The following is a 72,089-nucleotide window of genomic DNA, read 5'->3' on the forward strand; positions in this document are numbered from 1 at the left end:
GGTGGTCCATGCAATGGATGGCAGCCCGCTGGGCCAAATAATATTCTGGACGCAGTCAGTTCAAATGACCATACCCGGTAATCATTCAGAAAGCATTAGTTTCCATATCTTTGATAAAATGACTCACCCGGTTATCCTGGGGCATCCCTGACTGCAGCAACACAAACCCCGCCTGGACTGGTCACTCAGGAGGATAGAATCCTGGGGACCAGCTTGTACAAATGTTTGTTTAACTAAGTCTGTTAAAACTTCTACATGTTACCATGATCTTGCTGATGTGTTTAGTAAGACAAAAGTTACATCACTACCTCCTGATCGTGAGTATGACTGTGAGATTGATCTTCTCCCAGGGGCTACGCCTCCCACGGGGAAAGTTATTTTCACTCTCAGCCCCCGAACGCGAGGCCATGAACACTTACTGTATATTCAAGAATCACTAGCGGCTGGGCTAATTTGTCCATCATCCTCGCCTGCTGGGGCTGGATTCTTCTTTGTAGAAAAGAAGGACAAAACACTCTGTCCCTGTATTGACTATCAAGGCCTTAATGACGTCACAGTCAAGAACCGATATCCCTTGCCGCTGATCTCAATAGCCTTCAAGCTTTTGGAGGGAGCTAAAATATTTACAAAATTGGACTTGCGGAATGCTTATCACTTGATTCGCATTCGTGCCGGGGATGAATGGAAAACTGCCTTTAATACTCCCAAGGGTCACTATGAGTATCTTGTCATGCCATTTGGTCTCACTAATGCTCCCGCAGTATTTCAAAATCTTGTGAATGACATAGTACACGAATACCTCAATAGGTGCATTTTTGTTTATCTCGATGATATATTGATTTATTCCCCAAATCTAGAGACGCACGTTCAACAGGTACGATCCGTCTTATAGACCTTATTACAAAATAATCTCTATGTCAAAGCTGAAAAATGTGAATTCCATTGTTCCACGGTGTCTTTCTTAGGTTTTGTGATTTCAGAAGGGCTAATACAGATGGACCCGGCTAAAGTTGCTGCAGTTCGCGATTGGGCAGTTCCAAAAAGTCGCAAAGACATTCAACAGTTGTTGGGCTTCACCAACTTTTATCGTAAGTTCATTCGAAATTTCAGTACTATCGCAGTTCCATTACATAACGTGACCTCCTCGCTTCGTCCATTTGTATGGCCCCCGGAGTGTGACGAGGCCTTCCGGAACCTAAAGAATCATTTTACAAAGGCCCCCGTGCTCCTTCCTGACCCCGCCCGACAGTTCGTGGTTGAGGTCGATGCGTCTGATGCCGGTATCGGGGCAGTGCTTTCTCAAACAGGGCCCCAAGATAACAGGCTACACCCGTGTGCCTTCCTGTCGAAGAAACTCACTGCCGCTGAGCGCAACTACGGCATCGGCGATCGTGAACTGCTGGCGGTTAAAGTGGCTTTGGAGGAGTGGCAGCACTGGTTGGAGGGGGCACAGTTGCTTTTTTAACTCTGGACAGATCATAAGAATCTAGCACATCTCCGCTCCACTAAATGTCTAAACACGCACCAGGCTAGGTGGGACATCTTTTTCAGCCGTTTCAATTTTGTTTTATCATACCGTCCAGGATCTAAAAATGGCAAGCCTGGTGCACTCTCCCGGTTAGATGATTCCGTTACCTCTAATTTCACTCCCGAGCTGATTCTGCCTGGCAAATGTTTTGTGTCTGCACTAATTTGGAGCATCGAAGCTAAGGTTAGGTCTGTCCTGGGAGATACTTCTGTCTGCCCTGATTGTCCTACCAGCAAGTTATTTGTTCCGGCCTCACTAAGGGGGGAAGTCATTCAATAGGGACATGATAGCCATTTTTCGTGTCACCCGAGTGCTCAGAGAACGATGTACTTACTTTCACAGCGGTTCTGGTGGATGTCCTTGATGTTAGCCGACATCAAGGACTATGTCAATGCATGTTCTGTTTGTGCCATGCATAAAACCTCTACACATCCACCCGCAGGTGCTCTTTTACCTTTGTCGATTCCAGTTAGGCCTTGGACTCATATCTCCGTGGACTTTGTGACTAGGTTACCGCCCTCTAAGGGCCACACTGTAATCATGACAGTTGTTGATCGTTTATCCAAAATGGTTCACTTTGTACCACTGCTTAACTCCCGTCTGCTAAGGAAACGGCAGAAGCCTTGTTAAAGTATGTGTTCAAGTTGCATGGGTTACCTCAAGATATCGTCTCAGACCAGGGGCCTCAGTTTGTTTCCAATTTCTGGAGGGAATTCTGTCGGCTTCTCTGGGTCATGTCAAGTCTCACCTCTGGTTACCACCCACAGGCCAATGGTCAGGCTGAATGCCTGAATCAGGAGTTAGAGAAAACTGAATGATGTTCAGTGGCTTTAGAGTCCCTTTTCTGTTGCTTTGTGAAACCTTTCAAAGCAAGATCACACAAATATTGAATGTTGGCTTCCTTGGGGTCCCCAAGGATTCCAAGATGATAGCTGGTGGCAGGATGACGGTTTTCAATGAACAAGGTTTTGAAACTGAGATCTTCATCCATGCCTGGCTCTTTGCATGTACCAAAATATGCACGCTGCAGACAGTTGTAATACAGTTGAGGAGATTATTTTCTCCCCTGTTTGAATCCCAGGGCAGCTGCTAAGCCTGTCTGAGCTGTGTGGTTGGAGAATTCTTTCTCCAGGGCCATACAAAGCTTCTGAATGTCTTGTCTTACTGCTTCAGGTTGGTGTTCAATGAAACTGCTAACCTCGCGGCTAGAAGTTTGTCTGACAAGATAGATAAAGTCATCACTGGTTGCTTGAGGAAATCTTCTGAGAGAGTATTTGATGTCGTTCAAGTAAGCACCAGTATCCAGGGAGCCATCAGGACTTGGCTCAAAGCGAGTTATGTGTCGTGCGATTTTATCAAGTTCTTGATCAGTGAGAACTGAAAGAGTCTGAGTGTGTGGAGGAAGATCATGAGGTGAGCTTTCAAGAGTCTCACGATACCTGTCAAAGTTTTCTGGAGGACAAGAGCCTGTTTCCATGAAGGGAGGTGGAAAAAGTCCTCTGTGTGTACCTGTGGAGAGGAATTGTGGTTTTTCTTTCTCCATTTATTTTTGTTCAAAGTCATGCAGCTGCCTGAAGTGTTTCACATGAGAGTTTTCAAAGTCTCGTCTTAGTGAGAACACTTCTTTGCTTGTGAGCTCCAGCTGTTGGTGAGTTTCAGTCAGACCAGAGTCTGTGTCCATAAGATGTTTGCGAAGTTTCTGGTTCTTTGATTTTTCAAGAGCCAGAATTTGTCTGCATGTTTTAGTCTCATTTTGCAGGGTTGTGATTTACCAATGTGCCTGCTTGTGTTTGTCATGTAGGTCAGTGACTGTCTCGTCACGTTCACTGGTAGTTTCTTCCAGGGTGCAGATCTCATCACTGAGTACTGTGACGGTTACCTTTTTAATTGCTGATGTGTTGTTCAGCAAGGATCAAAGATTTTTCAGTCTTATCTAGTCTCTGTTTCAATCGCTGGTTCTCCTCCTTCTGTTCCTGGAATTGAGAAACAGACTGTGATGACAGAGATTCAACATGCTTCAGTTTGGTAAAAGCTGTTATGGATAATTTTCCTAGCATCTCAGCTAAGTTGTTTCCCTTTTGGGGTTTGTTCAAAGCTTGACTGTAGAGTTCAGACATTTCTGTGCTCACCTTCTTCTGCATAGCAGATTGAAGGTCGTCGACAAATGCAGGTAACAACTCTGCAGTTAAACTGAACAGTACCTGCATGATTGAATCATCTGGATCAGTGTGGCTGGAACTTTCAGAGCCACTGGGCGCACGTGACTTCGTCGCGGAACACAATGGCATTTTCAATTTCCTGATGCGATAAGATTATCAGTTTAACACAAGATGCACAATTATTTACAAAAATACCCATCACAGTTGTGTACGGAGAAATTGATTCACTGTAAGTGATTCTCAAAATTGTTCCAAAGGGAATTTCAAAATCTGAAAAGGAAACGGAGTGTTTCCTTTAATTAGTAGTATCTGAAAATCAACTCTTAATTAATTAGTTAAGTTAAAAATTTTAATAATTTGTGTTTTTAATTCATCGCATGATTACTTAAATGCTGAAAGCAGAATTAGTTTAAGTCAAAGAATTAATTTGAAAAACCAAAAAGAGTAAAAATGCAAAATTAGACAATTGTCAGAATCAGAGTACAGATTAATTGGATTTAGAGTTGTGTTATCTCAGTTTATTAAAGTGAAGGAGTTAATCACTAAAACTTTTTTTTTTCAATTGGAATCAGGATTATACCAGCTTTATGATTAAAAGTAATTAAAAATTGTTAAACGATGCAATACATTTAATTGATCACTGTGAGTTATTCACAAAAGAAAGCTGGTCAACTATTTACAAATTTGGCTTAATCTTTTTGGAACCAAATAGGATGCAATGCGGTCCACCACCTGTAGGTGGGATTACTGCTGAAACGGCTTGGAGAGTCAAGAAGAAGAAAGGAGGGGGGAGGGGTTACCCCCACTTGTTCCCTGTTTTGGTCGTGGTTCTAGGTGGACTGTATTGACTCTGCTTAAGAAGAAATAAATGTTAGAAAACTATCTTCTGGCTGTTTGGGTCCTGTCGACGACTGTTGCTTAAGCACTGCAACTTTTACAATGCACTTCACGGGAACTTTTGTGACTTCCTGAGGTTTTTCGACTGAGTTAGCAGAGTTAGTTTGAGCTAGCCTAGCTTAGCCCATGTGCTGTTGTGCTAACTCTTAAATTTTAATGAATTATAAATTTGAAGTCAGTAAACAGACTCCACATTTCTGTTTGTTAGCTTTTATTCGACTGATCGGCGTTAGTTTATGCCGACTAATTTAATAGTTTCTTATTTTAAAATTAAGTTAGCTAGTGGATAACAATTTGGCACGGCTATTTACACGTGTGGTACCAGACTGTGCCTTGTCACAGGTCATAAATTATGGTCTCTTTTCAGCTTGGCAAAAGCAGGGACTTTTAGGAGAAAAAGAATCCACTTTGTTAAACAGCAGCTATTTTGGAAGCTACTTTAGCTTTGTAGTACAGTGTACTTTCAAAATAAAAGTCTGGACGTGTCTGTCCATTAAAACATTTAACTAATTAAACTTGCTCAGAGCACAACATAAGTTCTTTTGAACTTTAAAAAACACATTTATATGTGGGTAAAAATAATAAAGCTTTTAACTGGAAAAGATGCAGTTAACTCAGTGTAATTTCTGTATCTGTAGGTAATATGACAATGCTTTTAACTGGAAAATACACAGTTAGTCAGTGTTATTTCTGTAACTTTGGATCAGTGGTTTAATTTCTGGACAGTCGCAGAAATAAACTTGAGTCCGGACAAGCAGTAATTATGTGGAAAATTTGCACAATAAATACTTTCGTCAAAGGTCTTAATAAATTTGCATGCACTAAATGACATAAATAAACATTTAATTCATTCATAGAAATTTAAATTTGTGGCTTTGTTTCATTCAGAGAAAAGTTTTTATGACATCTCAAAATAATGTAATGAAATTACATGTAATTTACTTATTTGGAATGAATGGCACATCACACGGAGGTACCCATTTAATGTAGTGAATGAATAGTTAAGCCTCGCAATGTGTTATTGGCCTCACGGAGAGCACCAAAAATATGTAGTAAAAGTATTGTTAAACTCCCAAATGGAATTAAGTTGGCCTAGACTTCATATAATGGGTCACCAAAATAATTAACAATAGGAATTAGAATAATATGTAATTACGTCAGGGGACCACCTATTTAAAGCATAGGTACTTTAATTTAAACAATAATTAATTAATCAGTCTCAATTAATCAATCAGTCTCAGTTTAATTAATTAGTCTCAATGTAATTAATCAGTCTCGGGTCTGAAAGTCTGAATTCTATGATACGATTGACCAAGGGTTTCCTTCTGAACACAGAATGAACCACAGCAGAAATATTTACATTTTATTTACAAGTATATAAGAAATGAACAGTTTACTGGCATTTTTGTGGACAGTGATTAACTAAGTTCATTTATGGACACAGTTTCCTTACTGATGAGAGACTGAAAAAATGAGAAAAAGCTTAAAGACTTTAAGTACATAAATCTGATTAGAATGTAGTGATGCATTTTGAAGCCAATTATTAAGAGAATTATTAAACAAATATATGAATATGTTTAAAAAGAAGCCACTTTGCATCCATTGACAACAAAACCCTTTTCCTGGAACCTTTAACTGGGTCACTTAGCTGATCCATTGAAGAGGTGGTTCGGATGAAGTCCATCGTTGATGTGTTAGGCTCTTTGCAGCGTGAGCTCACTTGGGTTAGGGGTTAAACCATTGGTCTCCCCAGTGATCCCAAGGCTTCAGTGTTGGCTGGTTTTACCGACAGGATGGCAGTCAGGTCCGTCATCAGCTTGCTGGACCCCAGAGGCGGAAGGCGTTTGTTGAAAATGGGTTCTGGTAGTGTTTTAAAGGTTTGTTGGAGCCAGATTAAAAGTCTTTGTGAATTTAGAAAAAAGTTAAAACTTTAAGAGCAGGGTTTTAAAGTACAAAAAAGGAAAGTCGCTTTTCTGTAAATTCACTATTATTTTGAAAAGTTCAGCTCAGAAATTCTCTTAAAAATTTCAAAGACTTGATGAACCTTTAAAACGTCAGGCTATTAATTTGTTAAAAATGATCAAAGAATGAAACAATGATGATTAACAATCATGATGGGATGAATATAACGTTATTAAAGGCTTAAACACATCCTACACAAACCACTTAGTTAACAGAATATTTCATTATCACAACATGAATAAGTCAGAAACACAGCATCAGTTATAAGGAACATGTCATTTAAATGAAGTGATTATATGCAAAGCAGATTGTTTGAATAATCAACATGAACAACATTAGAATTTTATATATGCATAACATGCAATCCTGGTCTCTTGCATTCCTATTTAAACAGAAGGTCTTCTTTTTCTTCACTTAGACCTAGAGATAATAACTAGTTGTCAAGGCTCAAAGTTTATGGCCACGTCTTATCATGGAAGAGATCCTGTGGCATGTCTTGAGAGTTCCTGTCCTTGGTGTGAGGCCATAAAAGGTGGATTCTCCTTGCCTGGGGAAGTTCTGACTTGAAGCAATTGAAGCAAAAGTCATGTAATTCACAGTGACCAAAACTTCACTGATAAAGATTTCAGAGAAAGCTCTGAAGAGCTGTGAATTACAGTTTTGTTGTGATGTGAAGAGGCCAGGGAGTGTTCAGGAGATTGCCAGGTGGCCCCAAGAATTTCCACAGTTAGGAATGAAAGGCTGACTTTGTTCTCAGCTCAAAACCTCAGGTTTTTGTTGAGAAAGCATTAATGTATTTATTTAATTATGGTGAATCGAGGACATGCGTTACAAATCTTAAGCCCCTTTTCCAACTCCTGATTAAAATGTTGACTCTGACCGTTAGCTTGTGGATGATACCCAGATGTGAGACTGGAGGTGGCCCTGAGGAAATGGCAGAACTCCCTTAACTGAAGACCCCGGTCGGAGACAATATCCCATGGGAAACCATGGAGACGGAACATGTGAGCAAGCATAATCTCAGCTAGTTCTTTGGCAGAAGGTAACTTAAGTAAAGGCACAAAATGACACATTTTGGATAATTGATCAACAACAGTCAGAATGACGATATGTCCCTTTGATGGCGGACGTCCAGTGACAAAGTCTACAGAGATGTGAGTCCAGGGTTGTCTAGGTATAGACAGAGGTAATAATGTACCGGCTGGTGGACGTGTTGAGGATTTATGCATAGTTCAAATCTGACAGGCATTCACGAACTCTGTAACATCTGCAACCATACGTGGCCACCAGAAACGCTGTTGTAACATTTGCATAGTTTTTCTTTAATTCCTGGATGGCAAGCAAAATGGCTACTTTGTCCCCAGTTAATCATCTCCCCCCTGAGCAAAGCTGGAACAAACTACTTTCCTGGTGGACATTCAGCAGGTATGCATACGTTCTCTAAAGCAGCTTTTACCCAGGATTGTATTTCCCAGGATATGGCAGAGATGAAACAAAAGGGTGGAAGAATGTTGCCAGGATTGGATAGGGCATCAGGACCATCGTATTGTCTCAACAAAGCGTCAGGTTTACCGTTCTTAGTGCCAGGTCGATAGGAGATGGCGAAGTCAAAACGACTGAAAAATATAGCCCACCAGGCCTGATGAGCATTAAAGCGTTTAGCTATTCTTAAATACACTAAATTCTTATGGTCATTATACACTATGAATGGCATTTGTGCCCCCTCCAGCCAGTGACGCCACTCCTCCAAGGCCACTTTGACTGCAAGCAGTTCGCGGTCGCCGATGTAGTAATTGTGCTCTGCGGGAGACAACTTGCTTGACAGAAAAGCACAGGGATGTAGCCTTTAGTCGGCGCAATTAATTTGAGACAGGATTGCCCCCACACCAATGTTGGAAGCATTGACCTCAACCACAAACTGCCGAGAGGAGTTAGGAAGGAGTAGCACGGGGGCTGCCGTAAAGCATTGTTTTAGGACCTTGAAGACCTCGTCACATTCCGGTGTCCACTTGAACGCCCATAGGAATGAGGTCACGTTATGCAGCGGAGCAACGACCATACTGAAATTTCGGATGAACTTGCGGTAAAAGTTCACAAACCCCAGAAACCTCTGAACCTCCTTACGGTTGCTAGGAACTGCCCATTCGTGCACTGCCGCCACTTTACCTGGGTTCATCTGAATCCTCCCTTCCGAGATGACAAACCCCAGAAAAGATACAGTTGGCCCATGGAAATCATACTTTTCTGCCTTAACATAAAAATTGTTGTGTAACAGGGTTCGCAGGACCATATGCACATGCTGGGTGTGGGTCTTGAGATCAGGACAGAAGATGAGAATGTCATGTAAATAAACTAACACAAAGTTATTCAAAAAGTCATGTATCAGTGAGCCCGAAAGGCATCACCAAATATTCGTAATGACCAGTGGGTGTGTTAAATGCTGTCTTCTACTCATCTCCTTATTTTATTCTAGCCAAGTGGTAAGTATTGCGTAGGTCTAATTTAGTAAAAATCTTGGTGCCTTCTAATTTCCACAGAATGGCTGGACACACATGTAGGACTCAACAACAGAGCTCTGTGAGTAAAAGCAGTTTACTTAATCAGTAAATGGGGTCCGATACACAAAAAGGCGGTCCAACAAGAGCAGAGGTTCATGGAACATCAGGCTTAGGCATGGTTGATAATACAGGCAGGTAGTCATAACACACGAGAGGCAAGCAGGTCAGGAATACACAAAAACAGAGCTCAAGAGAAGGCGCATCAAACTGCCAAGGGAGCAGGACAAAATGAGGAGCTTAAATACACCCAGGTGATGAGGTGGAGATTGGGTGCAGGTGTGCCTGGAATGCACCAGAATGAGGGTCTGGCCAGAGAGAGGGAAACGCCCATCACCAAGTGACAGGAGACAGACAAGAGGGACAGGGATAGATAAACCCCCACTGTTTTAAGCTTGTTAAGCTTGGCTGGGCCCTTGAAGAACATCCATTGATTTGGCTTTGAGGGCATCTTTTTTTCTGTTTTGGAGACCAGAAACATGGATGGATCTTCTATCGACCAATGGGCAAGTAACATTTATATTTTACATTTATATCTTTAATTTTAAATAAACACAAGAATAAAAATGGTAGCAGGGGTGGTGGCCAAGTGGTTAATGCGCTTGGTTTCAGTGCAGAAGGTTCCTGGTTCAAATCCCACCCCTGCCACATTTCTCCATGTAATGTGGAGTTGTGTCAGGAAGGGCATCCGGCATAAAACCTGTGCCAATTCAACATGCAGATTCACCTTGGATTTGCTGTGGCAACCCCGAGTGCAAACAAGGGAGCAGCTGAAGGGACTTTTACTTTACAAGAATAAAAATGGTAATAATAAGAAAATGTTAACACAAGTATTACTATATTATATGGAAGTGCACTGCATTCAGTGATAAAAAAAAAACAATTTGACTTTTTATCCTGGCCTCGTAATTCCGAGATCAGGATAAGGTGCCACACTCAGAACCACATACTGCACATTCACGAAGAAAACATCTTTATGCAGTTCCATCAATTCCAGTCCCTCAGTAAAGACAAGCGTGAGAATTCCTGAGTCATAAAAAAAAAAAAAATCAGCAAATTTGTAACTGCCGACGGTGCACTGTGAGTGGACACAAAGTGTGGATTTTCCACTAAGTTGCTCCTGGGTGAATTAAATTACTCCAGATTTTTTACACGTTAGTGGATCTGGTTACACACACACAGATCGAAATATACATTCTAAGGGGACAACCCGAGATATTGGTTGGTGCTGTTTCCTGCTTCCCGGTGCCATTTGGTGGATGCAACGGAGATACAATTAATAACAATCAGCTATTATAGACAAATATCACATTAAACGGAGAAATCTTCATTTGAAAATGACAAATTTACAGCTACCATTTAGCCCTCCGCAAATTGTCCCTCTCATCATGGACGCTGCCGAGACGTCATGGACAAGACCCTCTCCCAGCATGCATTGCGCCAATTGTAATTTGTGGATTTACGTCAGTTTGCATCTGCACCTTTTTCTTGTCTTATACGGAAGGATCTACTTTTTTTAAAACTTCATATTGTCTTACGGCACGTTTGGTGAGTACACACTTCTTTTATTTGTGCTTGAAAATTATTTTGGGGGACTTTTTCATACGCCCATTTGATTGAGTGGTGTCGCAATGAAAATCTACTGTCTTTCGCCTCCGGTACCATCGCGGGATATGGAGGCAAGACCCGCAAAGAATCTTAGTCATTAAAAATATATAAACCTCTCTCAGCGTCCATGGAGCTCTGGGGCTCCGATTGTCGAGACGTGCGGTGCTGTGGATTTTGCCGCAAGAAGTCTGTCCTTGCAGCAACAGGTGTACCAGCTGCTTCGCATTAAAACAGCGAGCGTAATCTCAGGAATTGTGCCAAGTGTGCTGCAGCTCCATTCAGTAGACAGAGAGGTGATGCCGGTGTTGTGCACTGAATCTGGCACAACACCAGCTGCAAAGCAGACACGGGCGGTTTGAGTGGCCCACGTTGGCGGTTAACGAGCTCGTTAACGAGCCCGCAGACTTAATAAGCGCAGCGGAGGCAGAGAGCGGGAGAGGAAGAACGGCGCCCGCTGTCGATGTCGCTGCTGATCTGAGCACACAGATCTGTATCTCACATTCATTGCAGCTTACTTTTGGATGTTGAAACCAGGACGTGTATAAGTAACATTACTAAAAGATAAAATCAATTTCAAAGCGGGATCGGACTGAAGGCGGGAGCGCATCGTCTTGTCCCTGACGTCATGGAAATGATATGGCTGTACAAACTTTTCACAGAGGCTAAATTTTAGCTGCAAATTTGTCATTTTTAAACAAAGATTTCTCCACTGAATTACAAATTTGGGCTTACAGATTTACTTTACTGCATTCACAAGGGTCTTATAAATACATATCAGCTATTTCTTTCTGAAATCTGACAACATTTATTTCAATGCAGGTCTACTTTAAAAGTAGAGAGGGTGTCTGTCTCCCTGATCTGAATTGGGAGCTGGATCCACAGGAGAGGAGTCTGAAAGCTGAAGGCTCTGCCTCCCATTCTACTCTTACAAACCCTAGGAACTACAAGTAAGCCTGCAGTCTGAGAGCGAAGCGCTCTATTGGGGTGATATGGTACTATGAGGTCCCTAAGATAAGATGGAACCTGATTATTCAAAACCTTATAAGTAAGAAGAAGAATTTTAAATTCTATTCTAGAATTAACAGGAAGCCAATGAAGAGAGGCCAATATGGGTGAAATATGCTCTCTCTCTCCTTCTAGTCCCCATTAGTACTCTAGCTGCAGCATTTTGAATTAACTGAAGGCTTTTCAGGGAACTTTTAGGACAACCTGATAATAATGAATTACAATAGTCCAGCCTAGAGGAAATAAATGCATGAATTAGTTTTTCAGCATCACTCTGAGACAAGACCTTTCTAATTTTAGAGATATTGCGTAAATGCAAAAAAGCAGTCCTACATATTTGTTTAATATGCGCTTTGAATGACATATCCTGATCAAAAATGACTCCAAGATTTCTCACAGTAGTACTAGAGGTCAGGGTAATGCCATCCAGAGTAAGGATCTGGTTAGACACCATGTTTCTAAGATTTGTGGGGCAAGGTACAATAACTTCAGTTTTATCTGAATTTAAAAGCAGGAAATTAGAGGTCATCCATGTCTTTATGTCTGTAAGACATTCCTGCAGTTTAACTAATTGGTGTGTGTCCTCTGGCTTCATGGATAGATAAAGCTGGGTATCATCTGCGTAACAATGAAAATTTAAGCAATGCTTTCTAATAATACTGCCTAAGGGAAGCATGTATAAAGTGAATAAAATTGGTCCTAGCACAGAACCTTGTGGAACTCCATAATTAACCTTAGTCTGTGAAGAAGATTCCCCATTTACATGAACAAATTGTAATCTATTAGATAAATATGATTCAAACCACCGCAGCGCAGTGCCTTTAATACCTATGGCATGCTCTAATCTCTGTAATAAAAGTTTATGGTCAACAGTATCAAAAGCAGCACTGAGGTCTAACAGGACAAGCACAGAGATGAGTCCACTGTCTGAGGCCATAAGAAGATCATTTGTAACCTTCACTAATGCTGTTTCTGTACTATGATGAATTCTAAAACCTGACTGAAACTCTTCAAATAGACCATTCCTCTGCAGATGATCAGTTAACTGTTTTACAACTACCCTTTCAAGAATTTTTGAGGGAAAAGGAAGGTTGGAGATTGGCCTATAATTAGCTAAGATAGCTGGGTCAAGTGATGGCTTTTTAAGTAATGGTTTAAATACTGCCACCTTAAAAGCCTGTGGTACATAGCCAACTAATAAAGATAGACTGATCATATTTAAGATCGAAGCATTAATTAATGGTAGGGTTTCCTTGAGCAGCCTGGTAGGAATGGGGTCTAATAGACATGTTGATGGTTTGGAGGAAGTAACTAATGAAAATAACTCAGAACAATCGGAGAGAAAGAGTCTAACCAAATACCAGCATTACTGAAAGCAGCCAAAGATAACGATATGTCTTTGGGATGGTTATGAGTAATTTTTTCTCTAGTAGTTAAAATTTTATTAGCAAAGAAAGTCATGAAGTCATTACTAGTTAAAGTTAAAGGAATACTCAGCTCAATAGAGCTCTGACTCTTTGTCAGCCTGGCTACAGTGCTGAAAAGAAACCTGGGGTTGTTCTTATTTTCTTCAATTAGTGATGAGTAGTAAGATGTCCTAGTTTTACGGAGGGCTTTTTTTTATAGAGCAACAGACTCTTTTTCCAGGCTAAGTGAAGATCTTCTAAATTAGTGAGCCACCATTTCCTCTCCAACTGACGGGTTATCTGCTTTAAGCTGCGAGTTTGTGAGTTATACCACGGAGTCAGGCACTTCTGATTTAAGGCTCTCTTTTTCAGAGGAGCTACAGCATCCAAAGTTGTGCTCAATGAGGATGTAAAACTATTGACGAGATAATCTACCTCACTCACAGAGTTTAGGTAGCTACTCTGCACTGTGTTGGTATATGGCATTGGAGAACATAACAAAGAAGGAATCATATCCTTAAACCTAGTTACAGCGCTTTCCGAAAGACTTCTACTGTAATGAAACGTATTCCCCACTGCTGGGTAGTCAATCAATCAATCAATCAATCAATTTTTTTTTATATAGCGCCAAATCACAACAAACAGTTGCCCAAGGCGCTTTATATCCCTTACCAAAAAATAGTACTGATAAGTATATAAAAAGTAAACTAGAAGTATACTTGAAACATACTTGCATATACTACTTTTTGGTAAGGGATTGTAAGGCAAGGCCATACAATAATTATGTAAAACCCCAACGGTCAAAATGACCCCCTGTGAGCAAGCATTTGGCTACAGTGGGAAGGAAAAACTCCCTTTTAACAGGAAGAAACCTCCAGCAGAACCAGGCTCAGGGAGGGGCAGTCTTCTGCTGGGACTGGTTGGGGCTGAGGGAGAGAACCAGGAAAAAGATATGCTGTGGAGGGGAGCAGAGATCGATCACTAGTGATTAAATGCAGAGTGGTGCATACAGAGCAAAAAGAGAAAGAAACAGTGCATCATGGGAACCCCCCCAGCAGTCTACGTCTATAGCAGCATAACTAAGGGATGGTTCAGGGTCACCTGATCCAGCCCTAACTATAAGCTTTAGCAAAAAAGAAAGTTTTAAGCCTAATCTTAAAAGTAGAGAGGGTGTCTGTCTCCCTGATCTGAATTGGGAGCTGGTTCCACAGGAGAGGAGCCTGAAAGCTGAAGGCTCTGCCTCCCATTCTACTCTTACAAACCCTAGGAACTACAAGTAAGCCTGCAGTCTGAGAGCGAAGCGCTCTATTTGGGTGATATGGTACTACGAGGTCCCTAAGATAAGATGGGACCTGATTATTCAAAACCTTATAAGTAAGAAGAAGAATTTTAAATTCTATTCTAGAATTAACAGGAAGCCATTGAAGAGAGGCCAATATGGGTGAGATATGCTCTCTCCTTCTAGTCCCCATTAGTACTCTAGCTGCAGCATTTTGAATTAACTGAAGGCTTTTCAGGGAACTTTTAGGACAACCTGATAATAATGAATTACAATAGTCCAGCCTAGAGGAAATAAATGCATGAATTAGTTTTTCAGCATCACTCTGAGACAAGACCTTTCTAATTTTAGAGATATTGCGTAAATGCAAAAAAGCAGTCCTACATATTTGTTTAATATGCGCTTTGAATGACATATCCTGATCAAAAATGACTCCAAGATTTCTCACAGTATTACTAGAGGTCAGGGTAATGCCATCCAGAGTAAGGATCTGGTTAGACACCATGTTTCTAAGATTTGTGGGGCCAAGTACAATAACTTCAGTTTTATCTGAGTTTAAAAGCAGGAAATTAGAGGTCATCCATGTCTTTATGTCTGTAAGACAATCCTGCAGTTTAGCCAATTGGTGTGTGTCCTCTGGCTTCATGGATAGATAAAGCTGGGTATCATCTGCGTAACAATGAAAATTTAAGCAATACCGTCTAATAATACTGCCTAAGGGAAGCATGTATAAAGTGAATAAAATTGGTTCTAGCACGGAACCTTGTGGAACTCCATAATTAACTTTAGTCTGTGAAGAAGATTCCCCATTTACATGAACAAATTGTAATCTATTAGACAAATATGATTCAAACCACCGCAGCGCAGTGCCTTTAATACCTATGGCATGCTCTAATCTCTGTAATAAAATTTTATGGTCAACAGTATCAAAAGCAGCACTGAGGTCTAACAGAACAAGCACAGAGATGAGTCCACTGTCTGAGGCCATAAGAAGATCATTTGTAACCTTCACTAATGCAGTTTCTGTACTATGATGAATTCTAAAACCTGACTGAAACTCTTCAAATAGACCATTCCTCTGCAGATGATCAGTTAGCTGTTTTACAACTACCCTTTCAAGAATTTTTGAGAGAAAAGGAAGGTTGGAGATTGGCCTATAATTAGCTAAGATAGCTGGGTCAAGTGATGGCTTTTTAAGTAATGGTTTAATTTACTTTAATAGTCCATTAAAGTAAATGTAAATGTTATTAAGAAATGATCAGACAGAAGGGGGTTTTCAGGGGAATACTGTTAAGTCTTCAATTTACATACCATAAGTCAGAACAAGATCTAAGGTATGATTAAAGTGGTGGGTGGACTCATTTACATTTTGAGCAAAGCCAATTGAGTCTAATAATAGATTAAATGCAGTGTTGAGGCTGTCATTCTCAGCATCTATGTGGATGTTAAAATCGCCCACTATAATTATCTTATCTGAGTTAAGCACTAAGTCAGACAAAAGGTCTGAAAATTCACAAAGAAACTCGCAGTAATGACCAGGTGGACAATAGATAACAACAAATAAAACTGGTTTTTGGGACTTCCAATTTGGATGGACAAGACTAAGAGTCACGCTTTCAAATGAATTAAAGCTCTGTCTGGGTTTTTGATTAATTAATAAGCTGGAGTGGAAGATTGCTGCTAATCCTCCCCCTCGGCCCGTGCTACGAGCATTCTGACAGTTAGTGTGACTCGGGGATGTTGACTCATTTAAACTAACATATTCATCCTGCTGTAACCAGGTTTCTGTAAGGCAGAATAAATCAATATGTTGATCAATTATTATATCATTTACTAACAGGGACTTAGGAGAGAGAGACCTAATGTTTAATAGACCACATTTAACTGTTTTAGTCTGTGGTGCAGTTGAAGGTGCTATATTATTTTTTCTTTTTGAATTTTGATGCTTAAATAGATTTTTACTGGTTGGTGGTGGTCTGGGAGCAGGCACCGTCTCTACAGGAATGGGGTATTGGGGGGATGGCAGGGGGAGAGAAGCTGCAGAGAGGTGTGTAAGACTACAACTCTGCTTCCTGGTCCCAACCCTGGATAGTCACAGTTTTGAGGATTTAAGAAAATTGGCCAGATTTCTAGAAATGAGAGCTGCTCCATCCAAAGTGGGATGGATGCCGTCTCTCCTAACAAGACTAGGTTTTCCCCAGAAGCTTTGCCAATTATCTATGAAGCCCACCTCATTTTTTGGACACCACTCAGACAGCCAGCAATTCAAGGAGAACATTTTGCTAAACATGTCACTCCCGGTCCGACTGGGGAAGGGCCCAGAGAAAACTACAGAGTCCGACATTGTTTATGAGCACAATGCTCTCGATCGTCTTTGCCTCACTCCTCAAACTTGTTTCTCAAACTGGATTTCCTGGATTCATCCCCTTGTAACTTTTGGTGAAGCAATATTTGCTGACATTTTTACCTGAGGAAATGTGAAGATTAAAACACATCTGAAATTTCTTTTTAAAAACTAGTGTATTTCATATTTGTGAGTTTGTACTTGTATATCAGCATTGGTCCATCTGATGGAGACCTGTGGTGGACCAGTTTTTTCTGATGGTGTCACATATGACCACTAACTGAGTGTATTCTGAGACTTAAACGTAGCCAGTCCTGGGGCCTCAATTGCATGGTTGCATACACATAAACATGACATACGTCCGTCTCGCAAATGTTCAGCTGTATCAAAACTCAAAAGACAGTGGAAATGTGCAGAGTGCCACACCAATATCATGGCTGGCGTACAGACATTTCTACAGCTGTCCACTGCAGAAGCATAAAGTTGATGTTGGGAAACTGTTAATTGTTGTGTGGGCCGCCAGAAGAGGAGGTACTGCTGGCCCACCACCAGAGGGCGCCCTGCCTGAAGTGCGGGCTTCAGGCACGAGAGGGCGCAGTCGCCTCACAGGAGCAGCCAGGGTGACAGCTGTCACGCATCACCTGCAACAGCTGTTACCACTCATCTGATCAGCAGGGGAATATCAGCAGGACGACGTCTCCACCTCTTTGCCGAGATATCGTTCTACCTGGAAGGTAACGTACTCAGCTAACTGTGTGACAGTAAACCTTCTTGTGACTTTGTGCGTTGTAACAGACTTCTTTTCCAACGAGAGGTGGAGGTAGTTTTCCTGCCGTGCGGATTGCTGGATGCAAACGCGCCCTCGTTTAATTGTTTCTTTGTTCCTCGCCAGCAGTACCAGGTCCGACACGCGGAGGCAGTGGCCACCTGGGAATTCGGGACTTGGCGGCTCCAGTATTCCCGGGGTCTGGTGGCGGAGGAAATCGTGTGGTTCCGGTTCTACTTTGGACGGACGTCTCCTATCTTCGAGCCTGCCCATTCACAACAGTAAAGTGTTGTTATTTGACTTCCTCCATTGTCCGTTCATTTGCGCCCCCTGTTGTGGGTCCGTGTACCGACACTTTCCCAACAGTTAATTGTGTGAAAACAATTTGTTATCAAACTCATATGCACATCAGAGACACACTGATGAACACTTAACCCACCCATGTACTTGCAATTATATGGTGGATATAAAAGCATGCGCAAAGTGATGCATAAAATGGCACTAACAATGGCTGCATTAATGTTGTTAGAGGACCTTGAAAATGATGCAATCCGAGGTGAGCGTGTATTCAGAGAATGTGAGGATTTACTTGCAAATGATGATAATTGTTCATAAGCTGATTTCGATTACCAAAACCAGTGTTACAGACTTGCGGTCTGCCCAGAGCACAATACGGCGAGTACCCAGGAGTTGTCTGTGTCCACACAGGTGCTGGCCATGTTGGGCTTTCTGGCAACAGGGGCATTCCAGTGGGAGCTGGCCGGTGGGTCAGGAGTGTGCCTGTCAACCTTGAGCTGAGCCATGCCAGCTGCGTGGAACGCAATCACCCGAATGCCATCCAGGTACATCACATTCCAACATTAAAGCTGAATTTACAGCGAAAGTCAGTTTCCCTAATGTAATTGGAGTTATTGACTGCACACATATTGCTATAAAGGCGCCATCACATGAAGAATTTGTTTTTGTTAATAGGAAACTATTTCATTCCCTCAATGTACAAATAATATGTGATGTGCAAATGCATTGGGTTGGACTTGGAACAGGCTGGAGGCTGACACAGTGCACAATGGGTGACTGATTAATCAGTGCAGAGTTTATTGGTGTACAGTAATTGTTACAAACAAAAATCAGAACAAGCACATTTGGGCATGTGCACATTCAAATATGCTTTTAATTATTCACATTAATGTCCTTTGTTTACCTCAATGATGAAACTAGAGCCGCAGAGCTTCTTAACAAGCCCCAATTGTCTCCCTGTGTTCAGTATTTGTCAATAAACATGTGCATAATGTTGTGATGTCACACACTGTCAAGCCACGGTGGACCTTATTTTTTTTTAACTGCAGTGTTTGTGCGCTGCTTCTGTTAATATTTTTCCGGTTCACAGGGTACCAAATAAAATATCCCTGCGTATCTACTGTCAGGACGGGCGGGAGCCCGTCACCAGGAGTGGCTGGACCCGCAATACAGACTCCCAGACTAGGCTCAGGTGTGGGGGTATCATGGTCTTTATTCCAGCATCAGGTTCGGTACACATGTAATCAGTCAGCGAGGCAGAGGTACAAGAAGGGTCAGGCCGAGACGCAGTCATAAACGAGCAGGATTCAGAGGCACGAACAAACACCGACAACTGGGATGAGGCAAGAGTCATGGTCAAAGACATCAGAGCAGGGTTCATAACACAGCAAGACAAAATCAGGACAATGAAGGGCACTGCAAAGTGTACAAGACAACAATCTGGTGAGGAAGTGAAGAACTGTGGGGTTTAAATACATGTGGACTAATTAGAAACAGGTGGTGTAAACAAGGTGCAAGTGAGAGGAAGGATCCAGAAAGGGGGCGTGTCTAATGAACAAAGATACAATGTTGTGCAAGACTGAGGGAAGAGAACACAAGGCGGAGAGAAGAAAAGACAAAGCTGTGTGAACAGGAGTCAAGAGTGTGACTAAAGGGAGTGAGCACAGTGGCATGATGTAATAGACAAAGACACTGGAGCAGGTGCAAGAGCGTGAGTAAATGGAAACACAAAGTAGACATAAACAAGGTGGGAGACAAAGACATGGGGCAGGTGTAGTGAAGTGAAGTGAACATAAATAACTGGGCCTGAGACGAGGAGCAAAGACTTGATGGGAGGTGCGGAGTGGAAACAAATGGCAAAAGCAGAACAGAGCTAAAATGGAAATCAGGGGCAGAATATAATGCAATAGCAAACCAGACATGAACTGGACTGACTAAGAAAACAGAGTGGTAAAACAAACCAAAAATAAAACAGACTGTAATGAAACCTGACACCAAAGCACAACAGATAATATAACAAATGAGAAGAACAAAATAAACAAATGGTAAACAATGGAAACACAAACTGGCTGAACAAAACAAGAACAAAACCGGACAATGGCTAAAGCATAAAAGCAGCAAAGTAGCAAAGCAAACTAGAACACAATAAACACAAGAAAAATAGCTAATAAAACAGAGCTGGGTCAGACGGTGAGTAAAAGAAGGAGGAAAAATGAGGATTGAAGCCCAGAGCCGGCCAAAATCGTGACATCTACACTTCATTTACTTCATTTACTCCACTTCATCTGTAGCACACACTCTGTAAAATTTTTTTTCTTACCATGATCATTCTGGACAGAGAGGCCGATCCCCAGGTCCCAGGGCCTATTTAAATATATTTGCATATTTAAATAGGGGCGTGGACAGAGAGGAGTTTCATGCATCTGCATGTGTGCTCATTTCTACATTGATTGGGATGTACAAATGGAACATGCTTGGATACATTCGTCCGCACACTTTGACATATCTTGACTGTTTTGTGCATTCACCCGGTTCTGGGTCTTATTGTCTGCCATGTTTCAATAAGATATCCATGCAAGTCTTTGAACATGAAACCCCTGGTCTTTTGTCTCAGTGTACATTCTGAATGTGTCCAGTCATATCTCGGTGAGGAAGGCATTCTGCTCACAGCTTCAGCTTTTAGCTCTGCTCAAAGACGTGTCATTGTTTACACAAAGATTGGTCTGAAGTCCTGCAGACTGCTGTTTGTTCTGTGGACTGACTTGAAGACCAGGATGTTTCTGAGGCAGTTGCATGAAATCTTGGTGGAGGATTTACAAACTTGTACATTGAAGCTATAATGCACCAGCTTAGTAGCTGTGCTCTTTAACACTGTGTCAATTTCAATTTATTAATTTATTTCCTTTATATAGCGCCAAATCACAACAGAGTTGCCTCAAGGCGCTTCACACAGGTAAGGTCTAATCTTACCAATCCCCAGAGCAACAGTGGTAAGGAAAAAAACTCCCTCTGAGGAAGAAACCTCAAGCAGACCAGACTCAAAGGGGTGACCCTCTGCTTGGGTCATGCTACAAACATAAATTACAGAAATAATTCACAGAACAATTCACGGACGAATATACAAGAATTGCTGTTGGTGCACAGGACAGGAGGATCGCCAACACAAACACAACTCCCATCTCTGGATGGAGCTGCACCTTAAACAGAGAAAAAACAGAATCAGACATCAGAAAGACAAAAAATACTGTATAATTTGCCAGCATTAATCAACAAGAAAAACAGAAGAAATACTAAGGTGATGGCTGGCCGCTAGCCCTAAGCTTCACTAAAAGACCCAGAATTTAGGTGAAGTTGAGGCCGCAGCCCACTTCAATTACTAATAACATGAATTAAAAGAGTAAAAAGTGTAAAACAAAACTGCACCAGTATGCTAGCCATATGAAAGGGAAAATAAGTGCGTCTTAAGTCTGGACTTGAAAGTCTCCACAGAATCTGATTGTTTTATTGACGCAGGGAGATCATTCCACAGAACAGGGGCACGATAAAAGAAAGCTCTGTGACCCGCAGACTTCTTATTCACCTTAGGGACACAAAGTAGTCCTGCACCCTGAGAACGTAAAGCCCGGGCCGGTACGTAAGGTTTAATTAGGTCAACTAGGTAGGGAGGTGCCAGTGCATGAATAATTTTATAGGTTAGTAGCAGAACCTTAAAATCTGATCTCACTGGGACAGGAAGCCAGTGAAGAGACGCCAGAATGGGTGTAATGTGGTCAAATTTTCTGCTTCATGTCCAAAGTCTGGCTGCAGCATTTTGAACCAATTGGAGACCCCTAATGCTAGACTGCGGTAAACCAGAAAATAGAACATTGCAGTAGTCCAATCTAGAAGAGATGAACGCATGGATCAGGGTCTCAGCATCAGCCATAGACAGAATGGGACGAATCTTCGCTATATTTCGCAGGTGGAAGAAAGCAGTCCTAGTAATATTTCTAATATGGAGACCAAAGGACAACGAAGGATCAAAAATTACCCCAAGGTTCCTCACTTTGTCAGTGTGATGTATGACACACGAGCCGAGGCTGAGTGTTAACTGGTCAAATTGATGCAGATGTCTCACTGGACCAAGAACCATCATTTCAGTCTTTTCAGAGTTTAAAAGTAGGACGTTTCTAGACATCCAACTTCTCACTGATGCAAGGCAATCTTCTAAGGATTTTATGTGAACGAGATTACCAGCAGTTATCGGCATATATAACTGAGTATCATCTGCATAGCAGTGAAAGGTAATCCCAAAATGCCGCAATATGTGCCCAAGGGGTGCTATATAAAGGGAGAAAAGCAGGGGGCCTAAGACAGACCCCTGAGGAACCCCAAATTTCATGTCACTAAGGTTAGAGGTAGTGTTACTGTACAAAACATAGTGAGAACGACTGGTCAAGTATGACATCAGCCTTGCAAGGGCACTCCCAGTAATCCCAAAATGATTTTCCAGCCTATCAAGTAGAATATGATGATCCACTGTATCAAATGCAGCACTGAGATCTAACAGCAACAGAACCGTAGTGGTGTCCGAATCCAGTGTAAGCAGAAGATCATTCACCACTTTAGTGAGAGCCGTTTCTGTGGAATGATATTTTCTAAAAGCAGACTGCAGGGGCTCAAAGAGATTATTCTCAGTAAGATAGTCTACAAGCTGCCGTGACACCACTTTTTCCAGAATTTTAGAGCAAAATGATAGATTTGATATCGGCCGATAGTTTTTCAATACACTAGGGTCAAGATTAGGTTTCTTAAGTAATGGTTTAATCACTGCACATTTGAAATGTTTAGGAACAGATCCAGAAGGTAAAGAAAGATTAATAATTTCCAGCATAATCGGCCCAAGAGTGGGCCATGGGTCCTTAAACAGTTTTGTTGGTATAGGATCAAATAAACAGGTTGTGCTTTTTGTTGACGTTACGAGTTTCGTCAGCATGTCTAGAGAAATACCATCAAATTCTGTAAATCTAGGTAATACCTCAGTAGTGGTGCCCACCTCAATAGCAGGGTGTAGTGGCTGGGTTAAGGTATGCTGGGATATGTTCAACCTAATGTTATCTATTTTCTTCTCAAAGTAATCCAGGAAATCTTGTGCTGTAAAAGGAGAGCAAACTACAGGTGGTTGTCCATGAATAAGTGTTGCCACCGTGTTGAACAAGAACTTTGAGTTATGCTTGTTTTTGTTGATCAAATCAGAGTAATAGGTGAGTAATAGTGCATCCTTATAGTCTAAGATAGCATCACGCCATGCAAGGTGGAATACTTCTAATTTTGAACAATGCCATTTCTGTTCTAGACCTCTTGCTTTATGCTTGAGGTCACGCAGGTAATCATTGAACCAAGGTGACTGCAATTTGTGGGGGCGCAGTTTCAACACAGGTGGTGCAATCATGTCGAGTGTAGTTTTGAGCACTGAGTTTAAACTATCCGCAAGTCTGTCTACTGACTGGGTATTTGTCAAAAGTGAGGCTAAGACATCAGGCAATCTATCTTCTAGTTCAGTCTTAGTTGAGGAGTTGATGCATTGCCGTAATGATAAATAAGGTTGTTGTTCCACTAAACACGGCAGTGAAACTGTAAACTTATAAGTGAGTGATCAGAGACCACTGATGTAAGAGACATGATGTCAATATTCGTGACAGCAATACCACATGCAAGAACCAGATCCAGGGTATTTCCACTAATGTACGTCAAATCCTGAATGCATTGCCGAAATCCTAATGCATCCACAATTTCCATAAATGATTTGCAGAGGGGATGAGAAGGCTTATTTATATGAACGTTAAAGTCACCAATGATCAGAATGTTATCTTCTCTCGTTGACAAGTTAGAAATGAACGCACCAAATTCATCTAAGAATTCAGAATATGGGCCAGGAGACCTATATACAGTGACAAAGTAATATGGCGGAGCGGAGAATCAGATGCTCAAACAAGTTATATTTGTGACCCTCAACCGCTAATAAGATAAACCTAGATTTATAAATAAGAGCTACACCCCCACCTTGCTTCGTATCACGACGGACGTGACTAAATGTATATGTTGGTGGGCAGGCCTCATTTAAGGGGAGGACAGCTGTAGGTTTAAGCCAGGTTTCACATTACCCAATCATATCTAAGTGATGATCAATATTTAAATCATTAATCAACAATGATTTTGAGGACAGTGATCTTATGTTAATGAGACCCAGTCTAACGACCTCAGTGGGGTTGACAGTTGAGCTGTTTGGGTTTAGGGGTGGTTCCAGAGTGGCATATATAAGATGCCTAGAAGTAGATTTAGGTTTGAGACATTCCACACGCATTGTAGGTAGCAGACATGAAATCTTTGATATTGCTGGAACAACCATTGGGCCATCCTCAATTTCAACATGATCCAATATAGTAATGGGTATTAAGTTTGCAAAGCATATCCCTCTATGATTTTTATGGACACGTCTACGGGAGCAGGCCACAGTCTCAACTTGTTGAAATTCCCTCCCTGGCAGATAAACTGCACTATCACCATAGTGGATTTTCTGCACTAATTTCCCCGCTAAGCTAATGGATTCCACACCCACATTTGTCATAAGCCTTGCAGGGATCTCTAATCACCTGCTCCGTGGCCTGCTGCAGATTCCTAATGTTTTTGACATATTGCTTCAAAAATATATAATGCTGTGATAATATTCATTTTGCTTCTTCTTTCAAGAAGTGGTAAATTAGACAATAACACTGTTGTGTCTGATGATTTGCAGACATTAATGCTGGATTTTATGGTCACAAATAGCCGTTTTATCTGCTCTGCTAACGCATCACCAGTAAAACTCAGTCCGATTTAGGGCACAAATGTAATGGGATAAGAATACCACTTGTACTCCAGTGCGACCTGTACTCCAGAAAATATGTTATTAGAACTGACTGTTTATTGTCTGAGTGGAATTTTAATTTTTTTATTTACTGTTTTGTTTATCCGCTTTCTTGATGTTTCCTTTAAACTGTAAATTTTGCATTTACTTAGTTTTTTTTTTGTTTTCATGCCACTTTTTATATTTTTAACAGTATATTGGAAAGTACTTTAAATGATTTCTTGAAAATGCTTCATAAAAATGTGATTATTATTGTTATTGAGGTGGGCAACACAGTGGCTTTGTGGTTAGCACTGTTGCCTCACAATAAAAAGGTCATGGGATCAATTCCCACCTATGGCCTTTCTGTGTGGAGTTTGCACATTCTCTCCGTGTTTGTGTGGGCAGCACGGTGGCTCCAACGACATGCAGGTTAGATGGATTGGAAACTTTAAATTGTCCATAGGTGTTTGTGCGGTGTGAATGTGTTTGTTTGTTGATATGTGGACCTACGACAGACTTGCATCCTGTCCAGAAGGTACTCTGATTCACTCCCTATGACTCCTGGGATAGGCTCCAGCCCGCCATGACCCTTAACTGGAGTAAGCAGGTAAAGAAAATGGACGGATGGATGGATGGATTATTATTGAGACACATCTTTCACCTGGTTAATGTCAGTATCAGTTAAACTGTTCTGCTTGTTCTCCCCATGAGACTATTGGACTATTTTCTTTTTTCTTTTTTTGTAAGTGTTGTTTTTCTGGACCTGTGTGCGCCAAATAAATTCATTCATTCATTCATTCAAACTGTGGATCTGGGACCCGTCTAAAGTCTGGAAATGGTTCAAGGTGTCAAATTTTCCAAAAGAAATCAAAAAAATCTTTCAGATGTTTAAATGTTTTATTCAAGAGAAGGAGTCAGTTATACAAACAGACTCATCATGATCTCTCACAACATAGAAGGCCGACAGAGAAGAAAGAGCAAAAAGTGAAGCCCCGCCCCCGGCTTTTAAGTTTGTGATTTCCAAAGATGGAGACACACGTGTAGGTTTCTTATTGGCTAAGCATCATCAGTACACTCTGACATCATCGTTCTCATTGCAAAGCTTCTTACATCATCAAATCAAAAGCAATGGTCAAACAAATTCATTGAAACTTTACTGTCTTCAAAACACGACAGTCAAAATGTCTTCGTTCAAAACATTTGAAGGATCATTTCAGAATCTCTATTCTGACATTAAAATACAAATATTTTAATTCATACTGAGATACATCATTTTAAACACTTTCCATATTGTTAAAACACTTCAATTCAATTAAAATGATCACGATAAGAAGCAACATCTTATTGAACCAAACCATCAGAATGTGAATAATTTCATCATTATTTAGTAGCAGTAAAAATTTGTATTTGACAAACCACATCAGACTTTATTAATTTCCAACCACAAATTAATATAAGATTTTCATATTTTTCTTCAATGTAGAGTCAAAACAACATGTTTTTTTCACTGGATAATGTGCCGTTTGAGGCAATATGTCAAAAGTTGATTTTTCGACAGCCTGCAGTGAGGAAATGTAAGAATGTAACTGTATGTGTGCTTTTATAAGAAGTCAGAATAAGTTATCACTTCTGCATTTTGCTGAAACAAAGAAAGAAGATATTTTCCTTTTATTTTCCAGTTACTTTAACAGGCTTTTTTTTAATGTGGGCTGCTGGTGCTTGAAACCTTTGGACAATCTTTCAAGTCACCTATGATGGTACATTGTTCTATGTTTGCGTGGGTTTCTGCTACCTGGGTCGTCCTATAGAACCCTTTGGTCGTTGTCTGAGTTTTCTTGCCACCTCGGTAGGTGCGGATCAAGGTTGCTGTGAAAGGGATGTCTGCTTTGTTCACCTGTGCAACCATACTGACAGTACAGGACTGTTTTGGTGGAACTGGCACTAACACAGAAACAGAGTACGACTGAGTCTCAGTCTTACTGGCTCCCTTAGTAAACTCCCTCGTCGCCATCATGCTAACCTCAAGTGATGCAGAGGCAACATCAGGAATCCCAGCTGTGACACTAGTTTTGACACCTAATGTGATTGCATTAGTGACATCCCACCTTTCCTCTGTCGAAATGTCTTTGGTGAGCGTAACTGTTTTTGTAACTTCGAGACAGTGCTGGTTTTTGGCGGTAGATCTGCGCATGACTTCTGGTTTACCCTCAATGACAGGAACCCCTTCAGTCTGGTATTTCACATCTTTCATGGTCTGTTCAGTAATGTCTTTATTCATAGTCAGAGCCTGGTACGTCTTGGTCCAGGTCTCTGCACCGTTCCAAACATAATATAAGCAGCGGTTAGGAGGATATATTTTTCCGAGACCGTACGCACTCTTCCCTACAAACATCTCATTCCTACCACATGTACTGACTGCGTTGGCTGGCACTGAACCACCGTAACCGTCCTTCCACTCCAGAAGCTCAAAGTTATCTCTGTTCACCAGGATATAGCAGTTGCTAGAGGATGACATTTCTCGTGATAAATAGGGGTAGTGGCACTTTGAATCCTTGGTGCTGTAGTAACCAGCTTGGCAAGCAGATTTGCAGACATACTCTGTGCGAGCCGGAGTCACGTAAGTGTTTCGAATTGAAACGGCTCCATCAGGCACAGATCCTTTACATTCCTCCCAGTGTAGGTTGGTCTCATCGTTGCTGGATCGAGCCACCCTTACTTTAAGATCTTTGGAGAGAAAGATACACAGACACACAGAACTACATTAAATCTCTTCATCTGCATTGACAAAAAAGACAAGATTTTGTAAATTTTGTAAACCAGAAAAATGATAATTGCTTAATATGAGAGAAAAGACCCCGTTCAAGCTACAGTCTGACCTCAAACCTTCACCAAAGGTGAGGAGGATCAAAATGATACAGTATCCTGAGTGTGTTCCTCTGCCAAGGCCCAGCAATCTAATTTAATCCTGCTCAGCTAACTCCAGCACAGATCATCAGTAGGATTCTCTTCATGTTCTGACTAATCCTGCTCTGAATTTATCATGACAGTGTTGTCATGTTTGTTGTAAGTAATGTGCATTATCCCAAACAAATAAAACATATATTAATACCAACAATATGTATCAAGAAAACATATTTTTACATTTTGCGTTGAAAGTGAATCAACAAAAATAAAATGGCTAAAATCAATGTTTAGCAGCATTTTTTCACTCTCTTTTGGAAAAGTGCCAATATTCTTGTGCAGTTAAACACTGGAACTCTGTCTGAAACACAACTTCTGGTGCTGAAAAATGAAGCCAACACAACTGTGCCAAAACCTGCAGTTCCTACAATGTTCACTTGAGGCTGGCTCCAAAAGTAAGACAGTCCCCCATAGAATGCCATGTTGAAATGCAGCATAAATAACACTATGTAACAAATTTTTATTTTTGTTTTGTTCCTGGGTACACAGTGTGTTTTCCTAACCTGTTATGCCTTAAATAAATAGAAAATAGCTGTTATTCCACAGAAACTTTGCTTCTGTGATCAGGACAATTATATTTTGAAATTTGTCTGTTTTCAAGAATATTCTCGATTCACCTTCACTACTACTGAGTTTTCTAGAATATTCTTTAACTGCTAGAACTGTCCAGAAGTTTCCAGAATTATCTAGAAATTTCAAGAAACTTTTAGAACTTTCTAGAACATTAAAAAAAAATAAAATCAAAGTTTGTGCTGAATGTAGTCATTTTTCCATAGACTTTAGACATAAGCAATTGAAATGTAACACTTAGAAGCCAGGAACAAAAATTGTGTTACATAGTGATCAGTGGTGGGCACAGTTCTGCTAATCTGCTAACCGTTTATTATCAAAGGTTATGTTTTCATTATCAGAGTAGTTTTTCAGATAACTTTGAAAACCATTATCGGACTGACTATTTTCCAATATGTTTTGGTCCGATACTTGTTACAGTTGTAACATATTTTTGCAGACATGGTAAACAAAGCTGAAGTGTTACAAACATCTATGAAATCTAAAATCAGTTGAGTACTTATCTGTTGAATGTTTTGCAGTTGATGCGCAGTTCTATCTTCCATAAACAGAGAAGAACTGCTTCTAAAAGAAACTGTTCTAATCCCTGCAGGCAAAGGTGAGCTGGTCACAGAAAAGGAAAAAGCTCATTTCTTTTGAGCCCATGCTGATATGCAGGCAATATCACCCAAGTCATCCAGAGGCATAGAGTTTTAACGTATGGTTAAAATTTTAACCAAACTAATTTTGGACAAGTTATTTAAATTAATGTCATGTCTGAAGTTTTATAAAGTAAAAATATCAGATATATGTTTTAGTTTTAAAGTAATGCACTAATTTTGAACATGTGGACATGCTGTGCCTAGCAGTGCATTATGGGTAATGTCAGTACATTCACGACAGAAGAAATGCATTTGAGACGCTCTGATCAGGCTCCACACAGACAACAGCACTAAACTCTTTGTATACTGTGCCTAAAACTCTCGTGAATATATTCTCTGGGTTTATAGAGTTGTTATTGTGTTTGTTTTATGTAAAAATGCCAAAAGAAGGTCAGGTTGCTTCTCATTATTTTCAAATGGAATCATTGCAATCGATTACTGTTTGCTATTTTGAGTCCTACTTATGTCAAACACTGTCGTCTTTGTTCCAGAGTAATATATATAAGATGTCTGAAATTCAGTTTGCATTTGTTAAATTCCACGCATCTTAAACGTAGCAGACATGGATTATCTGGAATTTTGTTTTGACAAGTTTTCACGGTCTCTACTGCTGTCTACTGGCCCGTAGTGTTCATGGCAGTATTCGCCCTAAAGCTGGGCAGGCACTGTACGGTATTTTCAATCATTGTACTTGGCTCCAGCTCACCTTTGATGTTACCAGAAGCGATCGTGGTATTAAAATTCAAAATCAGCTTGTTAGTAGTTGCAAGTGTACCAGAAACAATACTGGAAGTTATCGGTTATCTGTAGCTTCCGATAAATTTTTGGGTGGTTTATCGGTTTAGCTTTATAAAAGATAACTTTTCAGTTAGCTGATTATCTGTTATCGAAGCAAATTTTTTGGTTAGCTGTGCCCACCACTGGAAATAATTAGGGCTGTGATGACGCACTTCGTCCCAATACGATATGTGTCATGATGCCATTCTACAAGCATTTCAATTTGACATTCCGCTATATTGTGAAAACAAAATTAAATTACACACTTGTAAAGACAACATTCTATTTTTTAATGCACATCATGTTTTTTATTCTTCCCCCGCAGGATAACCATAGTGCATATTTGATAATTAAATAATTAAAATTCTTTTTGAATGGTGACGCGGAATCAGACTTTTTTAGTGAACAGTGACTGAACACATGGTGGAGGAGATGACTATGCACTATCTCTGGCAGATATACAGAATTTACTTTCTGGCATGGGAGAGTGAATTATTATAAATAGGGCTGAAATGATTATTCAAATAAGTCGAATAATTTGATTATAAAAAATGATCGAGGCAAATTCTGTGCCAGTCATTGCCAGTCCAGCTGTGGAGACATACAGATGTAGTTATGGAACCCCAAAGACATTGTGTGAGAGTTGCTGCCATCCAGCAACGTACCAATCAACTTGTCCAAGTCCAGGAATGACTTCCAGGACCTCATGGACAGCAGCTTCAGGGGGTGGGGGTGAGAGACCTGGCCCTATCTGTTGCTGGAGGAGGTGGGGTGGGAGATGGAGCCCTGTCTTCTGCATCAGCAGCAGCCTTCTGCCTCTTCCTCCCCTGCTTCTTTGATGTCGGTCATGTTGCTGTGGTGTTGGTGTGAATAGTGGTCCGAGTGCGCTTCTTTTATGAAAGCAATGCAGATGTTGCGTATGCACAATACAACCGCTGTTTCCGCAACACGTGCGCAATGCATTCTCAATACATCCGTAATATGTCTGTGATAATCGCAATGCGTCCGATCTGTTTCCTCAGTATATGCATTATACATCCGTGATTGTTCATTATATATTCGCTATATATTATTAATATATCTGTAATTCATACTGACATTTGTCATTTTTGGCCATGTTTGGCCAATTTTGTTGTGGACGACAACAAACGCCCGACTTTTGTTTACACAATTCATGCGCAGTTGATCCTCTCCTCAGTGGGACCGGGCCCTAACCAGCTCTCCTCTGTCTACAGAGAATAGAGCTGTCTGTCTGATTGGAAAAGTTTAACAGGTAGGTGCAAAATCTTTGACTTGAGTCGTCATAAATGTTTCTAACTGTTAAAGGTGCGTTTACACATAAGCAAGATGCGTTAAGAATGTCATTTTTCTGTCATTTGTGACACATTCCTGACATTCTTAATGTGACTTAACGCATCTGAATAGGTTTCTTAATAGTGCGGGTTGATGCGTGATATTCTTGATATTTGTGTTTTTGCCTGTCAAAAAATCGTAAATGAATGTCACACAGCACCCTCATTTCATCTCACGTTGTGGAGGTCGCAACTGAGCGTGTTGATCCGTCTTGATGACTAGTGATCCTTAGTAGAACGTGACAACGTTCGTAGAGGTTCCTGTGATGGTTCTTGGAGCCCAAACTGTCACGCGTTATTCTGAAGTGACACGGAAACTGTCAAGTTTTGACACAACTTATAACGCGGCATCACTGCACGCCACGACGAATCAGTTTTCTGTCACGTGCACACAATTAAACTCAGCTCCACAGCGTTCAGTTTGATGCAGTATGCCGAAGAGGAGCAGTGACAGGAAGTCAGCCAAGTGCCATTACACAGTTCCTGCTGAAGCTGCTCAGGACGCTCCTGCAGGTGTTCCACCTGCTGTTGTAACCGATGAGCGGGAGAACGAGTCTGAGCCAGAGGAAACAGAGAAGCGAGAGGAGCCTCACTTGCAGCCAGACATCTCTGCACCTCCTCCAGTCTGGCGGAGGAAGAAGCGCGCGCACAATTAAACCCTGCTGCACCGCATTCAGTTTCATTGCTGACACCAACTCGGCTAAACGTCTCATTTCAGTGCTTTTCAGCGAGCTTCTGCAGGTGTTCCACCTGCTGCATGTGCCTGATGTTTGGGAAAACGCGCAAGACGAGTGCCTCATGAAGCCACACATCTGGCTCTGTCTGTCTCCTCCTCCTCCTCTCTGTGCCACTCCATGGCACAGAGCCCAACTATGCATGCACTCACAAAGTTCTTCTGAAAAACTGGAGCGATCTAAAGTGTTAGCAATATGGGTGTGTGTGTGGAGACAATTCACCTCGTTCACAACGTGACAGAATTTAATGATGCGCTGTTACTCGCAATAGCGCGCAACAACGCGGAACATTATTCTTGACCGTGCGTAATGGTTCCTGATAATTCTCCAGCAACACGTGCAATTAATCATAACATGTGGTAACAGGTTGCAACAGTTCTTGAGGACACCTGATGCCTCTGCCCCGAATCATCACATTCGTGATCAAAGGCCAAGAAAAGTGTACTTCGTGGCATTCGTGACTTGTTGTCGTTATGTGTAAATGCAGCATAAGCAATGCCTCCAAAAATATGTTAGTGACCTAAACATTATCAGATCTAAATTTATCGGAACCTAATTGGTCAGCTGATGTTTTTCAAAGTTATCTAAAAAGCTAGTCCGACAATGAAAACATTAGCTTCGATAATTAGCAGTTAGCAGATTCGCGGACCTGTGCCCACCACTGCCTAAATCTTCAACGACTGGATGAATAGTAAAGATTTGCATCTCAGGGTTGAGAACTCTGAAGTTAAATATGTGATGCATTTGCTTTTCTTATGGAATAAGATCTATGAAAAGATATCTACAGTTTTTTGTCAATAGGTAAGGAAAAAAATTGACCCATGGTATCAGCAGTTTGCCTGATGTGCAGAAGTCATGATGTCCCAGTTGAAAAACCTACAGTCAATCTCAGGGCCATGAAATGAAAATTGTGAAATCCGAGGAAAATTTGCAGGGGGTCGAGCCGGGGTCTAGGGCCCGTGGGGCCCCAGAAACCAAATTAAATTTATATCTAATGATGCATTTTCAGCATCTCCTGGAAGAAAAAAAAATCTCAATAGAAGTGCATATTTAAATGTGATCATAGATTCATTCTTTTATTTGAACTATCTATGATAATGTTGAAATAACAGAATATGACGTGGAAGTAGGACCTGGAATGATTTTCCTTTCAATTGTAAACCAAATTATGCATTAAGTCGGAACAATTAAACTACATGAAATTCATGAAGACTGAAAAGACTGTTAAAGCATTTCAAAAAGCACAGCTAAAGCTTGGAGAATATTTTTAAAATCAGGGTAAAATATCAATAACATACATTATAGTAAAAAAGTCACACATTGTGTAAATTCCTGTAAATCCACAGTGTCTTCTTCCCATAAAAAGTCGACATTAATAAAACCTAATTTACATTCTTGTGTAAATACATGTAAATCCATGGAAAGCCACAATGTTTTTTTTCCAATGAAAGAAAGTCTCCATTAATAATAATAAAAAAAGCGTCACATAATCTAAAATCCTGTTTGAACAGCACAATGTTGATTTTCCAGGGAAAGAACAATTCTTACTGTGTTTCCTGACGGCACAGTTTGCTTTTCCCGTTTATCTTTCAGATGCAAGTGACAATTCCATGGATTCTTGTCCTTAAACTTTTTCAAACCATGTTTCTCGCCATCTTCGCTCTGTCTGATGTCGCTCCGTGACACAGACATGCTACAAAATTCTTCTTTTAAAAACTTGAGAGGTCTAAACATTTGCGATGTCCACATGCTACGTTTAGCTTAAGCGTCTTGCAGGAGCCACACAGCCTCGCCATAGAAACCAACCAGTCCCTCTTTATGACAGCTGTCGTAACAGCTACGCTTTGAGTGGCATTTTTTTCTCCGCGAAGTTCCGCGGATCCGAGGACACGGATTTGTATCTGTAACACACAGATCAGTGTCCGGAATTCTAAAACTTGCACGATGTTGTAAAAAAAAAGGAAAATGCTTTGCGATAGGCATTTTAAAAACAGTGACAAACACAATTACAGAGTACAACACTAACACCACCCCCCCCCCATGATGAAATCCGTGGAATTCCTCGGATCCGCTAAGTTTTCACAGCCCTGCAATCTTAATTCAAAATATTTTGACCACTTTTGATGCAGCCAAGTCCGGGGTTATGAAAGATACCAACTTTGTACCCGATGAAGATGTTGTGTGGGCCGCCAGAAGAGGAGGTACTGCTGGCCCACCACCAGAGGGCGCCCTGTCTGGTGTGCGGGCTCCAGGCACCAGAGGGCTCAGCCGCCTCACAGGAGCAGCCAGGGTGACAGCTGTCACGCATCACCTGCAACAGCTGTTACCAATCACCTGATCAGCAGGGGTACATCAGCAGGACGACGTCTCCACCTCTTTTCCGAGATATCGTTCTACCTGGAAGGTAACATTCTCAGCTGACCGTGAGATCTTTTCGACAGTAACCTTTTGTGACTTTTGTGCGTTATATAGCAGACTCTTTCCAACGAGAGGTGGAGGTAGTTTTCCTGCCATGTGGATTGCTGGGTGTAAACGCGCCCACATTTAATTGTTTTTTTTTGTTCCTCGCCAGCAGTACCAGGTCCGACATGCGGAGGCAGTGGCCACCTGGGAGTTCGGGACTTGGCGGCTCCAGTATTCCCGGGGTCTGGTGGCGGAGGAAATCGTGTGGTTCCGGTTCTGCTTTGGACAGACGTCTTCTATCTTCGAGCCTGCCCACACGACACCTTCTGTGATTTGACTTGTTGTCTATTGTTGTAATCTGTTGTGTTTGTTGTGCCCATTCACAACAGTAAAGTGTTGTTATTTGACTTCCTCCATTGTCCGTTCATTTGCGCCCCCTGTTGTGGGTCCGTGTACCTACACTTTCCCAACAGGATATCTCGGCCAACGTCATGGACCCCGAGGGGCGTCGACCGGCCATTGAACGGCCAATGGAAGAGCAGGGCGCACAGGTGTCTGCAGGAGGAATGATCGGTGAGTTGCAGCGAATCCTCACCGCTTTTACGGCTCGGCTGGATCTGATGACCGAGCAGAACGTCCTCCTTAACCGCAGGGTGGAGGCTCTCGCTGCACAGGTGGAAGCACGCCCTCAGGGCGCTGCTGCGGCTCCCCCTCCTGTCGATCCTGTGCGCAATAGTGACGTTCCACAGGTCGTTCAACGACCCCTCCCACCTTCCCCTGAAGCATACATAAGCCCTCCAGAACCGTACGGGGGTTGTGTGGAGACATGCGCGGACTTTCTTATGCAGTGTTTGCTCGTCTTCGCACAACGTCCCGTCATGTGCGCGACTGATGGTAGTAGAATAGCTTATGTGATTAATCTGCTTCGCGGCAAGGCACGCGTTTGGGCTACAGCGCTCTGGGAGCAAAATTCACGGCTCCTTCTGACATATGATGGGTTTGTGAGGGAGTTCAGAACAGTGTTCGATCACCCAAATAGAGGAGAGACCGCTTCAGCCGTGCTGCTGTCAATGAGACAGGGGCACCGGAGCGCAGCTGCTTATGCAGTCGACTTCCGCATCGCGGCTGCGAGGTCCGGCTGGAATAGCACTGCCCTCCGCGCCGCCTTCGTAAACGGACTATCGTTGGTCCTGAAGGAGCACCTGGTGGCTAAGGACGAACTGCGGGATTTGGACGGGCTTATTGATCTCGTTATACGATTAGACAATCGGTTAGAGGAACGCCGTCGGGAGCGAGGCGAAGGACGTGACCGGATACGCGCCGCCCCTCTCCCTTCCGGGTTCAAAAAGGGGCCGCCCTCCCCACGCTCCACAGCCGCAGCGGTTTGTGGGGCAACAGCTCCCCCTGTTGACGTTGTTAGGGAAACGCACAGGGCCAAAATGGGGAGGCTGATCCGTGGAGAGTGTTTTCTCTGCAGCTCAACAGAGCACACTCAGAGAGACTGCCCCAAACGGCCAAAACGTCAACACTCGCCCTTAGAGACTGGGCTAAGGGGGGGTCAAGACATTCAAGTAAGACACACACAAATTGCCACACGACTCCCAGTCACAATCCTGAGCGGGGATTTAACCCTTCAAGCCCGAGCACTGGTGGACACGGGGTCAGAAGGGAATCTGCTAGACAGCAGATGGGCAAAGGAGATAGGGCTCCCTCTGGTGGCGCTTCCTTCGCCATTGCAGGTGCGGGCACTAGATGGCACCCTCCTCCCTTTACTCACACACAAGACACAACCAGTAACTCTGGTGGTGTCTGGAAACCACCGGGAGGAGATTGAGTTTTTTGTAACTCCTTCTACCTCCCGCATGATTTTGGGCATCCCATGGATGTTAAAGCACAATCCCCGGATCGATTGGCCGTCTGGGGTGGTGGTTCAGTGGAGCGAAACCTGCCATCGGGTGTGTTTAGGATCCTCGGTTCCTCCCGGTTCCCAGGCTAAGGAGGAGGTCAAAGTCCCTCCCAATCTGACGGCAGTGCCGGTTGAGTACCACGATCTTGCTGACGTCTTCAGCAAGGATCTGGCACTCACCCTTCCCCCGCACCGTCCGTACGATTGTGCCATTGATTTGGTTCCAGGCGCTGAGTTCCCGTCCAGCAGGCTGTACAACCTCTCACGACCTGAGCGCGAATCAATGGAGACCTACATCCGGGACTCATTAGCTGCCGGGCTGATCCGGAACTCCACCTCCCCGATGGGGGCAGGTTTCTTTTTTGTGGGCAAGAAAGATGGCGGACTTCGTCCATGTATTGATTACAGGGGGCTGAATGAGATTACGGTTCGCAACCGATACCCGTTGCCATTATTAGATTCCGTGTTCACGCCCCTGCATGGAGCCAAAATCTTTACTAAGCTGGATCTTAGAAATGCGTATCACCTGGTTCGGATCCGGAAGGGAGACGAATGGAAGACGGCATTCAACACCCCATTAGGTCACTTTGAGTACCTGGTCATGCCGTTCGGCCTCACAAACGCCCCCGCGACGTTCCAAGCATTAGTTAATGATGTCTTGCGGGATTTCCTGCACCGATTTGTCTTCGTATATCTAGACGATATACTCATCTTTTCTCCGGATCCTGAGACTCATGTCCGGCATGTACGTCAGGTCCTGCAGCGGTTGTTGGAGAACCGGCTGTTTGTGAAGGGCGAGAAGTGTGAGTTTCACCGCACATCTTTGTCCTTCCTGGGGTTTATCATCTCCCCCAACTCCGTCGCTCCTGATCCGGCCAAGGTTGCGGCGGTGAGAGACTGACCCCAACCCACTAGCCGTAGGAAGCTGCAACAGTTCCTCGGTTTTGCAAATTTCTACAGGAGGTTCATTAAGGGCTACAGTCAGGTAGTTAGCCCCCTGACAGCCCTGACCTCACCAAAAGTCCCCTTCACCTGGTCGGATCGTTGCGATGCCGCGTTCAAAGAGTTGAAACGGCGCTTCTCGTCTGCACCCGTTCTGGTGCAGCCCGATCCTAGTCGCCAGTTAGTGGTTGAAGTGGACGCCTCGGACTCAGGGATAGGAGCTGTGCTTTCCCAGAGCGGGAAGACCGATAAGGTCCTTCACCCGTGTGCCTATTTTTCCCGCAGGTTGACCCCGGCCGAACGGAACTATGACGTCGGCAATCAAGAACTCCTTGCGGTGAAAGAGGCTCTCAAAGAGTGGAGACATCTGTTGGAGGGAACGTCCGTGCCATTCACGGTTTTCACTGACCACCGGAACCTGGAGTATATCAGGACCGCCAAGCGGCTGAATCCCAGGCAAGCCCGCTGGTCACTGTTCTTCGGCCGTTTTGACTTCCGGATCACCTACCGTCCCGGGACCAAAAACCAGAGATTGGATGCCTTGTCCCGGGTACATGAAGATGAAGTCAAAGCGGAGTTGTCGGATCCACCGGAACCCATCATCCCGGAGTCCACTATCGTGGCCACCCTCACCTGGGACGTAGAGAGAACCGTCCAGGAGGCCCTGGCACGAAGCCCGGACCCCGGAACTGGGCCGAAGAACAAACTATACGTCCCACCAGAAGCTAGGGCTGCAGTCCTGGACTTCTGTCATGGCTCTAAGCTCTCCTGTCATCCAGGGGTGCGAAGAACCGTGGCAGTTGTCCGGCAGCGCTTCTGGTGGGCGTCCCTAGAGGCCGACGTCCGGGATTATATCCAGGCCTGCACCACCTGCGCCAGGGGCAAGGCTGACCATTGCAGGGCATCAGGACTACTCCAGCCGCTGCCTGTGCCTCATCGCCCCTGGTCCCACATCGGCCTGGATTTTGTCACGGGCCTCCCGCCGTCCCAGGGTAACACCACCATCCTCACGATAGTGGACCGATTCTCCAAGGTGGCCCACTTCGTGGCCCTCCCGAAGCTCCCAACAGCCCAGGAGACAGCGGACCTCCTGGTCCACCACGTCGTCCGGCTGCATGGGATTCCAACAGACATCGTCTCTGATCGCGGTCCCCAGTTCTCCTCGCAAGTCTGGAGGAGCTTCTGCCGGGAACTGGGGGCCACGGTGAGTCTCTCGTCCGGGTACCACCCTCAGACCAACGGGCAAGCAGAACGGGTAAACCAGGAGGTGGAACAGGCCTTGCGCTGCGTGACTGCCGCGCACCCGGCGGCCTGGAGTACCCATTTGGCCTGGATCGAGTACGCCCATAACAGCCAGGTGTCTTCAGCCACCGGCCTCTCCCCTTTTGAGGTGTGTCTGGGGTATCAGCCCCCGTTGTTTCCGGTGGTTGAGGGAGGGGTCGGTGTGCCCTCGGTCCAGGCCCACCTACGGAAGTGCCGTCGGGTGTGGCGTGCCGCCCGTTCTGCTTTGCTAAAGCCCGGACGAGGGCAAAAGCCCATGCAGACCGTCGGCGGACCCCTGCCCCTGCGTATCGGCCAGGGCAGGAGGTGTGGTTGTCGACAAAGGACATACCCCTCAAAGTGGACTCCCCCAAGCTACAGGACCGTTACATCGGCCCTTTCAAGATCGCCAAAGTCATCAGTCCAGCCGCAGTGAGGCTCCAGCTTCCGACCTCACTGCGGATCCATCCTGTGTTTCATGTGTCCCGAATCAAACCACATCACACCTCACCCCTCTGTACCCCGGGTCCGGCGCCGCCTCCTGCCCGGATCATCGATGGCGAGCCGGCTTGGACTGTACGCCGGCTCTTGGATGTCCGTAGGATGGGCCGGGGCTTCCAGTATTTGGTGGACTGGGAGGGGTATGGTCCCGAAGAACGCTCCTGGGTGAAGAGGAGCTTCATCCTGGACCCGGCCCTCCTGGCCGATTTCTACCGCCGCCACCCGGACAAGCCTGGTCGGGCGCCAGGAGGCGCCCGTTGAGGGGGGGGTCCTGTTGTGTGGGCCGCCAGAAGAGGAGGTACTGCTGGCCCACCACCAGAGGGCGCCCTGTCTGGAGTGCGGGCTCCAGGCACCAGAGGGCGCAGCCGCCTCACAGGAGCAGCCAGGGTGACAGCTGTCACGCATCACCTGCAACAGCTGTTACCAATCACCTGATCAGCAGGGGTACATCAGCAGGACGATGTCTCCACCTCTTTTCCGAGATATCGTTCTACCTGGAAGGTAACATTCTCAGCTGACCGTGAGATCTTTTCGACAGTAACCTTTTGTGACTTTTGTGCGTTATATAGCAGACTCTTTCCAACGAGAGGTGGAGGTAGTTTTCCTGCCGTGTGGATTGCTGGGTGTAAACGCGCCCACATTTAATTGTTTTTTTTTGTTCCTCGCCAGCAGTACCAGGTCCGACACGCGGAGGCAGTGGCCACCTGGGAGTTCGGGACTTGGCGGCTCCAGTATTCCCGGGGTCTGGTGGCGGAGGAAATCGTGTGGTTCCGGTTCTGCTTTGGACAGACGTCTTCTATCTTCGAGCCTGCCCACACGACACCTTCTATGATTTGACTTGTTGTCTATTGTTGTAATCTGGTGTGTTTGTTGTGCCCATTCACAACAGTAAAGTGTTGTTATTTGACTTCCTCCATTGTCCGTTCATTTGCGCCCCCTGTTGTGGGTCCGTGTACCTACACTTTCCCAACAGAAGAATTATTAATGATGGTAAATCAAATCAAACACCACTTCATACTTTACTGGTTCTCTGCTCTGAGAACATCTGTTTATCTTTACCTTTCTCTGCACTGGTCCAGGACAGAAGCAGCAGGGTCACGAGCAGCACTGACGGATTCATCTGGAAATTCAACAGGACAAATATATATATATATATACAGTGAGGAAAATAAATATTTGAACACCCTGCAATTTTGCAAGTTCTCCCACTTAGAAATCATGGAGGGGTCTGAAATTTTCATCTTAGGTGCATGTCCACTGTGAGAGACATAATCTAAAAAAAAATAAATAAATAAAATAAAATCCTGAATTCACAATGTATGTTTTTTTTTATAATTTATTTGTATGTTACTGCTGCAAATAATTGAACACCTGTGAAAATCAGTGTTAATATTTGGTACAGTAGCCTTTGTTTGCAATTACAGAGGTCAAACGTTTCCTGTAGTTCTTGACCAAGTTTTCACACACTGCAGCAGGGATTTTGGTCCACAGATCTTCTCCAGATCTTTCAGGTTTGGAGTTTCAGCTCCCTCCAAAGATTTTCTAATGAGTTCAGGTCTGGAGACTGGCCAGGCCACTCCAGGACCTTGAAATTCTTCTTACAGAACCCCTCCTTAGTTGCCCTGGCTGTGTGTTTGGGTTCATTGTCATGCTGGAAGACCCAGCCATGACCCATCTTCAATGCTCTTACTGAGGGAAGGAGGTTGTTTGCCAAAATCTCGCAATACATGACCCCATCCATCCTCCCTTCAATACGGTGCAGTCGTCCTGTCCCCTTTGCAGAAGAGCACCCCCAGAGTATGATGTTTCCACCCCCATGCTTCACGGTTGGGATGGTTTTCTTGGGGTTGTTCTCATCCTCTAAACATGGTAAGTGGAGTTGATTCCAAAAAGCTCTATTCTGGTCTCATCTGACCACATGACCTTCTCCCATGCCTCCTCTGGATCATCCAGATGGTCACTGGTGAACTTCAAACGGACCTGGACATGTGCTGGATTGAGCAGGGGGACCTTGCTGCCCTGCAGGATTTTAAACCATGACAGCATCATGTGTTACTAATGTAATCTTTGTGACTGTGGTCCCAGCTCTCTTCAGTTCATTGACCAGGTCCTCCTGTGTAGTTCTGAGCTTTCTCAGAATCATCCTTACCCCACAAAGGGAGATCTTGCATGGAATCCCAGACTGAGGGAGATTGACAGTCATCTTGTGTTTCTTCCACTTTCTAATAAATAATCATAACAGTTGTCTTCTACCAAGCTGCTTGCCTGTTGTCCTGTAGTCCATCCCAGCCTTGTGCAGGTCTACAGTTTTGTCCCTGGTGTCCTTAGACAGCTCTTTGGTCTTGGCTATGGTGGACAGGTTGGAGTGTGATTGATTGTGTGAACAGGTGTCTTTTATACAGGTAATAAGTTCAAACGGGTGCAATTAATACAAGTAAAGAGTGCACAATAAGAGGGCTTCTTAAAGAAAAATTAACAGGTCTGTGAGAGCCAGATTTCTTGCTGGTTGGGAGGTGTTCAAATACTTATTTGCAGCAGTAACATACAAATATATTATCAAAAAACCATACATTGTGAATTCAGGATTTTTTTTCTTAGATTATGTCTCTCACAGTAGACATGCACCTAAGATGAAAATTTCAGACCCCTCCATGATTTCTAAGTGGGAGAACTTGCAAAACCACAGGGTGTTCAAATACTTATTTTCCTCACTGTATATATATATATATATATATATATATATATATATATATATATATATATATATATATATATATATATATATATATATATATATATATATGCAAATCAAAATCAGCTTATTTTTTAAATTACTGTGTCTGACATTCAGCCACATCAGTACAAAGTGAGGCTCTGGACTCAAGTACATTTTAACAGAGAAACAGGAATTGAACCAGCAGCACTTTAATTGTTGCACAGTCCGTTTTCCACCTGATCCTCAGTCACCTCTTCCATGACCTCCTGGTAGATTTTTTAGCAGCTCAGCTTTCAACCTTTTTTAGATATGGGTGCTTGTTGCTGTCAAACTAATCGTGCTGGAATAATAGAATATACCCTGCAACAGACTGGCATCCTGTCCAGGGTGTACCCTCCGTCATGCTCTATGACTGCTGGGATACGCTCCAGCCCCCTGCACCCCTTAATTTGACTAAGCGGTTGAAGATGAGTGAGTAAGTGAGTGTGTGTGTGTGTGTGTGTGTGTGTGTGTGTGTGTGTGTGTGTGTGTGTGTGTGTGTGTGTGTGTGTGTGTGTGTGTGTGTGTGTGTGTCTGTGTGTGTGTGTGTGTAATAGAATATAAATGCATCTACTCTTAACTATATGAGCCGTAGTTCATTTTACAAAAATAACTTTTTTTGAATGTTGTCTTCAACATAGTCTTTTTATCTGATTATTGAGTACATTAAATGCTGGGTGAAAGTGAAGTACTCACCTTTGCGGGTGCACCTGACCTTGTACACCCTCGGTGGTGTCGTGGTTTATATGCCGTTTCTGCTTCCTGCTGGAGCCAATAAGAAAGAGAAGTGCTTGGGTGGATTGTTTAAGTTGTCGTTGTATTGGCTGATGTGCACCATTCATGTTGCTCAGTTCTTCACACATTCACCATCGGTGTGTCCCACACTCTGTCATCCAATCAAATTCAGCCTACACTGACTTTGATTGGATTACAGAGCGTGTCATCCAATCAAATCAACCCTGTACACTTGAATGTTCAGATCACGAGTTTCCACTTCCACTGATGCTGTCCTCATATAACCGCCAGCGGGTAAAAAAGCAGCCGCCACCACCAGCGTTTGGTAATGTTGACTTATTAAAATCAAATGTTAACATGTGACTTCATAATGCTGAGGGATGAACTTTCCCAAGAGAATCTTCAATCTTTACCTTTTTGAGAGATTCTTTAAAGACCAAAACTGTAACCCAGTTCCCAAAAGTAACTGTGTGACCATTCCCTGCAGGTGGTCAGTTATTTCACTAAAGGGTCTGGGATCAAAATCTCCCCATTTCCACTCATCCGGAAGTGGCGCTCGTCTTCCTGTGCGACACTGTGCAGCTTGCTGTGGCGTATGGTTTGAGTGCTGTGTGTTGCCGATATTTTTTTTCTTTTCTCTCTTTCCTTCTACGCCTAACATTTGTTACCGAGGATTAAGTGGAACTACGCGGATTACGCGGAACTATGAAGGGAGCTCATATCGGGATCCTTGTTGCCCTTTGGTCGCTATGGTGTCGGAGCATTAGCGGCTACCAAGATGGCGGAGATGTGAGTGCTGGTAAGATTACTTACAGCCGATTACTTACAGATGTCTCTCCGTTTGCCAACGGCGAGTACAGAGTTCTTGTGTCCTCCTGGCCTGCCAGACGGTTTTTCTAACATTGCAGTAAGTGGGGTTGTGCCAAGGAAGCGCCGGAGAAGAAGGGGGAGGAGGGGGGGCGTCCAGCGCCGGTTGAGAAGAATCGGACTTGACGACAGACGCCGGCTCCCGCCTCTCCCTACAGTCCTTCTTTCCAATATCCAGTCCATTAGGAATAAGAGGGACGAACTCGAGATCTACGCTAAGTGGAAACGCGAGTTTAGAGAGACTTGCCTCCTCGCGTTCACTGAAACGTGGTTGGGAGAGCGAGACAAGAATGAGGATTTCTGCTTAACTGGCTTTGGACTCCCCATTCGTCTTGACCGCTCCCCTTTTATCACAGGCAGGTCTAGGGGAGGCGGGGTTTGTTTTTACATTAATGAGAGATACTGTAAAACTGTGGTGGTGCGAGAGAAAATATGCACCTCGGATATTGAGCTACTGTGTATCTCACTTCGCCCCTTATACTTACCGAGGGAATTTCCTCAGCTGTTTTTTTCTCTTGTTTATATTCACCCAAGAGCTGACGTCACGGCAGCCTGCCAGCTGATCGAAATACATGGAACATTTTAAATGAAATAATAAAAAAGAGTAAAAATGTTAGAGATTATCCTTCTTTTTTTCTCTTGAATAATACTGTGATTGAAGACAATGAGTCTATTGCTGACCATTTTAACGAATTTCTTGTCAATGTGGGGAAAAAAACTAGCTAGTAATATCGACTCAACGAGCACTAATTTTTTTTGAAAATAAGATAACATTTAATAAATCTGTGTCAATGTTTGTTGGTGCAACCAATGAAGAAGAGATAATTGATCTGGTGCATAATTCCAAAAGTAAGAAAACAAAGGATTTTAATAATTTTGATATGGCTTTTCTGAAAAAAATTATTGATTGTATAGCGAAACCTTTCAGCTATATTTGTAATATATCATTAAGTTCTGGTAAATTTCCTTCTCAGATGAAGATAGCAAAAGTAATACCTACGTTTAAAACCAGGGACAAACACACTTTTTCCAATTACAGACCTATTTCACTTTTACCACAATTTTCGAAAATACTAGAAAAATTTTTTGTAAAAAGATTGAATAATTACTTGCAAAAGCATGAGATACTTTGTGAAGAACAGTATGGATTTAGAAAATCTAGATCTACATCACATGCATTGATGGATTTTATCGAAAATATAGCGACTGCAGTAGATAATAAGCAATATACAGTAGGTATTTTTTTTTATTTACAGAAAGCGTTTGATACTGTTAACCATGAAATATTATTAACCAAATTACAGAAATACGGAATTAGAGGATTAGCATATGATTGGATAAATAGTTATTTACATGGTCGGTTTCAGTATGTTCATTATAATAACATTGATTCTGGACTTCGGGAAATTACGTGTGGGGTGCCCCAGGGTTCGGTGTTAGGACCCCTGTTATTTATACTATATATAAATGATATAAGTTGGGTGTCAAGAGTACTGAGGTGTGTCCTTTTTGCAGATGACACAACTGTGTTTTGTAGTGGTGATAATCTTGAACAGCTTTTGGATACTGTGGAAAATGAATTGGATAAATTCAAGGCTTGGTTTAACGCTAATAAATTGTCACTTCACCTTGGAAAAACTAAATGTATTATATTTGGAAATAAATTTGTACCTAAATGTAAAAATGTAACCATTAACAATATGGAAATAGAGACAGTGACTGAGAATAAATTCCTTGGTGTTATAATTGATAATAAACTCAGCTGGAAACCGCATATAAATTATATAAAATTGAAAATGTCAAAATCTATCGCCATCATGTACAGGGTCAAGGACACACTGTTACAGGAAGGATTACTCACTTTATATCATTCTTTAGTAGTATCATATATGACATATTGTGTGGAGTCTTGGGGTAACACTTATAAATCAAATACCAATCAAGTATTTCTCTTACAAAAACATGCCATTAGAATTATTTGTAACAAACATTATCTTGAGTCAACGCATTCTTTGTTTATGATTTTAAATTTATTGAAATTTAGAGATTTAGTGGATTATATCACAATACAAACTTTGTACAAAGCAAATAATCGAGCCTTACCACTTTATGTCCAGAACCTGTTCAAGATAAGGGATTCTGGATATAGTTTACGAGGATGTGCTGTATTTAAGAGGCCTCCCGTACGCACTAATATAAAGGGTTTTTGTGTTTCAGTTAAGGGGGTGAAGATTTGGAATAAATGTCCTGTTGAAATTAGATTATGTAGTTCTTTAGTTTGTTTTAAGAAACGTTATAAAAATCTATTAATTTCTGGATATATTGGAAAAGGAAATTGAATTTAATGTATAAATATGATGTATAAATGTGTTAATGTATGGTATGTATCTGTGCGGAATGTATGTATATATAGGAGTGTGAGCAAAAATGGATATGTATTTATGAGTCCTATTTTTTTTTTTTTTTGAGTATAAGTGTAAAATGTGTTGGACTGGATTTTTGGTATAGGGGTGGGTAACTTATAAGCTTTGCTTCTTCCCACCCCTTTTCAGACACACAGTGCAAATTTTGGTTTTGGTTTTTGTTTTGATTTGTTTTGATATGTTGTGTCTGTACTGTGTTGATGCTGAAATAAATTTCATTCATTTCATTTCATTCATTTCATCGAGGATGTGAATAATAAAATGACTGCAATTTCCCCTGATGCTCCCAAATTTATTTTGGGGGATTTTAATCACTGCCGATTGGACGGTGTGCTGAGGACATACGAGCAGTATGTTACATGTCCAACAACAATGGGGAACTCTACGGTGGATCTTTGCTATGGCTCAGTAGCCAAAGCTTACAGGTCCACCAGTGTGCCCTCTTCTGGAGCCTCATACCACAGCAGTGTCCTTCTCTTGCCAACTTACAGGCCAGTCTGCAGACGTCGTGAACGGACTATAAAGTCGGTGAGGTGTTGGTCAGAAGATTGTATCGACAAACTGAGGGCTTGCTTCGAATGGACAGAGTGGGAGGTTTTTTATAACACATGCTCGGATTTGAATGAACTGACACAGACTGTTTCTTCTTATATTTCTTTTTGTGTCGACATTAATATCCCTCAGAAGAATATTATTAGCTATGCTAATAACAAACCGTGGGTTACCAAAAACTTAAAGGGTGTCTTAAATAAGAAGAAAAATAATTTTTTTATAGGAAATAATAGGGAAAAGAAAGAAATTAATAAAGAGGTTAGGATTGAAATCCGGAAAGCGAAGAGAGCTTATAAGGATAAAGTAGAATATATGTATAGCAGTGGTGACCTGCGGGCGGCCTGGAGAGGCATTAAATTTATGGCTTCAGTTACTAACGTTCAACAGGATAATAATAAAGCACCAATTAAAGTAGAGGGGAGTTGCGAGGAGGATCTGCCAAATGCATTCAACTGCTTTTATTCCCGGTTTGAGAACCATGAGGTTGCAGAGAAACCCCCCCTGGAAAGTACTCCCTCTGCTACTGATGATGGGATAGCCATTAGTGAGGATAGTGTGAAAAAACTTCTGGAGAAGGTTAATGTAAGGAAGTCTTGCGGTCCAGATGGAATTTGTGGACACACACTAAAGTATTGTGCTGACCAACTTAGTAGTGTCCTCCTGTATATCTTTCGGAGGTCACTTATTTGTGGTCAAGTACCGGACTTATGGAAATCATCACTCATAATTCCTGTCCCAAAAAATTCATTCCCTAAGCAGTTTAATGACTTCAGACCCGTAGCGCTTACATCATTGTGCATGAAGGTCTTTGAGAAAATCATGAAGAATATGATAATAGCAAATATGGAGGGGAATATAGATCCACTCCAATTTGCGTATCAGGCGGGAAAAGGAGTGGAGGACGCTAAGCTTTTCATTCTTAACTGTCTTTATAGGCATTTAGAGAAGCCTCGAGCTCATGCTCAGCTTTTATTTGCTGACTTCTCCTCAGCTTTTAATCTGATGCAACCACACCTTTTAGTTAAGAGGTTGAGGTATGATTTTAAATTGCCCCACCAGATTGTTGTATGGTTGTCAGACTTTTTGACTAATAGGAGGCAGAGAGTCTTGGTAAACGGACGTGTTTCAGACTCCGTGGTTTTGTCCACTGGCTCACCACAGGGCTGTGTCCTTTCCCCCTTACTTTGTATTTTATATACAGATGAATGCAGAAGTGTTAGGCAGGGCAGTTACTTGGTTAAGTTTTCTGATGACACTGCTTTGCTGTCGCTCCTTCAGGGAGATGAGTTAGAACATGGGGAGGCCCTCACTGATTTTGTCTCATGGTGTGATGCAAATCACTTGGATTTAAATGTATACAAAACGAAGGCGTTAATAATTGATTTCAGACGAAATAAAGGGTCAGCTGTGGACACTGTTATTCATGGTAAAGCCGTGGAAAAAGTCTCTGCATATAAATACTTAGGCACTTTCTTTGATGAGAAGTTGAAATTTGATGTAAATACGGCAGATATTGTGAAACGAGGGCAACAGAGAGTGTACCTTCTGCGCAAACTGAATTCCTTCTCTGTTAGGCCTGTTATCATGGGCCGCTTTTATCAGTCTTTTATTGAAAGCCTTTTATGTTTTTCTTTTATCTGCTGGTTTCCCAGCTTGGCTCTGAAGGATAAAAAGAGGTTGTATAGTATTACAAGGACATGTTCAAAGATTACTGGAATGGAAACTAGAGACCTAGCTAGTTTTTGTGAACAACAAATGATAAGGAAGGCAAGATGTATTTTGTCTTCTTCCGGATATGTGCTAGCAGGTGAATTTTCTCTGTTGCCTTCGGGTCGACGTTATGTTTCACCTGTCTGCAGGACGAATCGATTGTTAAAATCTTTTATCCCTTCTGCTATCCGTCTTTTAAATTCTTTGTGAGGTGTAGATGTATAGGTATGAGGATGTATGGATGTTGTATATATATATATATTTTCTTTTTATCTTATTCTGTTTTTTTGTTTTGTTGTTGTTGTTGTATGTTGATGTGCCGGTATGCAGGCTGCTGAAACCAATTGCCCCTGGTGGGATGAATAAAGTTGTCTATGTATGTATCATCTAGGATCAACACTTTTCAAGTAATTTCAACATGTGAAAGACAAAAGTCACTGAGTCCTTTGGATTCCCTGGACAACCTGATGAGTGGGAATTGTCGTGGTCCAATGCATGTTTCCACTCATGAACCTGGAATAATTTTCTATGTATCACAGATTGGTGATTGCAGCTTGTGAATGGCCTCAAGCTGTTCCATCTTTTCACAGCAAATGAAAATCTGACAGGTGCTCAGTACACGTCTCCATTCCGTTACTCCGTTTGCTGCTTGTGTCTGATGTGTTCTGTGGACAATAAAATATTCATGCATGTGCAAGAAGGTTCCCTACACCTCCTCATTAAATGACAATACACATGCTTCATTTGTTTCTGTGGGATAAAATAAGGGTGGACACTTTTTGGATGCACCTCATAATGTCATGAAAAATAAAAATATAACGCAAAGCTAAAATACCCTGGGCCGTATGAGCATTGTGTTCTTTATAATTCTTTATAATTTGCAATTAATTGTTGAAGGCAAACAGAAACACTTTTTGAGAATTTGTGCATTCCTTGGTAAAAATGTAGTGTTATCATACACTTGCAGAATGTTTTTGTTGTGAAAGTGCAGGAACACGGACCCACAACAGGGGGCGCAAATGAACGGACAATGGAGGAAGTCAAATAATAACACTTTACTGTTGTGAATTTGCACAACTAACTCAGCAGATTACAATAGTCTGTAGCAACGTCAATTCACAAAAAGATGTCGTGTGGGCAGGCTCGAAGATAAGGGACGTCTGTCCAGAGCAGAACCGGAACCACACGATCTCCTCTACCATCGAACCCCGGGAATACTGGAGCCGCCAAGTCCCGAACTCCCAGGTGGCCACCGCCTCCGCTTGTCGGATCTGGTACTGCTGGCGAGGAGCACAAACAGTTAGATGTGGGTGTGTGTACACCCAGTAACACTTATGGTGGGAAATCCACCTCCACCTCTCACTCAAATGTTGCAGAGTACCGCAGTGATTCCTCAGGGGAAAAAAGTGCAGCCCAGCACTCAATCAGCTCCCGCAGACCAAGGATAACAGGTACTCCTGCAAATACTCACAATATACAGATTGATGTGTAAGAACGCAGACGGCTGAGTATATTATCTCCAAAGAAGAGTGATATCTCGGCAATGAGGTGGAGATGTCGTCATGCTTTTATGGTGGAGATGAAGACCAGGTGATTGGTGACAGCTGTCATGGTTGATGAGTGACAGCTGTAAATATATATATAGCTGTATATATATATATATATATAGCTGTATATATATATATATATATATATATATATATATATATATATATATATATATATATATATATATATATATATATACACAAGGGCTGTCAATAAAGTAACGGTCCTTTTTATTTTTTTCAAAAACTATATGGATTTCATTCATATGTTTTTACGTCAGACATGCTTGAACCCTCGTGCGCATGCGTGAGTTTTTCCACGCCTGTCGGTGACGTCATTCGCCTGTGAGCACTCCTTGTGGGAGGAGTCGTCCAGCCCCTCGTCGGAATTCCTTTGTCTGAGAAGTTGCTGAGAGACTGGCGCGTTGTTTGATCAAAATTTTTTCTAAACCTGTGAGACACATCGAAGTGGACACGGTTCGAAAAATTAAGCTGGTTTTCAGTGAAAATTTTAACAGCTGATGAGAGATTTTGAGGTGATTCTGTCGCTTTAAGGACTTTTCACGGTGCGAGACGTCGTGCAGCGCTCTCAGGCGGCGTCATCAGCCTGTTCAAGCTGAAAACCTCCACATTTCAGGCTCTATTGATCCAGGACGTCGTGAGAGAACAGAGAAGTTTCAGAAGAAGTCGGTTTCAGCATTTTATCCGGATATTCCACTGTTAAAGGAGATTTTTTTAATGAAAGACGTGCGGACAGATCCGCGCGTCGGGACGCAGCCGACGCGGTGCGGCGGCACAGGAAAAACACCTCCGTGTTGATAACCATTTGTAAAATCCAGGCGGCTTTTGATGGCTTTCAGTGGAGTGAGTATATGGGAAATTGTTTAACAGGCAGGACATGTTCCAACTTGTCCTTAAGGCTTTCAACAGAGGTGTTTTTCCTGTGGCGGAGCGTCGCGGCGGCTGCGTCCCGACGCGCGGACCCGTCCGCACGTCTTTCATTAAAAAAATCTCCTTTAACAATGGAATATCCGGATAAAATGCTGAAACCGACTTCTTCTGAAACTTCTCTGTTCTCTCACGACGTCCTGGATCAATAGAGCCTGAAATGTGGAGGTTTTCAGCTTGAACAGGCTGATGACGCCGCCTGAGAGCGCTGCGCGACGTCTCGCACTGTGAAAAGTCCTTAAAGCGACAAAATCACCTCAAAATCTCTCATGAGCCGTTAAAATTTTCACTGAAAACCATCTTAATTTTTCGAACCGTGTCCACTTCGATGTGTCTCACAGGTTTAGAAAAAATTTTGATCAAACAACGCACCAGTCTCTCAACAACTTCTCAGACAAAGGAATTCCGACGAGGGGCTGGACGACTCCTCCCACAAGGAGTGCTCACAGGCGAATGACGTCACCGACAGGCGTGGAAAAACTCACGCATGCGCACGAGGGTTCAAGCATGTCTGACGTAAAAACATATGAATGAAATCCATATAGTTTTTGAAAAAAATAAAAAGGACCGTAACTTTATTGACAGCCCTCGTATATGACCGACCGGTACTCCAGCTTGTTCCCCTCAGACACGCGACCCACAGTGGCGGAGTCATCAGAGAACTTCTGGAGGTGGCAGCTGTCCGTGTTGTAGGTGAAGTCCGAGGTGTAGAGGGTGAAGAGGAAAGGCGAGAGGACGTTGCCCTGCGGGGCCCTGGTGCTGCACCTTACCACCTCAGACTGACAGTCGCACAGCCGCACGTACTGCGGGTGGTCAGTGAGGTAGTCGATGGTCCAGGCAGCGAGGTGTCCATCCACACCTGCCTCCTCCAGCTTCCCCCTCAGCAGTGCCGGTCTGATAGTGTTAAAAGTGCTGGAGAAATCAAAGAACATGACTCTCACAGGGCTCCCGCTGTTCTCCAGGTGGGTGAGCACTCATTGCAGTAGGTAGATGACAGTGTCATCTACCCTGATATTGGGCCTGTATGCGAACTGCAGTGGGTCCTGGGTGTCGCTCACCACGGTGTGGAGGTGAGACAGGATGAGCTGTTCCATGGTCTTCATGAGGTGGGAGGTCAGGGCAACTGGTCTGTAGTGGGCCGGTTCCTTGGCATGCGGTGTTTTGGGAACCGGGACCACACAGACCACATTTTATATTTTTAATTAATTTATATCAAGATGGAGCGATTTGCTTTCAGTTTGAGTTAAGGAAGATCATTTTAGAAAAAAAAATGTATTTGGAATGGAATAAACAAATTAAAATGTGTGAAATACCAAGTGTTCTAATACTTTTGAGGACAAATGAGACACACTGAGGAGCAGCATCTTACATGGGCGCAATTTGGTGGGGGATAGGGGGGACATGTCCCCCCCACCTTTTCAACCAGGGGGGACAGAATATGGTATGCTCCCCCCCCACCACCACCTTCTGACGTATATGTGTGTACTTGAAACATGCTATGCCCGTCTTATGTGCAAACCATGTCAGTCTTATGTGCAAAACCATGTCAGAATAGTATCTTTGTTTCTGCAAGTTTGTATTTTTAGCAACACCTGTTTCTTGTTTGTCACATTCAGAATTTTCTGGAACTGCATTTGCCCAAATTTGAAACCAAAAATAGTTGCCTCTAGGGACTAGTGTCTACACATAAGTATCAATGGACCATGTGCTAATTTACTAAATTCTGAAAGTTAGAAAAGGAAATCAGAAAAGCTATCTGGGACCTCAGAAAGCCCATCTGCAATTATTGCTTGATCTCCAAAATCAGTCTATGCAAGCGAAATTATGTTCAGTATGAGTGTTGTCATTAGTGCCACTTTGAAAATTAAATTCATGATAAGTAATTTATCCTAAACTTATGATCTGTTGTTTTTTGAAACTTATGCAAAAACAAATCTTGAGAAAAAAAAATACAGTATGCGATAGTTAATAATTATTAAGAGCCTGTTCTTTCATATTTCTGAATACATTTTACCACATTGCAGTTGTTTTTTAATGAAAACTCAACCTATCATTCATTTGGAGTTCTACACATGTGGTGATTAGGGGTGTTGGAAAAAATCGATTCACGTCCGAATCGTCCGAATTCTTATTTATTACGATTCTGAATCGATCCAAAATGTCCAAGAATCGATTTTTTAAAAGCATTTTTTAAACATAATCTTGCTTACTCGCATGTACTGTTTGTCAGGCAACGGCTTCTGTACTATAGCGTCCCCGCGAGGGGGGGGGGTGGTCCGGCGTGCTTCAAACACTCGTGCGCTGCAGAGTTGTAGCTGTAGCTGTAGCTTAGCATGGCGGACAAAGAGCTAATTCAGCCAGCACCGTCTTTACTGAAGGCATATGTTTGGGCACATTTTGGATTTTATTATTTGCTGTGTAAGAAGGAGCTTGACATGACTTATGTAGTGTGCAGAATCTGCAAAATGAAAGTCAAGTACTTCGGAAACACTTCAGATCTGCAAGCCCACATGCTACGCCATCAACCGGAGCTAAAAGAAGTGGAGCAGTGGTCTCTGCTGACTATCAATCAATCAATCAATTTTTTTTTTTATATAGCGCCAAATCACAACAAACAGTTGCCCCAAGGTGCTTTATATTGTAAGGCAAGGCCATACAATAATTATGTAAAACCCCAACGGTCAAAACGACCCCCTGTGAGCAAGCACTTGGCTACAGTGGGAAGGAAAAACTCCCTTTTAACAGGAAGAAACCTCCAGCAGAACCAGGCTCAGGGAGGGGCAGTCTTCTGCTGGGACTGGTTGGGGCTGAGGGAGAGAACCAGGAAGAAGACATGCTGTGGAGGGGAGCAGAGATCGATCACTAATGATTAAATGCAGAGTGGTGCATACAGAGCAAAAAGAGAAAGAAACAGTGCATCATGGGAACCCCCCAGCAGTCTACGTCTATAGCAGCATAACTAAGGGATGGTTCAGGGTCACCTGATCCAGCCCTAACTATAAGCTTTAGCAAAAAGGAAAGTTTTAAGCCTAATCTTAAAAGTAGAGAGGGTGTCTGTCTCCCTGATCTGAATTGGGAGCTGGTTCCACAGGAGAGGAGCCTGAAAGCTGAAGGCTCTGCCTCCCATTCTACTCTTACAAACCCTAGGAACTACAAGTAAGCCTGCAGTCTGAGAGCGAAGCGCTCTATTGGGGTGATATGGTACTATGAGGTCCCTAAGATAAGATGGGACCTGATTATTCAAAACCTTATAAGTAAGAAGAAGAATTTTAAATTCTATTCTAGAATTAACAGGAAGCCAATGAAGAGAGGCCAATATGGGTGAGATATGCTCTCTCCTTCTAGTCCCCGTTAGTACTCTAGCTGCAGCATTTTGAATTAACTGAAGGCTTTTTAGGGAACTTTTAGGACAACCTGATAATAATGAATTACAATAGTCCAGCCTAGAGGAAATAAATGCATGAATTAGTTTTTCAGCATCACTCTGAGATAAGACCTTTCTAATTTTAGAGATATTGCGTAAATGCAAAAAAGCAGTCCTACATATTTGTTTAATATGCGCTTTGAATGACATATCCTGATCAAAAATGACTCCAAGATTTCTCACAGTATTACTAGAGGTCAGGGTAATGCCATCCAGAGTAAGGATCTGGTTAGACACCATGTTTCTAAGATTTGTGGGGCCAAGTACAATAACTTCAGTTTTATCTGAGTTTAAAAGCAGGAAATTAGAGGTCATCCATGTCTTTATGTCTGTAAGACAATCCTGCAGTTTAGCTAATTGGTGTGTGTCCTCTGGCTTCATGGATAGATAAAGCTGGGTATCATCTGCGTAACAATGAAAATTTAAGCAATACCGTCTAATAATACTGCCTAAGAGAAGCATGTATAAAGTGAATAAAATTGGTCCTAGCACAGAACCTTGTGGAACTCCATAATTAACTTTAGTCTGTGAAGAAGATTCCCCATTTACATGAACAAATTGTAACTTGTGACTACTGACCAGTGCTTCGCTAAAGTGCCAGCCAACTCCGAACGAGCAAAGCAGATGAGTAAATTTACATCTAGAATCACTTGATTAACCTTGTAAAGCTGCATTTTCTTAAACATAAACATTTTTAAGTAATATAACTATTTCTCAGAGCTCTTTGAATCGAAAATTGATTCTGAATCGAATCATCACCCCAAGAATCGGAATCGAATTGAATCGTGAGTTGTTGTACAATTCACATCCCTAGTGCTGATACCTTATTTGCACCAGGATGTTAATAAAATCAATGCTGGCTATTCTCAGAATAAAGTACTTATATCCACAGTTTCAAATTGCATAAGTCAAATGGTGTCCACTTTATGGTCTTTTCAAAACATTAAAATTACTGTTCTGGATGCTCAGAATGCATCTGAGCTTATCTAAAAACCGTTGGCTTCTGGGGGCCTAAAGCCCCAGCCTATGGGCTTCGGGCCTCGCACTTTGTGCCCCCCAATTTATAGTTCTAAATTGCGACCATGGTATCTTACATCTCATATATAGTGCAGCACATAAGAGAATATTTGGAGTGGAATAATGATAAAGTAAGTCCCTTCAGCTGCTCCCTTGTTTGCACGCTGGGTCGCCACAGCAAATCCAAGGTTGATCTGCATGTTGAATTGGCACAGGTTTTACGCATTAACCACTTGGCCACCACCCCTTAGAGTGGAATGGGATTCAAGCATCAAATTCAGCACAAATAATCCATAGACGTCCGAGGACACGGACAACCCTAACACACACCACTCACACACAGAGATATGCACACACACTACTGACTTCATGAATGAAACTCGGCCAAGAAAGGATAATTGTGTAAAAATATAATATACGAGGGCTGTCAATAAAATAACTGTCCTTTTTATTTTTTTTCAAAAACTATATGGATTTCATTCATATGTTTTTACGTCAGACATGCTTGAACCCTCGTGCGCATGCGTGGGTTTTTCCTCCATCAGGAAATTCGGAGAATCCCTCTTGAGATGTGTGGCAATGTCATCACAAACTTCAATGTGCGTGTTGCAGCTGTAATCCAAAGAAGAGGAGCGTGGATTGAACATGTCATCAATTATTGAACTGTGCGGAAAACAAGAGACTCCGTGTTGATAACCATTTGTAAAATCCAGGCGGCTTTTGGTGGCTTTCAGTTGAGTGAGTATCTGAGAAATTGTTTAATAGCAGGGCATGTTCCAACTTGTCCTTAAGGCTTCCAACGGAGGTGTCTTTCCTGTGGCGGGTGTGCTGCGCCGGCTGCAAGCCGACGCACCAATCCGTCCGCACGTCTTTCATTAAAAAAATCTCCTTTAACAGTGGAATGTCCGGATAAACTGCTGATCCCGACCTCTTCTGAAAGTTCTCTGTTCTCTCACGACGTCCTGGGTCAACAGAGGTTTAAATTTGGAGGTTTTCAGCTTGAAACAGGATGACAACGTCGCCTCGGAGCGCTGCGCGACATCCCGCTCCGTGGGAAGTCCTTACAGCGATAGAAACAATCCAAAATCTCTCATCAGCCGTTAAAATTTTCACCGAAAACCAGCTTAATTTGTCGAATGGTGTCCACTCGAATGTGCCTCACAGTTTTGGAAAAAAAAATTGATGAAGCACAGCGCCAGTCTCTCAGCAACTTCTCAGACAAAGGAATTCCGACGAGGGGGCTGGACCACTCCTCCCACAAGGCATGCTCACAGGCGAATGACGTCACCGACAGGCGTGAAAAAACTCTTGCATGCCCACGAGGGTTCAAGCTTGGCTGATGTAATCACACATGATTCAAATCCATATGGGTTTTTTTTCGCATGGACCTTGCTGTCACTGTTATTCTTGAGAAATTTCCTTTTCGTTGTTATGGAAATGGCCACCCTAGTTGCAGGCATGCAGCCAGTCACAGTAGAGATGCACCGTAATATCCAAATGCAGAGGGTTACGTACAAATACTCCTTGAATTGCATAACGTCTGCACTTAAAATGTAACTGTTGCTTATGATTGGTTGATAGATTGATCGAGGGGCTTTACTGAACAAGTACAAAGTGTACGCAAGGCAGCAGGATCTTCATGATTAATTAAGTATCCACCCTTATTTAATCCCAAGGAAACAAATGAACCGTGTGTATTGTCATTTAGTGAGGAGGTGTAGGGAACCTTTTTGCACATGCATGAATATTTTGTTGTTCACAGAACACATCAGTCACGAGCAGCAAACCTGAGAATGGAGACGTGTACTGAGCAACTGTCAGATTTTCATTTGGTGTGAAAAGATGGAACAGCTTGAGGCCATTCACAAGCTGAAATCACCAATCTGTGATACTTAGAAAATTATTCCAGGTCCATGAGTAGAAACATGCATCGGACTACGACAATTCCCACTCATCAGGTAGTCCAGGGACTCGAAGGACTCAGTGACTTTTGTCTTTCACATGTTGAAATTACTTGAACAGTGTTGATCCTAGATGAGTGGAACTGGGGAGATTTCGATCCCAGACCCTTTAGTGAAACAACTGACCACCTGCAGGGAATGGTCACACAGTTACTTTTGGGACAAACAGTTTTGGTAATGGCCCAGTCACACGGCACACAACGATTCCTGAACAAAGGGAAAAAGTAAAAAAAGTCGCAATTCATTGAGAAAAGGTAGACGAAAGAGCTTTAATTAAAGAATCTCTCAAAAAGGAAAAGATTGATGATTCTCTTGGAAAAGTTCATCCCTCAGCATTATGAAGTCACATGTTAACATTTGATCTTAATAAGTCAATATTACCAAACACTGGTGGTGGCGGCTGCTTTTTACCCGCTGGCGGTTAGATGAGGACAGCATCAGTGGAAGTGGAAACTCGTGATCTGAACATCCAAGTGTACAGCTGGCTGAATTTGATTGGATGACAGAGCGTGTGACACACAGTCAGTGAATGTGTGAAGAACTGAGCAACATGAATGGTGCACATCAGCCAATAAAATGACAACTTAAACAATCCACCCAAACACTTCTCTTCTTATTGGCTGCAGCAGGAAGCAGAAACAGCATATAAACCACGACACCACCGAGGGTGTACGAGGTCAAGTGCACCCGCAAAGGTGAGTACTTCACTTTCACCCAACATTTAATGCACTCAATTATAATATAAAAAGACTACACTGAAGGCAACTTTCAAAAAAGTACTGTTTGTAAAATGAACTATAACTCATATAGTTATTATTCCAGCATTATTAGTTCAACTGGAAATCAGCAGCAAGGACCCATATCTAAAAAGGTTGAAAGCTGAGCTGCTGAAAAATCTACCAGGAGGTCATGTAAGAGGTGACTGAGGATCAGGTGGAAAACAAACTGTGCAACAATTAAAGTGCTGCTGGTTCAATTGCTGTTTCTCTGTGAAAATGTACTTGAGTCCAGAGCATCACTTTGTACTGATGTGGCTGAATGTCAGACACAGAAATTAAAAAAATAAGATGCTTTGCAGAAAAAAACAGCTGCCAAACTATTTTAATGTGATAATCTGGAAATAAAAAAAATACTTTTTTTTTTTTTTTGTCCTGTTGAATTTCCAGATGAATCCGTCAGTGCTGCTCGTGACCCTGCTGCTTCTGTCCTGGACCAGTGCAGGGAAAGGTAAAGATTGGCTGTTGGTTTTTCAAGGGGAACATCATGACTTCTGCAAATCAGGCAGACAAACTGCTGATACGTTGCATCTTTTTTTTTCTTTTCCTATTGACAACAATTACTGGACATATCTTTATTGATTTTCACAGATTTTATCCCACAAGAAAAGAAAATACATCACATATTTAACTTCAGAGTTTATATATATATATATATATATATATATATATACTGTATATATTAGGGCTGTTAATCGATTAATTAAAATGAACTAATTAATCGCAAATTTGGAAAAAATTAATCGCGATTAATCTCATTTTGAGTCAAGTTATAATAAATACACAAAGTCATTAGTTTCACAAAGGGGGCTTTGTTTAGTTGTTTCTTTTATGTCACACTTAAAAGCTGCGACATAAACTTGAAACTGGCTTGTTTTGCAAATTTACAACATCTTCTAACCTCAGAGCATCTCTTTCCTCTGGCAAACATGGAACTTTAAATAACTGAAATTAAATACTACAGCTTACCTGAAAAGCTTAACAAAAGTGCATTGGTGATACATTCATCTTTTGATTTAGAACATGTGCATTAATTAGTGCAGTTTATAACCTTGAAAAACACTTTAGTTTAAGTTTGGAAACCAAGTCTACTTCTCCTTTACATTCAGCCAACTACTCAGACACACCAGTCTCTCAACATTTGTAGAAGAGAGAGCAGCTCTCTTTTTCTGAAGAAGGTGGCCAGAGAGGAGAATAGCCTCTCACAGGGCACAGTGGTGGCAGGTGATGTGAGATATTTGCGGGCAAGATATGCTAGTCTAGGGTATGAGTCCTTTCTTTTTGACCACCACTCCAGCTGGCATTGATCCGGGTCACTTTTGGATTCTGATTTGTAGCGGTCCAATGAAGTTTGAATGGACTCAGATTCCTCATCTGTGTCTGAATCAGATGATGCAACCAAAAAGATGGACATTCTCCTCTTCTTTAGTGGTGATTCCTCTGTAGTTTCACACTCTGTTGTTTCCGCACCATGGACCTGGACATTACTATCATCTCTGAGGAGGGTGCTTAAGGAATTCCACACTTCACCTCAGGTTTAGGCAGGCATTTTAAATCCTTAAACCTGGGATCAAGTGTAGTAGCAATCTTGAGCCAAGTGAGATTGGAGTTCTCCTTTCTTTGAGCCAGGTCTTCAGAAAAAGCTTTTTTGAATTTTATGATGTTGACAGTATCATCATCTGATGGCTCCATGACTCTGAACAAGTGGCAGAAGGCTGGCAAAACCACAGAACAGGAGATGTAGTGCTCCCCACCCAAAGTTTCAGTGACATACCTGTGAAAACAGACATAAAATAACAGTATTAATTCAACAGACAAACTTCAACTGAAAACACACACACACACACACACACACACACACACACACACACACACACACACACACACACACACACACACACACACACACACACACACACTTTTGTCTATTTTTTTACATAATTTAATTGTTCAATATAATTAACTTACAAATAATTAATTTAATTACAAATAAAATACAAACATAATACACTGAAACTGTAATAAAACACACCTGCATGGTTCAAGAAGCTCCTCCAACGTCTTCAGCTTTAACAGTTCAGACTCAGTTAGCATGGAGATGTTGCCCTTCTGTTGGGACAGGGTTGTCTCTGTTGGTGCTTTGTTTTGTTGGATCCTTTTGATCATGTGTAAAGTGGAGTTACATCTAGTGGGCACGTCTTGAATCAGGGGTTCTTTTTGTATGTGTGCAACTTGCTGTTCATTCAACTCTCGTGCATTAGATGGGCTGTGCTTGAAATGACTGACAATTTTTCTGCATTTGGCTAAAACAGCATCAAATCCGCTGTCATGTAGTGACACTGTTATTGCGCGTTGTAGAGCGTGTGCAGTGCAAGGCAGATGTTCTTATGGAAGTAGTCTTACAGCTGCAGTCATGTTCCGAGTACTGTCTGTCCCAAGTGTCGTTAATTTTGTCTCTATGTTCCATTCTTGAGCAACAGCCTGAAAGTGTTGCGCACATACTTCTGCATAGTGGTGCTCGTTTGACTTACTCAGTGTTAATGCAAAGGATTGTAGACACCAGTTGTCATCAATAAAGTGAGCCGTGACACCCAAATAGTTATCATTGCTAACAGAAGTCCAATGATCTCCCATGAGAGCAATGAAGGGGGCTTTCTCTAACATGCTTTGCCGTTTTGCTTTCTCTGGACCTCTCTCTCTATCCCTCTCTCTCTCTATTCTGGACATTACGGATTGCCTACCGGGTAAATCATAAGCGGAGTCCTCAGACGCCTCTTGAATCAAATCCCTCAGACCTGCATCTTCAACAATACCCAACAAGCAATAGCTTCTGTTATTTTGTTTTTGGTTTGCCTGGAAAGGGTCCCGCCTCTCACTCCAAACTCCTGCAATGTAGACTGGCGAAAGCTGCCTCCATCCGCGGTCAGTGACACACCGGGATGCCTCGCCTTGAGGTGATGTAGTGCTTCGGTGGTAATCGAATTCACCTTTGCAAAGCACACATATCACCTTTGTCTTGTCCAAAGCACCATCTGGTTGTATCTTAAAGCGAAATTTTCCATTTAACAGCGTGTCTTTTTTATTTTCCATCGCAAGCTTGACGTAGCACCAGCAGCGTGTAAACACAGGTAAGGGCCACTTCTTCTTCTTTCTGGTGGCATGCTGGACATGGGCGTAATGCTGCCCCCACTGACTGACCGTGTGGTACTGCAAAGTGAAGGGCCGTTTTTTATTAATCTTTGTGATCAATTTATTTTATCGTGTTATAGGGGAAAAATTAAAAAAATAACGCAAATAGTTAATGCCTTATCTCTCTCTCTCTCTCTCTCTCTCTCTCTCTCTCTCTCTCTCTCTCTCTCTCTCTCTCTCTCTCTCTCTATATATATATATATATATATATATATATGCTTATACACATGCACTCAAGATTTGCATGGTGTACTTTGAAGCAAAACAAAAAGAAAACATTATAAGAATGCCAAAGTATTGCATCTCAACCCTGAGATGCAAATCTTTACTATTCATCCAGTCGAAGATTTAGGTCCCTGTTCCTACCCCTACTACTTTACCCACCCAACCTACCCACAGGGTTACAGATTGTAGAGGGAAAAAAAAGGGGTGGTGACGAGGGTGAGTGCTCACTGCTACATTTAACAGCTCTACTCTTTATCAAGAGGTTCTTGTTGAGAGTTATAAAAGCTCAGAATGGGCGTCCATGTTACAAAAACGATTTGAGAGGGTACGTTCACAATGTATCTAATGTTTTAATGTAAGAAATACATCACATCTTTGACCCAGTGGGAGAAGGATGAGGGGCATTGTTTCCATTTCAGAAGAATCAAAGTCGGGCACAGCCAGAATACGTGCATTAAGACTACCGGTTAAACTCTACATCGAGGGCGTGATGCGATTATGTTTGGCTAAATTATTGCCAATTTAGTATTACTGAAATTAACTGTGGACCACTTTCAATTGCCATACTTAGTGAATGTGCAAATGATATGTGTACCAAATTTAAGATGGCACCATGTTGATCTTCTGTTAGAACTACTCCAAGGTCAGAGTCTCAAGCCCTTTTCAAATTCTCCACAGAGTGTGAATTGATGTTGCCGATTGATATAAATATGCCATAGCAGTCCTTTACAATCTGTGATAAAATGAAGGATATGGTTGCCATGTCATGGGCGGGAGCCCGTCACCAGGAGCAGCTTGACTCGCAATACAGACTCCCAGACTAGGCTTAGTTGTGGAGGAAATCATAGTCTTTAATCCAGGCTTGGGTTTGGTACACAAGTAATCAGTCAGAACGGCAGAGGTATAAACAGGGTCAGGCTGAGACGCAGTAATAAACGAGCAGGGTTCGGAGGAACAAGCAAACACCGAAATCTGGGATGAGGCGAGAGGTGTGGTCGAAGAATACAGAGCAAGGTTCAGAACACGGCAAGACAAAAATCAGGACTGTGAATGGGTGCTGGAAAGTGTACAAAGACAACAATCTGGCGGGGAAGTGAAGGACTGTGGGGTTTAACTACATGTGGACTAATTAGTGTGGAATGAGGGACAGGTGGTGTCAACGAGGTGCACGTGAGGAACAATGTAGAAGGAGAAGTGGCTAGTGAACAAAGATAACACACAGTCAAGATTGTGAAGAGGGGAGTGCACAAACTGGAGTGATGTAATAGACAAAGATAAGTGAACAGGTGCCAAGAGCGTGAGTGAATGAAAACACAAAGCAGACAGAAACAAAGAAAGACAAAGACATGGGGCAGGTGCAGTGAAGTGAACATAATTCAGATATAAGTGAAGGAATAACTGAGACAATAGCAGGTGCAGGACATAAATAACGGCGTGAGATCAAACAAAGAACAGAGCTAACACAGAATGTAAAACTACAAAAACACGAACTGAAATCAAACATGAGCATGAAAACAAAAACTACATGAGAACTGAACAGGAAATCAATACTAAAGCAAAAACTAACCAGGAACAGACTAAGAAATCAAAATCCAATATAAAAGTACAACCGAAATGAAAACAGCAAAATAAGCAGATGATAACTGAAAGATAAACAATGAAAACACAGACTGGCTGAACAAAACAAGAATGGAACTGAAACATGGCTGAAGTATAGAAGTAACAAAGTGACAAAGCAAAAATAGAACATAGAATAACCACATCATCAAAGTAGCAATTAATAAAACAACGCTGGGGCAGAAGGAGATGAACCAAATAAAGAGGAAAAATACGGATGTAAGCCTGGAACTGGGCCAGGCATGACAGTCATTTTATGGGTTTATTTGGAAAGGAATTATTTGAGATGAGATATACTTTATTGATCTCACAGTGGAGAAATCATGTTTACACTCAAGTTACCTCAGACAGCAATTAGTCCACAATTATTACTTGCTTACTGTAATAATGGCACACATCAGAATTAAAGACAACACATACACAATTGACATTGTTTATGTGCACTAAGTTACTTATATATACTTTATATATAATTTACTTACATATATTTGTGGCACAAACCTCCTAATCTGGTGGTAACTTGGAAATGGTTCCTTGGTAGAACACTGGTTTGGAACAAGTTACATATTGATTGTAGATGGCACAGATCCCCACATTAGACCAAAAGTGAATGTTAGTTCGGAACCAGAAGAAATGAACATGTGATTTCACTTAATAGTGGACAGGACAGAAGTTCTCTGCAGCCCAAAATGTCTCCTGAGGAGGCACATGTTCTTCCTGAGTTTTTAACCATTATATTTGGACTTAAATTATTGCTAAGAAGGGGCAAGGCCGCACCAACCACTGAGCACAGATTGTGACTGAACTTCAAAATTCAAACTTCAAAAACTTTAAAAAAGGAAATTAGGCAAGACAGCTCCCCACAGCACTCTCTGGAGATGGGTCCTGACAATCCAACAAGATTTATTCTCCCATATGAAAGAGGTCATACTTTTATGCAGATGGTTTATGTGCTTTTACTTCCATTTATTGTATATAATATATATATATATATATATATATATATATATATATATATATATATATATATATATATATATATATATATATATATATATATATATATATATATATTTTTTTTTTTTTTTTTGGATGGGGAAGGGGTATCACAGTGGCTCAGTGGTTAGCCACGTAACCATTCAAAAAGTACTTTCATTATTTAATCATCAACTATGCACTATGGTTATCCTGCGGGGGAAGAATAAAAAAAATGTAATGTGCATTAAAAAAAAAGATTCAAAATGTAGTTTGTAATTAAATTTTTCTTTCACAATATAGTGGAATGTTAAACGGAAATAGTTGTAGAATGGCATTTCGAAGCATCATGATACATATCGTATTGGGGATACGTTCATCATCTCAGCCCTAATTATTTCTGCTGCATTTCAACATGGCATTCTATGGGGACTGTCTTACTTTTGGAGCCAGCCTCAAGTGAACATTGTAGGAACTGCAGGTTTTGGCACCGTTGTTTTGGCTTAATTTTTCAGCACCAGAAGTTGTGGTTCAGACAGAGTTCCACTGTTGAACTGCACAAGATTCTTGGCACTTTTCCACAAAAGAGAGAAAAAAAATGTTGCTAAACACTGATTTTAGCCATTTTATTTTTGTTCATTCACTTTCAACCAAAAATGTGGAAACATGTTTCCATGATACATATTGTTGGTATTAATACGAGGTCTGTGAGAAAACTATCCGACCTTTTTATTTTTTTCAAAAACTATAGGGATTTGAATCATGTGCGCTTGCATCAGACAACCTTGAACCTTCGTGTGCATGCGTGAGTTTTTTCACGCCTGTCAGTTGCGTCATTCGCCTGTGGGCAGGCTTTGAGTGAGCACTGGTCCACCCCTCCCATCAGATTTCTTTTGTCAGTGAAATGGCTGAGAGGCTGTTGCTTTGCTCCATGAATTTTTTTTCAGAAACTGTTAGCGACAGCCAGTTGGAAACCATTCGAAAGATTCAGATGGATTTCAGTGAAGATTCTGTCAGCGTCACATGGATTAAGGAGTGTTAAAACCTTTTTAAAGACGGCCCACAGCGGCGGGGGGCGTGCGGCGCACCGAGTGGCCATCGACAGGCTGAAACGACCAGATCATTTCTAAACTGAACGCTGTGTTGATCCGGGACATCGTGTGACTACCACAGAAATGGCAAGAGAGCTGGACATAGTACTTTTGTGGCACATTCCACTGTTACAGGAGATTTTGTAATGAAAGATGTGCGGAGGATTTTGCGCATTGGCATGGAGCCACTCATTGCGCACAACAACAACAAAAAAAAAACACCTCTGTGTTGGAAACCATTCAGAAGATTCAGACGGCTTTTGATGGCTTTTCAGTCGAGTGAGTATCCGAGAAATTGTTTAACAGCTGGGCATGTTCCAACTTGTCCTGTGAGACTTCCAACACGGAGGTGTTGTTTGTCCAGCGGCTGTGAGCAGCTGCGTCCCGACGCGCGAATTCGTCCGCACGTCTTTCATTACAAAATCTCCTTTAACAGTGGAATTTGCCGATAAAGTGCTGATCCTGACCTCTTCTGAAACTTCTCTGCTAGTCACACGATGTCCTGCATCAACAGAGCCTTAAATTTGGAAGTGATCTGCTCGTTCCAGCCTGTCGATGGCCGCTCGGGGCGCGATGCGCCCTCCACCACCGTGGGCCGTTTTTAACCCAGTTTTAATGGTCTTTAATCCGTGTGATACCGATAGAATCTTCACCGAAAGCCACCTGAATCTTTTGAATGGTTTCCAACTGGCTGTCTCTAAAAGTTTCTGAAAAAAAATTCATGGAGCAAAGAGGCAGCCTCTCAGCCATTTCACTGAAAATAAAAATCCGACAAAGGGGGTGGACCAGTGCTCACTCAAAGCCTGCCCACAGGCGAATGACGCAACCGACAGGCATGAAAAAACTCACGCATGCGTACCAAGGTTCAAGCTTGTCTGATGCAAGCGCACATGATTCAAATCCATATAGTTTTTGAAAAAAATAAAAAGGTCGGATACTTTTCTAACAGACCTCGTATGTGTTTAATTTGTTTGGGATAATGCACATTACTCACAACAAACATAGTAACACTGTCATGATAAATGCAGAGCAGGATTAGTCAGAACATGAAGAGAATCCTACTGATGATATTGTGCTGGAGTTAGCTGAGCAGGATTAAATCAGGTTGCTGGGCCTTGGCAGAGGAACACACTCGGGATACTGTATCATTTTGATCTTCCTCACCTTTGCTGAAGGTTTGAGGTCAGACTGTAGCTTGAATGGGATCTTTTCTCTCATATTAACCATTTATCATTTTTCTGGTTGACAAAATTTACAAAATCTTGTCTTTTTTGTCAATGCAGATGAAGAGATTTAATGTAGTTCTGTGTGTCTGTGTATCTTTCTCTCCAAAGATCTTAAAGTAAGGGTGGCTCGATCCAGCAATGATGAGACCAACCTACACTGGGTGAAATGTGAAGGATCTGTGCCTGATGGAGCCGTTTCGATTCGAAACACTTATGTGAGTCCGGCTCGCACAGAGTATGTCTGCAAATCTGCTTGCCAAGCTGGTTACTACAGCACCAAGGATTCAAAGTGCCACTACCCCTATGGAACACGAGAAATGTCATCCTCTAGCAACTGCTATATCCTGGTGAACAGAGATAACTTTGAGCTTCTGGAGTGGAAGGACGGTTACGGTGGTTCAGTGCCAGCCAACGCAGTCAGTACTTGCGGCACAAATAAAATGTATGTAGGGAAGAGTGATTACGGTCTCGGGAAAATAGAGCCAGCTAACCACTGCTTATATTATGTTTGGAACGGTGCAGAGACCTGGACCAAGACGTACCAGGCTCTGACTATGAATAAAGACGTTACTGAACAAACCATGAAAGATGTGAAATTCCAGACTGAAGGGGTTCCTGTCATTGAGGGTAAACCAGAAGTCATGCGCAAATCTACCGCCAACAACCAGCACTGCCTCGAAGTTACAAAAACAGTTACCCTCACCAAAGACATTATGACAGAGGACAGGTGGGATGTCATTAATTCAGTCACATTTGGTGTCACAACTACTGTCACAGCTGGGGTTCCTCTTGTTGCCTCTGCAACACTTGAGATTGGCATGGAGGCAACGAAGGAGTTTGCTAAGGGAACCAGTAATACTGAGACTCAGTCGTACATGGTTTCTGTGTTAGTGCCAGTTCCACCAAAACAGTCCTGTACTGTCAGTATGGTTGCACAGGTGAACAAAGCAGACGTCCCTTTCACAGCAACCTTGATCCGCACCTACCGAGGTGGCAAGAAAACACAGACAACGACCAAAGGGTTCTATAGGACGACCCAGGTAGCAGAAACCCACGCTGTCATAGATCAATGTACCATCATAGGTGACTTGAAAGATTGTGAAAAGGCCTCAAGCACCAAAAGCACACCTCCCCCAAAGTTAAAATTAAAAAAGCCTGCTAAAGCAGCTGGAAAATAAAAAGAAAATATTTCCCTTCTTTGTTTTAGCAAAATACAGAAGTGGTAACTTATTCTGACTTCTTATAAAAGCACACATACAGTTACATTCTTACATTTCCTCACTGCAGGCTGTTGAAAAATCAACTTTTGACATATTGCCTCAAATAGCACATTATCGAGTGAAAAAAGCATGTTGTTTTGACTCTACATTGAAGAAAAATATTAAAATGTCATTTTCACTTGTGGTTTGTCAAATACAATTTTTACTGCTACTAAATAATGATGAAATTGTTCACATTCTGATGGTTTGGTAAAATAAGATGTTGCTTCTTATCATGATCATTTTAAATGCAATGAAGTGTTTTAACAATATGGAAAGTGTTTAAAATGATGTATCTCAGTATGAATTAAAATATTTGTATTTTAATGTCAGAATAGAGATTCTGAAATGATCCTTCAAATGTTTTGAATGAAGACATTTTGACTGTCGTCTTTTGAAGACACAGTAAAGTTTAAATTATTTAGTTTGAACATTGCTTTTGATTCGGTGATATAAGAAGCTGTGCAATGAGAACGATGATGTCAGAGTGTACTGATGATGCTTAGCCAATAAGAAACCTACACGTGTGTCTCCATCTTTGGAAACCACAAACTTAAAAGCCGGGGGCGGGGCTTCACTTGTTGCTCTTTCTTCTATGTTGTGAGAGATTATGATGAGTCTGTTTGTATAACTGACTCCTTCTCTCGAATAAAACATTTAAACATCTGAAAGACTTTTTTTGATTTCTTTTGACACCTTGAACCATTTCCAGACTTTAGATGGGTCCCAGACCAACAGTTTTCTTCTCATTTGGAGAACAAGCAGAACAGATTAACTCTTAGAATGACATCACAGATACTGACATTAACCAGGTGAAAGATGTGTCTCAATAATCCATCCATCCTTTTTCTATACTTGCTTCCTCCAATTAAGGGTGAGGGGGCTGGAGCCTATACCAGCAGTCATAGGGAGTGAATCAGAGTACCCTCTGGACAGGACGCAAGTCTGTCGCAGGGCTACATATCGACAAACAAACACATTCACACATTAACACCTACGGACAATTCATTCATTCATTCATCTTCAACCGCTTAGTCCAATTAAGGGTCGCGGGGGGCTGGAGCCTATCCCAGCAGCCACAGAGCGCGAGGCGGGGTACACCCAGGACAGGACGCCAGTCTGTCGCAGGGCCACAAACAGACAAACAAACAGACACACCCACACATACACCTATGGACAAGTTTCCAATCCACCTAACCTGCATGTCTTCGGAGCCACACAAACACCTCAATAACAATAATAATCACATTTTTTATGAAGCATTTTCAACACATACTTCAAAGTGTTTTCCAATATACTGTTACATAATATAAAAAGTGGCATAAAAACCTAAAAAAACAGAGTAAACACAAAATTTACAGTTTAAAGGAAACATTAGGAATGCGGATAAACAAACCAATAAATAAAACAATAAAAATTCCACTTAGACAAGAAACAGTCAGTTCTAATATCATATTTTCTGGAGTACGAGGTCTGTCAATAAAGTAAAGGTCCTTTTTATTTTTTTCAAAAACTATATGGATTTGAATCACGTGCGATTACATCAGCCAACCTTGAACCGGTACATACAACCGGCCAACCATACAACCAGTTACCAGATTATCTCGGAGCGCGGCGCGCCCTGCGGCTCCGTGGGGAGTCCTTAAAGCAACAGTAACACTCCATAATCTCTCATCAGCTGTTAAAATTTTCAACGAAAACCGTCTGAATTTCTCGAATGGTGTCCACTTCGATGTGCCTCACAGTTTCTGAAAAAATTTTGATAAAGCAAAGCGCCAGTCTCTGAGCCATTCCTGAAGCTGAGCTGTATGATATTTTTAATCACAAGTTAAGTTTTTTCAAACTTAATTTACAAAAACTCTCGATGAGAGACATCAAAGTTTAAAAACAAAACGACAAAAAAAAAAAAAAAAAACATTACAAGACAGGTCTGCGGTGTTCGCACATGCACAGTGCAAGCGGTTGGATGCATATTGCTCCTCAGCAGTAGGAAACACTCACGACAGTCGACCAAAATAATATCAAACAGGTTTGATTTTCATTCAACCATACATTCAGCGATCAGGAGGTGGTCGTGAGATGTTAATATAATAATAATAATTTATTAATTTATATAGCGCCAAATCACGAGTAATCACCTCAAGGCACTTCACAAACATTTAAAAGCAGAATAAAATGAAATAAGATTAAAACACAATAAAAAAAAATTTAACCATAAATGGTAAAAGAAGTAAAATAAATAAAATAAATTTAAAAAAGACACACAATCATATAAAATATTAATGATAAAACAGGGAGAACAGATGTGTCTTCAACCTGGCTTTAAAAGTCTCCACAGAGTCCGACTGTCATATTACCGCAGGCAGATCATTCCACAGAGCTGGGGTGCGGTGATAGAAAGCTCTGTAACCTGCTCACCTTTTCTTCACCCTCGGGACACACAATAGTCCTGCACCCTGTGAACGCAGAGCCCTTGCCAGCACATAGGACTCAACCAGGCCGGCCAGATAGGGGGGCGCCAGTCCGTGAACAATTTTATAGGCCAATAGTAACACCTTAAAATCGGATCTCAAGGGGACCGGAAGCCAGTGAAGGGATTCCAGAACAGGCATAATATGATCAAACCTTCTGCTTCGTGTCAGAAGTCTGGCAGCAGCATTTTGAACCAGTTAAAGACCCCTGATGCTGGACTGTGGTAAACCAGAAAACAAAGCATTACAATAGTCCAATCTAGAAGAGACAAATGCATGAATCAGAGTCTCAGCATCAGCCAGAGACAGGATGGGACGAATCTTTGCTATATTTCTTAGATGAAAGAAAGCAGTCCTCGTAGTGTCCCTAATGTGGAGGTCAAAGGACAATGTACGATCAAAAATTACCCAAAGGTTCCTCACTTTGTCCGTATGATGTATAACACATGAACCTAGGCTAAGCACTAGCTCATCAAATTGATGCCAATGTCTTGCTGGACCAAGAACCATCATTTCAGTCTTGTCAGAGTTCAAAAGTAGAAAGTTGCTAGACATCCAACTTCTCACTGCTGCAAGACAGTCCTGTAAAGATTTTATGTAGACAGGATTTCTAGCAGCTATCGGCATATACAACTGAGTGTCATCAGCATAGCAATGAAAAGCAATCCCAAAACGCTGCAAAATGTTCCCAAGGGGTGCCATATACAGGGAAAAAAGCAAGGGACCCAGAACGGATCCCTGCGGAACCCCGAACGTCATGCCCCTAAAGTCTGAGGTAGTGTCGTTGCACAAAACACAGTGGGAACGACCAGACAGATAAGACGTCAGCCACGCAAGAGCAGTTCCAGTAATCCTGAAAGTTTTCTAGCCTATCAAGTAGAATATGATGATCAACTGTGTCAAACGCAGCACTGAGATCCAGCAACACCAATACTGTAGTAGTATCCGAGTCCATTGCTCGCAGAAGATCATTAACTTTTATTTTCCAAGACCTCCGCCTGACCGGAGCATTGTGATTGGTAGAGAGCTGGCTTTGTGGCTGCTCTCAGGGTGCTTCTGTGCTGTAAGCTGTGTAGTAAACAAGAGTTTCCAGCAGGGGGCAGGATGTTCAAACATTGAAGGGCGGGTTCATCGTTTGGGTCTTTTATCACTTTTGATGCTTCCAAAAGCGATTGTGGTGTTAAAAATCAAATTCAGTTTATTAGTAGTTGCAAATGTACCAGAGACAATACTGGAATTTATCGGTTATCTGTAACGTCCGATACATTTTTGGGTGGTTTATCGGTTTATCTTTATCAAAGATAACTTTTCAGTTATCTGATTATCTGTTATCAAAGTTAATTTTTTAGTTATCTGTGCCCACCACTGCCCTTTGTAATTCAGGCCCCAGGACTGGCAATGTTTTAGTCTCAGAATACACTCAGTTAGTGGTCATATGTGACACCCTCAGAAGTAACTGGTCCACCACAGGTCTCCATCAGATTGACCAATGCCGATATACAAGTACAAACTCACAACATATGAAATACACAACTTTTTAAAAAGACATTTTAGATGTGTTTTCATCTCACACTTCCTCTGGTAAAAAAATGTCAGCAAATATTGCTGCACCAAAAGTCACAATGAGATGAATCCGGGAAATCCAGTTTGAGAAACAAGTTTGAAGACTGATTCAAAGATGATCTAGAGCACTTCGCTCATAGAGCTCAAACCTCCGCCAACACTGGTTTCCCATTCCACAAATTTTTACCTTGGAAAAAATTAGGTCAAAGTTGTGTTAGAAGTGGCTATAAACCTACCAAGCACTGCACAACACTGAAACTATTGATCATACTCAGTGACAGTAACATATCAATCAACAATGAAAATCAGAACAAAATAGTTTTTCTTACTACTGTAAGAAAGGTCTAGTTCAATAGCTGTCTGGTTATAAAAGTCAGACACTTCAATCCTTTGTATTGGTTGGGATGCAGGTGGTAGAGGGATATCTCACCAATGCGGAGCAGAACATTTTCTGGAACAGTGACCTATACGGTCTTTGAGGTGAGTATGAGATGAGTTGAGGTGTCATGGCGGTCATACACTAGGGTGGCTGATTTTTCTGGGGTTTTGACTTGTCACCGTTACCCCACTATCTCTACCTGAGTGTCCATGACCTGGCAAAATGGCATGAAGGTCATTGGACAGTGAGTCGGCCCGGTAAGGGTTTTGAGGTCACAGATGCCGGCGATGTTGTCCCGAATAAAAGGTTTGCTGGGGCACAGGTAATGGATGTCCTTAGTGACAGTGCACATTTTGAGATTTGGGACCAAATACAACTCAGGGTTAGCGCCGTTGAAAGCCACCATAAGATGAGTGTCTCCTTGCCAAAGGCCTATGTTCACGATATTCTTTAGCTTGTAGATGTTTTTGGTAGTGACGATGGGCAGGTTAATTAGAAACGCTATTTCCAGAGTCTCTGGATCCACATAGATTGGAATTGAACTGCCCAGTGTGTATGCAAGGTGGGCTTGTAGTGGTGTGTCTATGCTATGGGTTGCAGACTCTATAAGTTGTTGGACCAATGATAAAGGGACAAAGTAAGGTGGAATCCAACCGAC

The 72,089-nt window shown here is 42.2% G+C and overlaps 2 protein-coding genes across 2 annotated transcripts; one reads left to right on the forward strand and one right to left on the reverse strand.

The window, feature by feature from the left end:
• Positions 1-8,392: 8,392 nt before the first annotated feature.
• LOC117509998 (natterin-1-like) lies at positions 8,393-39,841 on the reverse strand. The gene is made up of 5 exons (XM_034169605.1): positions 39,781-39,841; positions 26,381-27,398; positions 21,158-21,168; positions 15,615-15,620; positions 8,393-8,733 (listed from the first exon to the last, which is right to left on the reverse strand). Exons 1-5 carry the CDS (start codon positions 39,839-39,841, stop codon positions 8,393-8,395), a joined length of 1,437 nt encoding a protein of 478 aa, XP_034025496.1.
• A 17,985-nt stretch (positions 39,842-57,826) lies between these two features.
• Positions 57,827-67,101, forward strand: LOC117509871 (natterin-2-like). The gene is made up of 2 exons (XM_034169500.1): positions 57,827-57,887; positions 65,868-67,101. Exons 1-2 carry the CDS (start codon positions 57,827-57,829, stop codon positions 66,935-66,937), a joined length of 1,131 nt encoding a protein of 376 aa, XP_034025391.1. The 3' UTR covers positions 66,938-67,101.
• Positions 67,102-72,089: the final 4,988 nt, after the last annotated feature.

This window comes from Thalassophryne amazonica, chromosome 5, assembly GCF_902500255.1.
Source record: "Thalassophryne amazonica chromosome 5, fThaAma1.1, whole genome shotgun sequence".
NCBI lineage: Eukaryota > Metazoa > Chordata > Actinopteri > Batrachoidiformes > Batrachoididae > Thalassophryne > Thalassophryne amazonica.

What these genes read in the sequence shown, in the direction of transcription:
- LOC117509871 (XM_034169500.1), top strand. Translation starts at nt 57,827, where the DNA reads ATGAATCCGTCAGTGCTGCTCGTGACCCTGCTGCTTCTGTCCTGGACC. An exon ending in CTGGACCAGTGCAGGGAAAG is followed by an intron (nt 57,888 to 65,867) that starts GTAAAGATTGGC and finishes TTCTCTCCAAAG; the next exon opens with ATCTTAAAGTAAGGGTGGCT.
- LOC117509998 (XM_034169605.1), bottom strand. Translation starts at nt 39,841, where the DNA reads ATGAATCCGTCAGTGCTGCTCGTGACCCTGCTGCTTCTGTCCTGGACC. An exon ending in CTGGACCAGTGCAGAGAAAG is followed by an intron (nt 27,399 to 39,780) that starts GTAAAGATAAAC and finishes TTCTCTCCAAAG; the next exon opens with ATCTTAAAGTAAGGGTGGCT.